Source organism: Mercenaria mercenaria, chromosome 16 (genome assembly GCF_021730395.1).
Source record: "Mercenaria mercenaria strain notata chromosome 16, MADL_Memer_1, whole genome shotgun sequence".
Taxonomy (NCBI): domain Eukaryota; kingdom Metazoa; phylum Mollusca; class Bivalvia; order Venerida; family Veneridae; genus Mercenaria; species Mercenaria mercenaria.
The window spans coordinates 61533828-61605916 of NC_069376.1; the positions used below are offsets into that span (position 1 = coordinate 61533828).

Here is a 72089-nt window from a genome sequence, read left to right on the forward strand (position 1 = left end):
ATATGTTTTGTTTTGTTTTTATTCATTTAGAGATTTTCAAGACCTTTTTAAAAATGTAGCTAATTCACGTCCACACATGAATTAGATATTTCGCCAAAATTGCGTTTGCGCTAAATTTTTGCCGCGCTAATAAATGTACGTCTACAGTAGGTATACATACGTCCTAAAATAGTGAAAAAAGGTATATGCTTTTGAAAACTGTATCAAATAAGATTTCATTGAACGCCTGTCATTACCTGTCTAAGAAAAATCAAAGAAACACAGAAGAAAAACAAGATAAAAAAAACTCTGTGGCAAAACCTCAACTATACAGTTTAAACCAGTTTGTGATACATTCCAAACCTAACTCTTAACTAGCACTATGTTCGAAAGTCACAGGGGTAGTGTCGTAATTTTATCAAAAGCCGAGAAATTGCTCATTTACAATAAATGAAAACAATGTTTTAAGAGATATGTAAACATGTACTTAATGTCTTTGCTGGAGGCAGCATATTGTAAGGGCTCGATGAAACTGATGAGAGGACAACCACCAAAAAACAAATCAAATTACAGAAAACTGCAAATCTAAAAAAACAATAATTGTAAAACTTGTTAGAAATTTTATCAAAACGCGGATGCAATGCAACCTTGTGAAGCACAGTGCATGTTTGTTGATTGAGCCGTCTACAGTTAGTTGCTAAGCTTCCCTATTTTACTGTGCAATAACTACTGAAATGTGCGATATTTTTCTCCTTAATACTGCAAAAACAGACGCAGGTAGTGAATTTTTGTCTCAATTTGCCTGCAATTTGAAAATATTGTAAGTGTGAGGTTGGCATGCCCCAAACGGGTTTCAGCCCTCAGTTTCCTTTACATAGGTTACTGTCTGTTCCAGTGTGGTGCCCCTATTTACAACTCTTTTTCGTTTCAAATTTTATTTATATTTTCTTGTATGTTAGTGGTACTTCTTCCCCCCACCTCCTCCTCTCCCGTTTTTTCCCTCTCCTTTTTTTACCCCACACTAAATTCAAATATATTTCACATAATTGAAATATATTTGTTTGTCGTTATTAGAAGAAACCCACCTATTTTCCCACTAAACGTTCTTTGCTCGTCGTAGCAATCATAAAATGATTTGGACCTGCAGTTTTTAAGCCTTATGTAGTTTTAGAACTTTCTGACCGAACCCCGCCTGACTATTGTTCCGAAAGTATGTCATAATATTTAAGGTCAACTTTTCGCAGGAAATTCAGTTAATGGAAGCGGTCGATCTGCCCACTGCAGAAAAGTTTACATTCTCCTCTTTGTGTCTGTCCTGGTTCGGCACTGGAACATAGGCTAGATGATATTTCTGTAATTTAATTACCAGAAGGATCGTTTTTGTCGCTGAATCTAGACCAAAGTGCATTAGACATATGTGGAACTGCTAAATTAAACAAAAGCTTGGATTGCTACAGTGACATCTAGTTACCAGGAATTTGATCAATTACATGTCTACATTCAGTCTTATGAATATTGCATGTTATACTTTTGATGAACATATATGTTTATATCTTTCCTACGACCAAACATATACTGACCGAGAACCAAAAATTCAGTCTATGCAGACGAAATGTACATTAAAATAATAGTAAATTGAAAACCAGGAGTGGGGTTTCAAATGTAAGAAGTCATTTCAGTACATAAACAATACTACTAAGAATGTTTCAACGGTTACTAACTTTCTGCAATAGTTTTGTAATAGTCAGTCTGTTCGGTCTAGTCTACATCTTTTCATTTCTGAATCTGTTTGTTACGCTTATTCGATCGGGTACAGAAGAAAGACTATCATTTGCTGTAACACAATGGTCAGCTTTGACCTTTGTTAACTTCTTTAATTGCTGATACGCACAGAAATACCCTGAATAACTGCGTGTTGTCCTGACTCCTAATGGCACCAAACATGATGCACACAGACAATATGGAGCATATTTATAGAAATACAGAAAAACGTTTTCCTTCGTTTGTTCAAAAACGAATCGGTAAACTGCCAAAATAGAATAATGGTTAAGATTTTGATGTATCCATTGGGACTCAAAGCGCACGGAAATGCTTTAGATATCGTAAGTCTGCCAGACAATTCTGAGGACATAAAAGGCAACAGCAATACAGAACAATACACACCTAATGACAACATCCATCCATTTCAACAAGGACAAATGTATGATGTTGAATGTTATAACATGTTAAGATGTATTGACAAACTTTATTTCGTTACCTCTCTACGTATTTCAATATTGGCATTTGTTAACATTTATGCAAGATCGGGGAGTGTATTACCGTTTTTTGATTCATAAGTAATACGTTCCAAGGCGGTGCCTCACTGTGTTCATTTATTTGTTCGTGATTTTGCTTTGTATGCGTGTGTGTGTGTGTGTGTGGTAGTATGCACATCTGCGTGCTGTGAGTTTCGTTTTAGGGAGTCTGCGTTTTTAGAACATGGCATTTCCTGTTATATAGGTTTTTTCTTGATACGAACACATTCATTGTTTTCTCTTGGATTGTTTTAACTAAATTCATGCTGCCAAATAAGAATTTAAGTGTATTTTCGATATGAAAATCAAGAGAGGTTTCTCTAAGTCATGGTTTATTGATTCAATTCTGAGAAAATATTTCAATCACATAATCCTGACTTTTGTTCGGACCCGACCAGGTTTTCAAAGGTTTAAGTGAATTTTAAGTAGAACTTGATAAGTCCACCAAAATACTTAATGAGCGGCGTATATTAGATTTTGATATTTATTTTCTTTTTGATAGAGTTGCATGCCCATTCCCATCCCTGCACTTTTGTATTAACTCTATAATAAAAATGAAAGTAGTTTACAGTGATACCGGGTATCTTTACTTTCCCCTCGTGTATGTCTCTTCAGCGTTTGAGAAATACATCGAAAAGGGTGTTTGGCCGTTTTATCCTATTTAAATGGGTATATCTGAAAATTTTAAGGAAATTAAAGAAAACGTTGCAAAGAATAGAACATTCTTTCACTGATTATAGGTGCAGATGGGAATTTCCAGCCTCGAGGGTAACTGTTTAGGCGGTAACGAGGTTCCTACCGAGTTACCACCTAAACAGTTACCCGAGAGCCGGATATTCCCATCTGCACCTATAACCAGTGACAGAATCTTTTTCTTGCATACCGATATCAAGATATAATAATAAAAATAAAATCAATCGAAAGGCTTTCTTTTTAGAACTATTTCTTATAGCAGCGTATTTAAATAAAGCGCGATAAATCAACGTCCGTAAACAGGAAAGACGTCATGACGTTTCAAAGACAAATAACACTGTTTAGTTCCGGTTTTGTTTTATCAGTTCCAGCGTAACGTTATGAATTTTTGATAAATTAAAGTGTTTTGAATCGAGAAATATACTATCAGGAACAAAGAGGAACTGCCAAGGTATTGGATTTTTATTCCGTTTTTCGAAATAAAATATAAATAACTACATTAATCTTCTACATATATGTAGTTCGTAATACGTCATTTAAAGCACGAGAGTCGTAAGATGGATTTTTCCAGCACCGGTAAAAAAACCGGAAATCCCCGTCTGGTATGCAAGAAATGGCATACTTTGACTGGTTGTCTGTTAATGACAGGTAATGTAATAACACTTCTCACGCACACTGGCTTAAGTGGACATCTATTATACAGACATGCATGTTCGGGCTCAATGATCATAAAAAACTATAAAGTATACATACAAAGGGTAGCTTCCTACTAGCGCCACATAACATTTTTAGACTGGTAGTGACAGTAAATAAAACAAAAATGCTATGTTATTGTTCAAAGAAATAATGTCAATATCTTTCAACAGTTATTTTGCTTTAGACAAGGCAAATAAATTAGAAATATTACTTGCTATTGATCTGATAAAATTCAGAAATCAAACACATGAACAGTAGAAAGCTGACATAGGAAAAATAAAAGAAGACTCAGTGTGTTATGTGGAAGCAATCTTTATTCGCAGTGATCTTGATCTTGGCTATTTTTATTTATATATTGTCAGAATCAGTACAATGAAATAAAACGGTTCTTAAAAAAGACATATCAAAGTCAATAACTATATAATTGTCTGCCTAATATATAAATGTGATATCAAATGAAATGTGTTAAGAAATAATAGTTCAAATCCTACACATAAATTTCATAAATTTAAAAGATTTAATTGGAAACAAGTCCAGTGTTCTATTTACACTTATTGTACAATAAGAGTTCAAAAATGGCATTCATATGTTTGTTAAAGTTGAAGTTAATGATAGCTAGTAAGTCTAAAACGCTCTTGTATAATGTGTAGAAATCTGAAACACCCATATCAGAAATTTTGAGATGCTTATTTAACATCTGTATTGACATAACTGTACATGTATAGAAAGGTGTAGAAACTAATTAAGACTAAAGTCTTCATTTTGTACCCTGTTATTCAAAGAAAATATATTTCATTATATATCAAAATTATTTTATCCTTACATATACATGTTATATTGCAGTATATGTTTGTTAATTAGTTATTTAATTAATCGTAAATTACCTACAACGAACTGCCTGTAGGTACAGATTCTGACCATGTCCACTTCTAAGCACACGTAAAAAGATGCTCCAAGTTTTCTTACAAAATAAACACTGGTCAAAAACCAACCAGGTTAAATCACCTTTCGCAAGTGTACAATTTTACAATAAATAAAATCTTAAAAATACACTGAGGGCATAACATTAACCTGGCAACATTTCAACAACCGCGATACAACAGAATATAAATCTGTACCAAGCTTGCATACATGTAGACAAATGTGTTTATGGATTACATGTTACAGATCATGGTTCATGGTAAAGCTTACAATAGCTAGGCAATTTACAATGCGTGCTAACAAATCATAAAGGACGTTCATAACACGAAGGTCATATATTCAAAACTATGCGGAATGAACAAAACGGACTCCTACATTTGACATGGTATGATATTGAAAAATAACTGAAAGGAAAACAATGGAATTCTATTTTGAATATAAGTAAAATTAACATGTAGGTTCATGATTTTATTTAGACCTATTATTTAAAAAGGATTGTTTTGCACATTGTTCATGTTAAGGCCATTCTTTACAAATGCTATGTCAGAAAACTGAGTGGAATTCAATTTACCAAAAATATCACACAAGTCGCTCACAACAACTGTAAGTAACTGTTAACCTGATCAGATAAAATCTCAAAGGTATCATTTCTATCTCTCAGATAACATGTAAGTAACAAATACGAGCGGAATACTAACAAATAAATGCCAGTCAAATAACAACCAGGTTAAATCACCTTTCGCAAGTGTACAATTTTACAATAAATAAAATTTTAAAAATACACTGAGGGCATAACATTAACCTGGCAATAGTTTAACAACAGTAATAAAATACAAGGACAAATGTCCACTAGGATGTGGAACGTTCCAAGAACGTAAAACGTGATTTATAGCAATGGCCTAAAACAAATAATATATAAAATCATGACAATACAAAACATATTATAATGTATATTGATTCAATGTTAACATTTACAAGCTATAATTATTGATATCCGTCGTCAATATATACATTACAAGCAAAATACAAAAAGTCATAATTGAGCCGTGCCATGAGAAAACCAACATAGTGGGTATGCGACTAGCATGGATCCAGACCAGCCTGCGCATCCGCGCAGTCTGGTCAGGATCCATGCTGTTCGCTAATAGTTTCTCCAATTCCAATAGGCTTTAAAAGCGAACAGCATGGAGCCTGACCAGACTGCGCGGATGCGCAGGTTGGTCTGGATCCATGCTGGTCGCATACCCACTATGTTGGTTTTCTCATGGCACGGCTCATATTGATTAAGTAATAATAACGTTAGTTACATGTGTTGAAATAAGACCTATTAGAATGTGTAAGAAGTGTCATGATGTCCTAAATACATACTGTTTTGATTAGAAATGAAAATAGTGGCAGTTAGCAGATAATGTTAATGATTTTAAGGAAGCACATACAACACCCAAGATTTTAATACCACGAGGACTATTTACAAAAGAACACTTTAAGAATTTGTTAAAAAATATAGAACTGATAATTATATGTGATATAAATGAAGTACACTATATATATATACAAAATCGGATCTACCATTTATTACATAGTCAGTAAAACCATTCGTCACGTAAGAATTCTAGCCAAGTAAGAATTTACAAACGGTTGCATTTAAAGCATATATACAAGTTTTATATGTGTTTGTGATACGATGCAGATGAAGAAAGAAAACGATTCGTTAATTCGTCATATTAGATGGGAATTATGTGCATCAAACTCTATATTTCGTCAACATTTCAATCATTTATATATTGCCAGGTCTGTTACGCAAGTATATGTAGAACAAAATACTAATAAAATAAAAGTAGAATTGCACTTTAAGCCTAATTTTATACATGTACAATACATCCCTGTAAACAATTATACATATCTACAACCCAAATAATTTGGATTGATCACCAGTTGTCAAACTGAATTTAGAAAAATCGCCCTAAAAATAAAAATAAGCCGCGCCATGCGAAAACCAACATGGTGGCTTTGCGACCAGCATGGATCCAGACCAGCCTCCGCATCCGCGTAGTCTGGTCAGGATCCATGCTGTTCGCTAACGGTTTCTTTAATTGCAACAGGCTATGAAAGCGAACAGCATGGATCCTGACCAGACTGTGCGGATGCGCAGGCTGGTCTGGATCCATGCTGGTCGCAAAGCCACTATGTTGGCTTTCTCATGGAGCGGCTCAAATTGTATTTATAAATAGAAGACATCTTTGGCAAATACAAAACTCTAAAACTCTCATACCAGTAAAACTTTGAAAGGCCACTTCAAATGCATTTTTTACACTGAAATTTCATCAACATATTATCAATTTACATAACGTTTAATATCATTCAAACACAGTAATGAAAAACAAAATTATGAGGAGAAACTTCACCATGAAATAAAATCAGTATTAAGCAAAAAACTTAAGTTTGCAATATCATGAAAACACAATTTTACGGATTATGTTACAAAAGTCATTAACCTGCTGAGCAAATAAATGCTCTAAAAACAAAATGGACTTCATAAAAATGTCATTTTAAAACTACGAAGACAAACCTGATTTCCTACATTGCATGTGGTTGAAACAAGATACATTATTTTGAAACGTACAATTAATAGTTTATTTAAGACCATCATTTGGTTGTTGCACTTGTTACTTTAGGTTAACCATCTAACAAACATGTCAGAAACTGGTTGGAACAATTACAAATAATCAACACAAGTCGCCAGCAACACTATGTGACTACTTTACTATAGAAAAACCAGGTATCATTGTTATCATGTATAACAGTGTAGAACAAATCGGCATCTAACATAAGGACCTCTGATTACAAGCCATTAAATATAACATGTTTCAATTTTACAAAATAATTTTAATTCATGTTAGCATCTTAACTACAAATAGTTTAACTTATTAATTACCAAGGTAAATTATGATTGAACTTCAGATAGTAACATTTATGCATGGAAAAATAACTATAAATATGCAATAACTAAACGTATATAAGTATATTTTCAATTTAACATTACCAGCATATTTCTGCGACAATATAGACATTTACAAGTAAAATTCAAATTAATGCGTAAAAACCCAAACATAGTGGGTTGCTTGGATTAGACATACAGACCACTGGAAAGCCATCCTTCCATGCTGTTGCTAATAGTTCTCCTCCATATTCCTTCTTTGATAGCGAACAGATTCGTACGGGTATGCACACGTTGGTCTGGACCAGCTGGTGCATCCCTGTAGGTTTTCCCTCATCACGCTCATATGATTAAGAATAAAACTTAGTTTTTGTGTTGAAAAATAAGATATCTAAATTTCAGTATGTGTCATGATTTCAAATATACATACATGTTTATATAGAAATCTGAAAATTGGTTCAATAATGGCAAGTTTGGAACAAAACACAGATTTTCAAACCATCGAAGGCTATTAAAACATCACTTTAAGAATTGTTAAACTATGAACAGATAATTAGAAAAATACACTTTCTATTAAATAAATGGTTACCTTTAAACATAGTACATAAACCATTCTCTCTAAATCTACCAAGAAGGAATTCAAGTCTAATAAAATATATAAGTTTATAAAATGTGTGTATGATGACAGTAAATGCATAACGATTCTTAATTATCAAAAAAAATATTGATAAATTAATTCCGTCAACTTTCCATCATTTATATATGCAGGTCTGTAACCAATTATTAAGAACATCAATAAAATAATAAATTTTCACTTTAAGCCTAAATTAACATGACAATACTACCTGTGACACAATTATACACACAACCCATATTTGATTCACCGTTGCAGACGAATTAAAAAACGCCTTTAAAATATGTCCCTTCAAACAGTCAACATGTACTTCGAAGCAGGGTTCCAACAGCCTCCATTAATTGGTCAACATGCGAGGGACGTGGTTCTAAGAACAGGCATGAAAGGAACAGATGTGAATGACCAATGCGGAAGCGAAGGACGCATGGATTACGATAGGGGTTTGAAAACTAATTAGTTGGACTTTCTATGTAGGGACAAATGTATTATACAATAGAAGACATTTTGGCAAATAAATAAATCTAAACATACTCTCTACGTCTGGAAAGGCCCCCTTCAACTGCTTTATGTCCACTTAGTTTTTTCATGAAAAATTATATAACTTTAATGGTTTACAGTAACGTTTAATAACCCATCAAATTAATGTATAAAACCAAAATGTATTGATGAAAGAAACTTACATGTTATAAACAGTATTTAGAGTTCAACATTGTTTTGTACATTCTTAAACACTGAATTTTACTATCAAAAGCTTAATTGCTAGATAAAGCTAAAAACAAATCGGTATTCTTATTTTAAAAACACACCACTTATAAACGTGTGTGTTGAACAGATACAATTTTCCAGGACATTATATTTCCATAAAAATGTGTTCGGCACTACTTTAGTTAACAACAAACACAAAGGAAAAGTGGGGCGGGTAACTATGTAAGGCATAATAGTAAACTACCAGCTTGACTCATAAATAACAACCCGTATTTTATATCTGGTTATCGTCTAACGCTTCAATTACCTTATTCAGTTACATTAAATTTCATTTGACAACAGCCATTTTATCCTATGTTACATCCTTAATAAATGCCATTAACTATTAGATTGCACAAGGTATAATTTACTAAAACGTCTAGTAAGTAAACTTTTACTGCGAAAACAATGCATAGACGTTAAAAAAGTAATATTTACTAATTTACATTACGACTATTTCGCGACTAAAAAGACCTCAAGGCTTTACACTTTCTATTTAATGAAAATTCACTATAGGACTTTTTGTTTTGACATATCCAAGGGAAAACTTTCATTCATTCTAACAGGTCTCCTACCAAATATTCTTTGTTGGATGTCATTATTCGAGGAAATTTAGAAACGAGACTTATTCCAGGTCTCCCATCCCGCTGAAAATTAAGAAATAATACCCTGTGATGAAAGAATAGATTAATTACTTAATTCGTTTGAAATTTAAATATGAACCAAACATAGTTTAATTAAGTCTTACATTTGTTCATAGCAAACGCTGCAATTCAATATAATTTTAAACTGCGCTCATGCAGCGATACATAAGTAATTTACCATGCTCCTCTTCAAACAAAACCAAATATGTGCACCTTCAAATATGAATCAAACTTCCTAAAAACATCCCAGTAATTAATTTGGTTTTCAATGTCCATCTGTTGTTACCGTTTTTCATTCATAAAAATTCGATTAAATGAATGAACTTCCATTCATTTCAGAGGTTCAGATAAGAACATTATTCCATACAGAACCACCAAATAATATCAGCATTTTATCATCTTCAAAGAAACACCACATCATACTGACGGGTGTTCCATTACCATTTTTTCTAGCAAAAAACAGTCTTTTCAGAGACTTAATCATAAATAAACTAGATCGTTACTACTTTAAAAAACAACACGCGAAAGGGCGTGTTAACTTGCGAATTACAGATGGAAAATACATTGGTAAATAAAACCCAATGTTACTATTTAGTGGTTGGAACTTTGAAATTTTCTTTTAGAGGGACATATAACATACTGACGGCCGCAATTTTATAACTACAGTCCAATCTGGAATGCCGATTTCATTGTGCGGTCAGTACTGTGTCATGACCACTGAAAATTGTATTAAGGTTAAAATAAGCATTTACTCCAGAAATGATATTGTAAAAACCAAAGATTTTAAAAGATACATTTTATAATGTACTTTGACTAACCTTGAGCGAGGATTTCATTCATTTGTACTAATATCAACCTATTAAGTACGAAATAACGAGAGCATTTTCATAACATTTCGTTAACAAATGACATAAATCTAGAGCTGTTCCTCTTTTAACTAAAATTTGGAAAAAAGATAATACACTTACATGGATAGGTTCCACCCCTATTTCGGTACATATAGCAGACGATCAGAGCCACCACGATAAACAGGAGTAATATTCCCAGTATGAGAGCGATAAACCACAGATTTGTCGACGCAGCCTCAACAATGGGAACTGGAACATATTAACAGTTATTATATATCCTATAATCAGTATCTCATTGGCCTAGACCACAATGAAAGAATTAAGCCAAAATAGTTTTTATACAGTCTGAAAATTATGACCTGTAACACATTATAACAATATTCTTATAATATGAAATAAGGCAATGCCTCAATCGGGAATCGTTACAGTTCATTAGCTTGCCCAGAAATGTGCGTTTTATCAATTTAAAGGTAGATTTTGGAATAAAAAACAATACTGCCGATATTTGTACTGTTGTACAAGACGTTGCGGTTCGGACAAATTATGTGGACGCTTATTACACACAAGGAAAAAGCGTATTCTTCCATAAAATCCGAAGTCAGACGCTCTGTGCAAGTGTCAGAAAACCACATTTTTTAATTTGATAGTACATCTCATTCGATATATATCGCATGTTACCGTAGAGGGATCGATCCCGATTTTCTTCGTTTCGCGACGAAAATCTTAGGATCGATTAACTATTATTCTTGCATAAAAACTACTTTTTTCACTGGATCCGCCCATGTATAAACAGGAGAAAAATCGTGTGCAAACAAGGCAATTCACGTGCTGTTAATACATGATTTTTATTTTTGAAATGCTTTGCCAGGGACGTATATATGTATTTTGGCGCATATTGATATTTGGCATCTGCATCTTGTTTCTTCCATAATAACCTCTTCTTGTAGCATTATAGATACAATGTTATCCATAGTATGTTTAGCTGTATCAGTTTCCAACCCCAAACGTACTGCCCCCATCAATGTACGCACTAGCTTCTCTTAGAGTTTACTCCCTTTACCAAGCGTCTGTTCAGTTATTGTAAATAACTGTGAATAAATAAGTACCGCGTGTAACTTGTGCTATTGCCCGTTTTTAGGTATTATATTAATGATTTATGTAAGTATCAGCCGGTTTGTTTTTACATGATTTTTCGCAGAATTCATATAATAAACCTCGAAAGCTAGTCACTAGTTTCGTACTCAAAATAATTCGAATGTAAAATTGTTATTCATAAAATTGTGTTCCTATTTATCAAATTTTTAAGTTATATGCAAAATTATGTGTAATGTAACGTTTGTAATAACTAAAAATAAAAATAAGATGCTCAAAAACCTTCAAATCACGCTTTTAGTAGTGTTGTTGCTATGTGTGCACCGGTTATGGATATTTAAAACATGTTTACCGTTTCCAAGAACAACCGAATGGTAACTAAAAATGTACCGGAATCGTAAAGTCATCACATATGAAAACAATGCATTTAGTCGTCGTGTTATGTTTTTTTTATGCAAGAATAGCGACAATACACGTTTGTTTTGTGTATTAACGTCTGCAGAAGTCCGCGGGATTGTTTGTGACCGAGACCGAAGCCCTTGGGATATGTTTGTGACCTCGACCTTCGGTCTCGGACACAAACAATCCCGCGGGCTTCTGCAGACGTTAATACACAAAAAAAAACGTGTATTATCCCTACAAAATTCCATGAACCTTTCTGTTAAAACACGACGATAGTAACGTCGCCTCGACATTATTTGACGCCATACAGGCACCGAGAAAAAGTGCTTCTATTTTATGAAAAGACATTTCAGAATCAGTGAATTATCGAATATTTGGGGGAAATATGTCTGGCATTTTCACAGTGAAAATATCAGATATATCTTGTACTTGTAATATTTCATCTCGTGTTCTCTCATGAAAGATATTCAATCTTACAAAGAAATAAACAAATATCCCCTTTACAGTTTATTTCTAACGTATGAAAATATTCTTACAGTCTAACGACTGGAGACGTGATGTGTGTGAAACAATTTTGCAGTCATTATAACTGTTCAAACAAATCTACTGAATTGAGACCTATAACTTCCGCTCTTTACTTCCAAATATTTAAAAACTAAAAAGTGAAATTATGAACTGCTATACTCCTACAGAACAATCCTAAGAAACTATTACCTGAAAATGATAAAATATGGTATACCTGGTGGGGGCTCTATTTGTTTACCACTCACTGTAAAGTTGAGCTCGACTTTATCATATTTGTGCTGAATGATTACAGTATAAACTCGGTTTATAAGCGTGTTGTAAATCTCCAGCTCGTTTTCCTCGTCCTCGTCACCTTTCTTCACTTCAGGAAACGTCATCACCATATGCTTGTTGCTTTTGGTTAGAGAGAAGTACCTAGTAAACATCTTTCCTGGTGGGGGCAGCGTTTGGGGTACTGTTACAGAAATTATATATACAATGTACCGTTGATTACCAAAAATAGAAGTATTAAAAGAGAGTCACACTTAAAACTTTCGTCATCTCAGCGCGAAACTATTGATCTGTTTCTAAGATTATCATTATTTTCTTTTGGTGGTGGCTGGGATGGGTTTATATGTCTGCAGAGGGATGGATAGGTAGTAATATGGATTAATGAGCTCGTCTCGCCACCATAACCTTATATTCCAAACTTAATGTCAGTACATTGAACAGTCCTGAAGCTGTGTTCCAGTCACAAATTACAAAGGCAGATTTTACATATGGACTCAATTTGAGACACTGACCTTTGACCTACCGACAGAGTTCATGCTCTTTTTACATCGTCTCTTCGCCGCCTACCTATGTGCCAAGTTTTAAATTCAATAACTTGAGTGGCTATTAAGTTATGCTCTGGACACAAAATATGACGGACATATTTGATCTTGCTGTGGCCTTGACTTTTGATCTACAAACCTGACTCAGGCGCTCTGCATATTATCTCATTGCCATCTACCTACGTTCCAAGTTTAAATTCAATACCTTGGAAAATTATAAAATTATACTCCGGACACGAACTATCACAGACAAAGTTTACATTAAAGCTCCATTTTTGACCTCGACCTTTGACTTACCGACCCAGTTCATTCGCCCTTGTGTTATCGCTACGTACCTATGTGTCAGATAGAAAGTAAATACTTTGAATTGTTATTTAGTTATGCACCGGACACGAAATATGGACAGACGGATAGCTGCCATCACATAATTCTAAAACGGGTGTATAGAAATGATGGATAAACTGTACTTTAGTATCGACACTTTAAGATAGTGTACCCGTAATGAAAACCGGCAAGTAGGATACCTCACGGAAATTAACATGTGAGCCGTGCCATGAGAAAACCAACATAGTGGGTTTGCGACCAGCATGGATCCAGACCAACCTGCGCATCCGCGCAGTCTGGTCAGGCTCCATGCTGTTCGCTAACAGTTTCTCCAATTCCAATAGGCTTTAAAAGCGAACAGCATGGAGCCTGACCAGACTGCGCGGATGCGCAGGCTGGTCTGGATCCATGCTGGTCGCAAACCCACTATGTTGGTTTTCTCATGGCACGGCTCATGTATCAATACGGGCCCACTACCTTACCGTAAATGTATTTGTATCTGTACAATAGAGTTCCGCTAATACAGATGTAAGGACTCATAGAGAGTGATTCACATTTTAGTAACCGCCACCTCACCCCACTCTCCATCCACGAAACTACTCAGTCAAACCAAGTCTACTACCTGTTTGAGTGGTAGCCTTTATACTTCCAAATGATCTTCTTGTATTGCTGACTTACTGAATTCGTTGCTAGTCAGTAGAACAGTCCGAGGTACCGAGGGCTAATAGTTTTGACTGTCGACCAGCAACCCATGTAATACATTTTTCTTTGCATGGCGTCAGAAATTAATATTCATAGTTTAATTTTTAAATTTGTGACGACTTAGCTCATTTAAAATGTGCTGAATATAGACCGGTCATATAGCGCTCACCGCTGGCGATTTATATATGGAATCATATTTACAATATGAAATGTTGTTCGCCATAAATTTATAAATCTTGCTTTCATAATGAAAAACATTGTTGCGAGCTTCTCTTGAACTAATAAAAGTTATTGATAGCCATGGAGAAATCTATATAAAGCTAAAACATCGTCAGTACGTTAAAAATATTTTTCCTGCGTGGGTTGCGCCTATGAGCTCCGTCGGAGCTAACCACTGCTCAACAAATTTTAAAAATGTGAACGACTACAAAGACGACCTATTAAAGTCGAAATAAATAATTTAGAATATTACCAATAGAAATTTCTCCTGTAGTTTCGTCTGTTTTCTCCTGATACCATTGCCAAGTATAATTCATAAATTCCTGATATTCTACGTCTGTCGTGGCCTCCATAATGATTTCGATACGAGATCCTGGTTCCACATCATAGGTACTGTTTGGTCCTCTCAAAACTAATATTTTGTCTACAAATACATAAATATTATGACACCTTCGTTTCAAACTTCCGACCGGTTTGCAGTTAATTTGAATGGCGATTTGCAACATACTAGTACTAAAATATTTTCCGGAAAGCTGTTTTGTATTTATATAGTTTAAAAAGATTTTCTCATTTTTTCTAACTTTTGTGCCAAAATATGTTTTCTTATTTTGCAGTGGATGCAACTTTTAACTTTTAAATAATTCATACCTTGTATGTAATGAACTGATGTTAAAGTTCACGCATAGTTTTAAGCGTGTACTGTAATAAGTTTGCTAATCAAGTTCTCACAGATCTGATGAGAGGGTACATAGCTGTCAAGAGGGTACGTAGCTGTCGTACTATGCGTGTGTATTACCTATGGCCTTTAGACATCCTTCACCTATAGTAGTTCCGTACTCATTTCTTGCAATGCACTGGAAACACATCGTATCGGCATGAGACAAGTTAGGCAAGGTGAGCTGTGATCTTTGCGAGTTGATAATAAATCGGCCAATTGTGGTGTCTGCTCCATCAGCTGAAATTATTGTCAACACATTCATTGCATCAACAAGTTAAAGCATAGCAAAAGTTCCTTCTAGGGCATATCTATATAAATATAAAATGATCATCTTGTAAAATTTTGGTTGCAATGTCTGTTTTATACTGCCAAAAAATTTCAAGTAAGTATTTACGCTAGTTATTTAACATAAATTGTTAAATCCAACAACAAATTAAATCTGTTACCACTTTCAGTAGAGTAAATACGGCAATAAGACATTGACCCGGTTAATCAATTACGATTCGATGCGTGAATTTGTTGCGCATAATTAGAGGGTCGCAATGGGGTTTGTTTTCATATATTAACTATGCATTTCAAGGTAACGATAATATTTAGTTGTTTACATTTAAATTTGCTGATATATGTCTATCTGGTCGACTGAATGTATGTTATGTTCCTCAAGAATGGAGGAAATAACATCCTCGGGTTTAGTAATATGTAATCCACGGAACGCGTTAAGTCAGAGAGTCGCCTCTATTAGGAAAGAATAGCCTAACTCAGAGGTTATTTCTAAGGTCATGGAGTTTTATTGGCCAGCTTGTAATGACAACAGCTTTCGGTATCAGTAGCTCAGTCAAGTATGACTTATTGAACTATAATATTCCTTCTCAAGAGAAGGAATAATAAGACCACATCATTTGTCTATATAGCTAAAACATCGCGATTCGACTATCAAAGCCATGCGGCATTATTAACAATATCATGATATTTCTTCACTCAGTTTTAAGAGACTAAATCATGGGTAGAGTGGGTAGAAACAAGATAAAATGATCATGTATTTACCACATTTGCCCGTGGTCCGAAGAACCGGGAGCCAGTAGTTATAAATATTAAACGGCCATTCAAGAAGTGTGTTGTTACATATCAGAAATTATTAACACAGTTTTGTTACACATTTTTACTTAATAGCCCAGTTAACAGGCGTTAAATGTAAACCTGTCATATAACACAAACTATGGACCGGCGATTTATAAATGAAGTGAAGTACTTGTTATAAAGACAACACCACAATCATGAGGTAAAGAAGACATGAGCCGTGCCATGAGAAAACCAACATAGTGGCTTTGCGACCAGCATGGATCCAGACCAGCCTGCGCATCCGCGCAGTCTGGCCAGGATCCAGGCTGTTCGCTTTCAAAGCCTATTGTAATTAGAGAAACTGTTAGCGAACAGCATGGATCCTGACCAGACTGCGCGGATGCGCAGGCTGGTCTGGATCCATGCTGGTCGCAAAGCCACTATGTTGGTTTTCCCATGGCACGGCTCACATATCGACACCTCAGCATTAGAAAGTCGTAAGTGGAAAATCATAGTTTTCGGCAAAACGAAAAAAAAACTCTATGACAGATATACCCTCCTATTTCTATAGAAATTACAGTAGGGCGTAAGTGGACCCTTCTGGTACAACATTTATATGCAGATACGCCCTTCTATTACTACGATTCCGAAAAACGTTTTACTTCTGCCCTTATATTATTTCTGAATTTGGATTTGGTCAACACAGCAGTTTGTAACAAAAAGAAATAAATAGGATTATGCCCTTTGGTATGTAGTTTCAAACAATGTATAATTCATAGAAGGGCGTAACTAACACTTACGCCCTTCTTATTCTGGGGCGTCGATATACTGTCCATAGCTGACATAGTTTACGCTCAAGAGATGTCATAAGCTGTCAAACAATCAGTTTACTGATGTTACATTAGTTATCCGAAAAGCAAAATATAGCATTTTGTAAAAATTTTAAGGGCCATAACTCTTCAACTAAGCATGGTTCACAAATATTCTCAAAGTCTGGGCAACTTCCCGTCATGGCAAAAACTTTCTTTTAACTATAGGCTACATTTTGTTAAAACTTAAATAACTACCCAATACTCCATTCAGTAGCATTTTACAAATTGTAAAATTTTAAACAGCCATTACTAATAGACAAAGCATAGTACAGGTATGTCCTGGCAGAATGTACAGGTTCTTTACAGTCAGTTTAGGTTTGAAAACCAGAGGGTGAGATATCCGGATCGATATCAATATTGGAAAATTAACAACATTATGTAAAAATTCAAAGAGTCATAATTTCTAAACCATCCAAATTCATTCTCTGTACAAAACAATTTCTGTGCATAATTTAGGTTGTGGCAAAAGTCACTGGTACATTTCATAATGATATATTAATATAAGCTTGGGACAGATTCCCAGATACACTGCGCCACTGTGGAACTTCAACAGCGGCCGTAATGATCTTTCAACGGCTTTTTGTTAAGGTAAATGATAATTCATCATTTGAGCCGTGCCATGAGAAAACCAACATAGTGGGTTTGCGACCAGCATGGATCCAGACCAGCCTGCGCATCCGCGCAGTCTGGTCAGGCTCCATGCTGTTCGCTTTTAAAGCCTATTAGAATTGGAGAAACTGTTAGCGAACAGCATGGATCCTGACCAGACTGCGCGGATGCGCAGGCTGGTCTGGATCCATGCTGGTCGCACACCCACTATGTTGGTTTTCCCATGGCACGGCTCATTTATATGTACGTTTAAGGTTAACATCGAAAATCTGACAGTCACTGCTTAAAAGGTAGGATCTTAGAATTAATCTAGTTTTCATATTTACTATCCACTTTCATAAGTTTTACCTGTTTTTATTCTTAAGAGAGTTCTTGCTGATTGCATATGATTTAAAATATTTTATAAAGCATTCCCGTTCAACAAAAATACAATTAAACCATAAACACGTCTTTCTTAAAACTATTTTCACATTCCTGTATCTTTATTATAGCTTAAACTATTGGACTTTTCCAACAAAATACACAATAGAAGCAGATGTACGTACGGAGGCATGGACAACGGTAAATATTTATTTTTCCAGTTGTGAAATGTTCAAAATTAAATATAAACTACATACGACAAGACCATTCGTCGGATTCATCCGGGCACTCGTCTATCTTATTACAGCGACTGTCGGCGGAAACACACTTCAACTTGTCGTGACACAAGAAGTCTGGGTAATTGCAAATTAATTCATCGCATGAACTTGTCTTTGGTACGCAAGCACCTCTACATACCTTCTGAGACTCCAGACAGGGATCTGAAATGTTTACATATCAGCATTAATGACAATAACAGTTATGGTACAAAGCATTTATCTTAAGTGAAGCAGTTCGTCGGGACTGTCGCATCAAAGTTTCATTGTCAAGAAAAATACCCGCCGTGTACACAGTACGGAAACAAATCTTTAGTTTTCAACGGTATTATTTGGACGAAAACACTTCTGGTCACAGAACGATATTGCACTGTTGTTTTGTTGTGTGTTTTTTTGTTTTTTTTTATCTCAGTATAACGAGCCAGCCTCAACTGGATATCTCAGTTAAACCGTAAATTTTACAGATGAAATTTCATGCGCATTCTCACATATCAGGGCACAAATGCGAAACTTAAATTTCCCAAATTTGTGACAAATTCGTACGACATTTGTGAAATATTCCTGTGTGAAGAATTCTTTTCTGTGAAATTTACGGTTCACGGTTCAACACCAGTACACAGGTGAGATTTTGCACAAAAACTTTGATTTTGCTACATGACCAGTATATGCGAGGTTTAGACAACACCTAAAAATTGTGTTACTCATTTTTTCAACGGACAAGGTGAGATAATTAGTTTGATGGTCAGGTTTTTGATAGGACGAGATGCCATATGTTTTCGCGGCCTTACATAAAATCATATAGTAGCCAACACAGTCGGCTTTAATTCGAAAAAAAAAACTGTTTCATTTTCCTTTAACTGACTGACTGATTAAACTGGAACAAATAAACCACTGCTCTGTTTCTCTAAATACCTTAGTCATCTTACAGACATGATACAGAGGTAGAACAGTGATAAATGGACATCTTGTCACCCCTTTTCCATCTGCATGTTTTCCTCCAGTTTTTCAATTTAGAAATTTGATATCAGTGTAGGGATAACGCATGTTTTTTCGTTTTATAACATCTGCAGAATCCCGAGGGATTGGTTGGTGCCCGAGCCCGTTAGAGTGATTCTGCAGTTGTTTTAACACGAAATAAACATGCGCTAACGCTATTCTAGAATAAAACGCTTAAAACTGATAAATGAATACAATGTCACTCAACGTCATTAAATTTCCACGAAATACGCGGGAATGTCTGAGTTGTTTTTTTACGTTGACGTCATTTCGGTTTGAATTATCCGTTTTGGGGCCGAATGACGTTTACGCTTTGCCACGGAACGCGTATATATAACAAGAGGACCATGATGGTCCTGAATCGCTCACCTATCCCCACATGACCCAGTGTTGAACTGAGTATGACGTCGTTATTTCTATTATTTGACATAGTGACCTAGTTTTTGAGCACATGTGACCTAGATATCATCAAGATAAAAAATTCTGACCAATTTTCATGAAGATCCATTGAAAAATATGGCCTCTAGAGAGGTCACAAGGTTTTTCTATTATTTGACCTAATGACCTAGTTTTTGAAGGTGACCCACTTTTAAACTTGACCTAGATATCATCAAGGTCAACATTCTCACCAATTTTCAAGAAGATTTTGTGAAAAATATGGCCTCTAGAGAGGTCACAAGGTTTTCTATTTTTCGACCTACTGACCTATTTTTTGACCGCACGTGACCCAGTTACGAACCTGACCTAGATATCATCAAGCTGAATATTCTCACCAATTTTCATGAAGGTCCATTGAGAAATATGGCCTCTAGAGAGGTCACAAGGTTTTTCTATTTTTAGACCTACTGACCTAGTTTTTGACCCCACGTGACCCAGTTTCAAACTTGACCTAGATATCATCAAGGTGAACATTCTGACCAATATTCATGAAGATCTCATGAAAAATATGGCCTTTAGAGAGGTCACAAGGTTTTTCTATTTTTAGATCTACTGACCTAGTTTTTAACCCCACGTGATCCAGTTTCAAACTTGACTTAGATATCATCAAGGTAAACATTCTGACTAATTTTCATGAAGATCCATTGAAAAATATGGCCTCTAGAGAGGTCACAACGTTTTTCTATTTTTAGACCTACTGACCTAGTTTTTGACCGCACGTGACCCAGTTTCGAACTTTACCTAGATATCATCAAGGTGAACATTCTGACCAATTTTCATGAAGATCCATTGAGAAATATGGCCTCTAGAGAGGTCACAAGGTTTTTCTATTTTTAGACCTACTGACCTAGTTTTTGACCCCACATGACCCAGTTTCGAACTTGACCTAGATATCATCAAGGTGAACATTCTGACCAATACTCATGAAGATCTCATGAAAAATATGGCCTCTAGAGAGGTCACAAGGTTTTTCTATTTTTAGATCTACTGACCTAGTTTTTAACCCCACGTGACCCAGTTTCGAAATTAACCTAGATATCATCAAGGTGAACATTCTGACCAATTTTCATGAAGATCCATTGAGAAATATGGCCTCTAGAGAGGTCACAAGGTTTTTCTATTTTTAGACCTAATGACCTAGTTTTTGACCCCACGTGACCCAGTTTCGAACTTGACCTAGATATCATCAAGGTGAACATTCTGACCAATATTCATGAAGATCTCATGAAAAATATGGCCTCTAGAGAAGTCACAAGGTTTTTCTATTTTTAGACCTACTGACCTAGTTTTTGACCCCACGTGACCCAGTTTCAAACTTGATTTAGATATCATCAAGGTGAACATTCTGACTAATTTTCATGAAGATCCATTGAAAATTATGGCCTCTAGAGAGGTCACAAGGTTTTTCTATTTTTAGACCTACTGACCTAGTTTTTGATGGCACGTGACCCAGTTTCGAACTTGACCTAGAATTTACCAAGTTGAACATTCTGACCCATTTTCATAAAGATCCCATGAAAAATGTGACCTCTAGAGATGTCACATGGAAAAGTTTACGGACGCACGGACGCACGCACGCACGGACGACGGACGACGGACACCGCGCGATCACAAAAGCTCACCTTGTCACTTTGTGACAGGTGAGCTAAAAAGGTGTTATAACAGCACGCGAGCGCGAGAATCTCTCTGTTAACATACGTTTTCTCTCCTGTTAAAACACCACCGAAAAGTGACAAGAACAGCAGTTTTATGCTAGAATTTATATATAGTACTGCTTATCAAAGGAAGTCATCAGCATGTATAGCAGAATCAGTCATACATGTACTTAGACTGGTAGATTCATTGTCGCACTGTATTACAGAAAAATTGTATTGTAGATATAATTATATGTATTTGCATTTTGATATTTTGATTAAAGTTTTCCCGCCATTTGACGTTACGTTATCAGTTTTATGTCACGTCCGTTGTTTATATGTGTATGTTTATTATCCTGATGAAGGCGTTAGCCGAAACGTTGATGAGATAAAAAAAGACTATAAATAATACGTGTTGTTGTTGAAATACCTATCGCACTGTATTATAGAAGCATACATACTGGGACAGTTTAGCTCATCACTGCCATCTGTGCAATCTGCAACGCCGTCACAGACATTGTTCTCTGGAATGCACTGGGAATATTCAGTGTTTGCCAATGGTTGGTTGCACTCAAACTTACGTTCCGGGCAACCTGAAAAAACAAAACAACATATATAGACTTTAATTCATGAACAAAAAGCAACAAAATGATAAACCCCCTAGATAACCAGTAAACAATGTAGGATGTCTTAAAGGCGTACGCTAGAATTCCCTGTATATGAGATGGGCGAAATTTTTCCCAATAACAGAATGTCTTCAAACTTTGGATATTGAAGGACAATCATCTAAGAAACAAAAATATGCAATAAAAATCATAGGTCACCGGTACTGAAAAAGAGTTATCTGCCCTTGAAAACGCCATGAAGAAGTCACCACAATAATCACATGATACATTCGCAAAAACTATGATTTAGGTAAAATGAAAAACAATATGCAACTATTTGTTTAAAACAGTGAGTTCACACAGTTTAAAATTTGTTCAACAGACAGAGTGAACCCAGGATGTCAAGATCTTTGTATTTTTAAGGAAGGTGGTAGGGGTGTAGCAGATGTCGATAAGCAGCTATACATCGACCGTAGACTCTGAGAATACAGCCTTTTCATTTCTAAATTAATGTTGATGTGGTTGATGTCACAGATAAATGCCAAATGCAGCATATGAAACACAGAAACAAACCATTTGGTGTATCAGTTGTTGTATTTATACGGCAATGTTGTTACCATAGCCACGTGGTGACATTAACAAGGACTACTAAGGAAGGTAATCGTTACGAAACACCGTGCATTTTTTCTGTAAGTGTTCTTTTCTTTCAGATTGGCATACCTGTAAAGTTTACTGTTCGTTTCTACTAACAAACTGCTATGTATAGGACCATTTTAAGCATACTCTTTTTGTGATTTTTTTAACCTCAACTCTTCCAACGTTTTTATCTTTCCCCTAGCACTTTCCTGTTCCATTTTTGCTATGCTTTCAATATTGTGATACAAATATCTTGGTTGGTGGGTGTTCTAAGCCAATCGCTATTTCTTTGCACTACATTGACAGTTCTTGGTACACCGGCTCTGTGGGACCTGGCTTTGTGAGGCTTAGCTTTGCGGGGTCGGGCTCTTTTGGCCTGGATCTGTGGGGCCTGGCTTTTTGGGGGCTTGTTTTGTGGGGTCGGGCTCTGCTTGTATTTGATATGCTCAATGTGTTCCAAGGACTCTACTTCTAAAGTTTCAGTTTACATAAGTAGTGTAATGTATCTGTTCTTAACAGTCCATATTCTTTATCCAGCGTATTAACCTAAATTATATGTGTGTCTTTTAAAAAGCGACACATACACTGATGAGTACGTTAATGCATGACTAAATCTAATTTTAATTGCATGAATGTTATACTTTTATCTTAGTGAAATAAAATGACTGTATGAATAAATGCAATTTTAGATGAATTCAAAATTCATGTAGTATTTAATAGTTATATCATTACTTGTTCGAGTATGCCAAAAGACAAAGCATTGCAAAGTCCTCGTCTGTACATTTGAATGATCCTATGCAGTACTAAATAAAGTTTACATGACATTTCAATTTATTTCAATACTTAATATACATTTTACTGTTCAAGCATATCTCTGACACTAACGTTTCAGAAACTAGCAAGTTCTCTAGATATCTTGTGTGAGAATGCCCACTTGCTAAAACTAGTTACCGCGAACAAGCCAGACCGTTGAGAAGGCACACTTTATATACAAATGTTTTACAGTTACCAAACCAGACCATTGGAGAAGGCCTACTTACCTAGAACTAGTTCATGTTTAACTAGCCATACATTTGGAGAAGGCCCACTTAAAATAGAAATGGTTCACCGTTGTTAACAATACGGACCGTTGGAAAAGGCCCTCTTACCTTGAAATGGTTCACCATTAGCAAGCCAGACTGCTGGAGAAGGCCAGCGTAACATATAAATTTGTTATTGTTAACAAGTGTTAACAAGCCAGACCGTTTGAGAATGCCCTCTTACCTAGATATGGTTTTCCCTTAGCAAGCGAGACCGTGATAGAAGACCCACTTACCTAGAATTGGTTCACCGTTAACAAGCCAGACCGTTGGGTAGCTGTAAGTCTGGTAAGAAGTTGTTCCGCAATGAAATACAGCATCTTTCTCCACTGATACATACTTTGTTTTTAAATCTTGACCCGGTAAGAACGTCGGCGGAGCTTGAAATTATACGAAAGTATGGCAAAATGTAGGTAATGGCTCATTATTGTACACTTTGGTAATAGCTTATAATAGTACAAAGTGTGGTAAAACTTAGGTAATAGCTTACAATATACAAATTGTGGTAAAACTTAGCTAATGCCTTTTAATAGTACAAAATATGGTTAAACTTAAAGGCTTAAGTTAAAATGTATCGGTTCGGCTAAGAACTCAACAATATAAATAATGATACAATGGTAAAAATTATCGTGCAACTGGACGCTACTGATATTAGAAATAAATAAAACAGTTAAACTAAAACTAGTGTCGCGGCGTGGATCATCCTTTCCGGAATGTTTGGATCGCCGTTTCCGGAACAATATTTGTCCTTTGTTTTCCTTTACATATACGTGAATTCCATTCACTTTTTAAATAAATTCTGAAGAATCTGAAAGACGTAATATTCAAACATTCCTGTCAACGATATCACTTTTTGATAGTTTATATATAGAAAACCAAAGATTTAAAACATTTCGCTCTGGCTTTTTTGTTGATTCAATTTTACTTTGGAAATTTGGATCCATGTTCATTAACATAAAAACAGAATGTTTTATTTTGTAAAATTTGAAGTCGATTTTTTTTTTAAATTATAAAAAGAAATTAAATAGGTAAACCTATATATGGAATGATGTAACATTTATAAAACTGTATGTAGATTTTGAAAAAAAAAACACACCAAAATTAACAGAATAGCCAGATAGATTTGCTGGGTCAAAGTTTGCAGAAGATTTTGTCAGATTCTAATTAAAAAAATTAAAGTTATACTTTGCTCAGTTGTCACCAAAATATTTAATGAAAATTAAATGTAATATATCTAAACTTGGTTTAATATAAAAATAGAGCTGCATCCACATGTACAATTATAGTAACAGCTTTTTGTTGAAAACTTGACATCTTTTGAGCGGTAGTAGAAATGCATGTTGTGGCTATTTATATATTTATTGTGTCTTATTTGTAAACTAACACACAACACTGCTTGTCACATGTACACTATATATTATGTAGGAAATATTCATTCGCCAAATATACAATTTGAGTAGTAGATTTTTAATGAACCGACTAAGCAAACAAACAGGATTCAAGTCAAATTGAAAGGTAGGTCAGTAAAAATGTACGAGTTCAACTTCACTTGTTTCAACAGCTGTTTTCTTAAAGTCCAGAATGAAATAAATTGGACTTTAACCTTTAGCCTGCTTGCGGCAAGTGAATTTGCCTTTGTGAACAGTGCAGACTATGAGGATGATCATGGTCTGCACTGTTCGCTACTCGGTCAGTAAATTTTCAGTGAAGACCCCTTTTGATAATAAGTGGTACAGCCTAAATAGAATGATGGTCCAGTCCATTTTAAAAATATAGCATGGTAAATCCTATACACAGGAAGAGAAGACACCCCCCCCCCCCCCCCCCCACCACCAGCTCCTCATCATTCAATTACTGTGGTAATGTTGTCAAAATATCATTTTCCCTTGCCTGTACGGCCCAATTTAAAAAGCTTATGCATATTCATAAATACAAAATTACTTACAAACAATTTTTACATTTATTTCCCCTGAAGCTGTCTCTCCGCCGATAGTGGTTTCACAACGGTATTTTCCTGACATGTCTTGTTTGTCTGTCGGTATCTTCACATCGTGCAAAGTAATGTTTGGACTATTGGCTCCCACTGTATTACCTTTATGTAACCACCGTATCGTCAACTTTTCTCTGTTAAATATATTAATGGTCAGGTTATAGGGACACGCCTCCAGGGCCCAAATTAAGAAACTGACTTTGGAGACCAGTCTCGAAATGCAAGCATCTGATCACACATTGGAAACTGACCAATGGCAATGCTGTATTCTTAGACTTTTTTAAGTTTGTTTTATAATGTTAAAGCCATAGTACTTTACAATAATAAAAAGTTTTAAAATATACATCAATGTGTAAAAAATTATCAAGACAATAATACAAAACATGATAGTTATTATTTTATATATACGTTACCAGAAATTCAGTTATATTCGTCATGTTCTAAAGCAAACTCTATGAATGCTTTGAAAACAAAACATCTTTGTCCCTATACATTTAATCTTATTTTTATAGGAACATGGAAAACTAATTACATTAGAACATACTGAAAATTCTAAATTGAACGGTTATTTAAGAAATGAAATTATTTTTTCGGTATTCATGCGAAATGAACGACAGAATAGGATCGGCAAATCCGTGCGCTAGCGATTCATGTTTAAATTGCCGATTCTATTCTGTCGTTCATTTCGCATGAACACCGAAAATGATAGTTTCATTTCTTATTTACATTATATTTCCTTTCCATTTGTAAACTATATAATATTATGAATTGCATATAATTTGTAGACTTTAAAATTAAAATCAGCTTCCCGGCCATTCTGTTCACTAGACGGAACAACTGCGACGTCATCTAAGGAACGTTCTCCCTGACTATACGCGGACATCGTCAAAACAGCGGTCGGTTATCACTAAGCTGCGATGACGTAACTTTCGCGCCTTTCCTTTTGCTGTTCATACGAAATGAACGTCAAAAGTTTCAATGGAAATGAATAAGGCGAATGTAAATATAAATATATATTTTACATAAAAGAGCCATAACTCATAAATCATGCAGCGGTTAAACATTTACATACACATAACTAGACTGAATACTGATCATTCCTTTAAAGTCGTATTAAAATCCCACCAATAGTATCGGAGATTTAATCCGGACAAATTTTATACTAAAATGATATTTAAAGCGATATAGTTCTACAAAAATAATACCAACGGGAAGCTAAGTTTCACTGAGCTCTGCACAGAAGCGCGGAGAAGCATCTCTCCTCTTTCGTCGAAATAAGTCCATGAGACTTATAGGGCAGACAAGCTAAATGTGGATGTACAGACAGACAGATAGACAGACAGCCAGACAGATGAAGGCGAAAGCAAACAAAATAGTTTCCAATGAACATAATTTGTTGTTTTTTTTTTGGTTTTTTTGGGGGGTTTTTTTTTGTTATTTTATTTTTGCCTGTATCCTCTACGGATTAAACGAATATAATTTGCATTTTCTTTACAATTATAGATATACACAGTCTAAATTGTTTTCATGCAACAAGAAGCATTTATGATCTCATACTTGGTTGAGTAGTAAGAAAAAATACACTGAAGTTCTGCGTCATGTCCGGCATACACCACTACGTCTTTTGAAGAGGATTTTAACTCTGGTCCTCGTTCATAACCAATATCTGAAACAAAATATCAAACATATTTTGCTTTGTTAATTGTTTAACGTTTGATAGAATTCATTTTAGTGCGAAACTGAGCTGTCCAGACACCAAGACGACATCATTTCAGTAGCGGAATGTAATTTACATTTACATAAAGACAATTTTCGTGCTCATGAATTGCAAAATTTAGTTGTGAACTTATAACGAAAGTATATTCATTCTCCAGCCCAATTTTTGCGATAATATCTGTACTAATATATCTAAATTTCATTTGAAATAAAATAATGACTTTAAATGACCTATAATAGAAATATTCATAACTTAATTTTTCTTTAAAAACATACCAACCGTTTAGTGGTAATCGCTGTATTTTTGGTCATATTATGCAGCGTAGACAGGTTGTGTTAATCCAAGTTTACAGGTAAGAGCAACAACTATCTAACTAAAGTACTTGATCTTCTAAACGAAGATCTGAGGATGACCCATTCGCATTCACCTTTCTGTATATTTGGATTTCCGATATTGCTATTTCTGTTTTTGCAAATCTATTTTTATTTGAACAAGTCAGACAACTCGTTTCAACAAGCATTTGGCTGAACCATCAAAATGGCGCGGATGAGGTATTATAGTGATCTGTTTCCTATCTTGTCACTGGGATAGGCACCGTTCAGTAGGTATGGTCAGGGAGACAGGTCTAGCACTTTATCTACACTTCTGTGATATTAATCTATTAATTTCAATTTGATATATACCTAAAAATGGTGATAGACAAAAGAGCTGTAGTGAAGTAAACAGAAAATTGTCACAGCCGTAAAAGCGCTCACGATAGTAGAACCCGCTTGATACTTATAGTAAATATTCCCCACTGCTGATAGTCTTTAGGCATTAGAACCAGTGTGGAAGCAGTAAGAACCCTTATGATCGTCAGGTATTAGAAAACAGGTGATAGCACTAAGAACTCCGGTGATAAGGATAAAGTACCCCGTTGATAGAAGTAAGAACCCCGATGATAGGTTTTAGAATCAACCACGGTGATGGAACCTGGGTGATAGCAGTAAGAACCCTAGTGACAGGCATCAGAAACCCAGTGATAGTAGTAAAACAAAAACCCATGTCATAGGCATTGGAACTCCGGTGAGAGCAGTAAGAATCCCGTTGATAGACATTAGAAGCCCAATGAAAGCAGTAAAACCCCGGTGATAGCAGGAAGAACCACGGTGATAGCAGTAAGAACATCGGTAGTAGGCATTAACAACCTAGTGATATTCATTGGAATCCCGGTGATTGACATTACAACTCCTGTAATAGCAGAAAGAACCCACCTTGATATACATTAGAACCCACCTTGATAGACATTAGAACCCCGCTGATTGTAGTAAGAACCTCGGTGATAGGCATTAGAACTCCGGTGGTAGCAGTATGAACCCATGTGACAGGCATAAGAAATCGGCGAAAGTCATTACACCCCATGATAGATATTAAAACTTATGTAATAGCAGAAAGAATCCCCTTTGATAGATTTTCGAACCATGGTGATAGTAAAAAGAACTTTTGAGAACCCCGATGATAGATATTTCAACCTGGAACAAGCAACATAACCCCCTACGATAGCAGTAAGAACCACGGTAATAGGCATTAGAACCCCGGTGAAAGCAAAAAGGACCACGGGGATAGGCATCAGAACCATGGGGACAGACATTAGTTCCCTGGCGATAGACATTAGAACCCCGGTGATAGATATTAAAGCCCTAGTGATAGGCATTACAACCCCGATGATAGCAGTAAGAATCGAAGTGATATGCAGTAAGAATCGAAGTGATATGCTTACAACCCCGCTGATAGACAAAACAACACTGGTGATACACTACTTAAGTTGACATTTGGACGTTAATTTTCTTAAGAAAAGTAAAAACGTAAGCAAATAAACGTACTTAAGTCAATTCAACAAACAAGTATTTTCATGAAATTTGCGCCCAGTGATAGTAGTAAGAAACCCTGGTGATAGGCATTACAACCTCAGTGATAGTTAAAGGAACCCTGGCGATAGACATTAGATAGACCATGCATGGTTTTCTAAAATATCACTAGGGTTGTTAACGAAGTTCTAATGTCAGTAATAACCGGTGTTCTTACTGCTATCACCGGGGTTATTACTATTATCACCGGGATTCTTACTCTTATTTCGAATTTAGAGGTTTTACAGTCTAGAGATTTTTTCAACTACCATCGAGGTTCTAACGACTATCAACAGGGTTCTCATGTTGATTACCGGGGTTCTCACTACCATTAAAGGGGTTCTAAAATGACTATCACATGGGTCCTTACTACTTTCAACAGGGTTCTAATGCCTATCTCCGGGATTCTAATATCTACCACCGTGGTTCTTATGCTTTTCAGCGAAGTTATAATGCCTATCAACGGGGTTCTAATATCAATCCTCTGGGATCTAATTCCTAACATCTGGGGTCTTATTACTATCATCGGGGTGCTTATTACTATCACCGGGGTTCTTATTACCATATGCCTTTCACCGGGTCTTTTATGTATCACGGTTTTAATAGTTATTAATATTAAAGAAATGTAGATAAAACGCTAGAAAAGTCTCCCCGCGCATACGAATTGAACGGTAACTAGAAACAGAAATTCAATAATATGATAACTCTCAAAACACGAGGGCGCAGTCATTATGTGGTCATCATAATAATTATAAACATAACTTCTACTTTCGCTTTCAAAATGTTGAAAGCAAGGCTCTGATTTTCTAGCGGAAAGGTCGTCAGAACGAGTCTATCAAAAGCACGTGTTCAGATCCAAAGCGTTAAGTGGAGATGTACTTAGTCATACTGAGACCAACAAATAATTTCAATTTTTAACAACCGTAGTAATACGCACCATTGTTTACTATAAGCTCGACTACCTTCTTACTACCGTATGACACAATATAGACTACATTTGTTATCTCACAGCCGTAATAATAGGAGTCGGATGTCTTTGTCCAAAGGAAATGAAGGCTGCCTGAAAATGAATGGATAGATTGTTGTCGCACTTATTTTTTTAACAGAACATACCTTTATTAACTCGAAACTTGTACATAACAGTTATTTGAGTATACAAAGCAAGAGATGCATTCAATTCAACATGACATGGTGATATAAGCATGTACGAAGTCTAATAACATGTTTAATATTATCATGGTTGTTGTTTTGTATATCATTCAAAAACATGATCATATTATACAGTTAAGGTGGTGAATTAGACTTGTCATTTGAATAATCAAAAGATTATTTTTCCAAATTTCATCATTTACATTTGAAAATTTATACTATTCCATGAAAGCTTTCAAAATATGCCAACTGAATTATAAATATTTTTACCTCATGGCACAATGTTTGTTACTTTTCTTAAAAAAAAAACGATATGTATCGGGAATCATGTCACAATTTTATATTCGGTCACAAACAATCCCGCGGGTTTCTGCAGACGTTAATACTCAAAAAAGGTGTATTATCCCTACACTCAAGTACAACAGTACACCTGTCAAATATGTCTGTCAACATTATATCCTAATCAAGTACAAAAACACATCTACCGATTTTGTCTACTATCATTCTATCCTACTCAAGTGCAACAATACACCTGCCAATGTAGGGATAATACACGTTTTTTTGTGTATAAACGTCTGCAGATGCCCGCGGGATTGTTTGTGACCGAGACCGAAGGTCGAGGTCACAAACATATCCCAAGGGCTTCTGCAGACGTTAATACACAAAACAAACGTGTATTGTCGCTATTCTTGCATAAAAAATATTTTACGACGATTTATGTATTGTTTTCATATGTGATGACTTGACGATTCCGGTACATTTTTTTATTTACCATTCCTGTTGTTCTTGGAAACGGTAAACATGTTTTAAATATCCGTATCCAGGGCCCGGAAATAAACAACACTATCAAAAGCACATCCTGAAGGTTTTTAAGTGATTTTTTTATCTCTCATTATTACAAACATAAAATTACCAATAATTGTTCATATCATTTCACAGTTTGATGGACTCGATCACAATTTCAAGAATAATAACTTTGCATTCGAGTTATATTGAGTACGGACACGCAGTTGGAGTACGGATAAGTACGAACGTAGTGTCAAGTTTCCGAGCTGTTTATATAAATTCTTCGAGAAATTAGATAAAAACATACCGACTGATACTTACCAAAATCATAAATATAATACCTAAAAACGAACAATAGCACAAGTTACACGCGATACTTATTTATTCACAGTTATTTACAATAACTGAACAGACGCTTTGTAAAGGGAGTGAACTCTAAGAGAAGCTAGTGCGTACACTGATGGGGGCAGTACGTTTGGGGTTGGAAACAGATACAGCTAAACATACTATGTATTACATTGTATCTATAATGCTACAAGATGAGGTTGTTAAGGAAGAAACAAGACGCAGATGCCAAATATCAGTGTGCGTAAAAATACATACATATATCCCTGGCAAAGCATTTCAAAAATAAAAATCATGTATTAACAGCACGTGAATTGCCTTGTTTGCACACGATTTTCCTCCCGTTAATACATGGGCGGATCCAGTGAAAAAAGTAGTTTTTATGCAAGAATTATGTCTAATACCATTATATCTAACTCAAGTACAAAAGTACAGCTGTCGATTCTTTTCTGTAACCAATCTATCCTTCTCAAGCATTACAGTAAACTTGTCGATTCTGTCTGTTACCATGTTATGTTACTCAAGTACAAAAGTACAACTGCCGATTTTGTCTATTACCGTTATATCCTACTCAAATACAGCAGTACACCTGCGTTCGTTCTCTTTTACCATTCTCACGGGGGAGGAACTGTTACACGAGACTCGGTTGTGGAGGATATCGTGTTACAGATTTAGGATGCTACTGTTACAGTATTCCCGGATAACGTTACAGCATTCGCAGGATAATAATCACTGTCAGGTTTTTTTGACAAAGAAATGGTAAAGATTTATCTCTTTTTTGCAAAAATAAAAATTGTTTTTCTAAGTCAAAGGTATGTACGTCTGTTGAGACATGTTTTAACCTACGAAACACAGTATATTGATGTCTATTAAGCGTATAATGACAAAATTCGAAACTTTGATAGAAAATTATCTAAAAGAAGTTAATTAAAATATATTTCAACCATATTTTATGCTCATTTGCATCCACAAGAACCCTCCTTTAGGCATGCACTTATAATACGAGGTAGAAAAATCATTGTGGGTGTATTTTTTCGTGTTTTTTGTTTTAAATGTTACAGTTCAGCTGGAACTGTTACAGTTGTGGGATGCTACTGCTGGATGTGTTACAGATTTAGGATGATACTTTTTGGAATACATTTTGACAATATACAATATCAGAATAGTAAATAAAATTTAAAAATCATGAATTATGTGGGAATTTTTGTAAGATGTAACAAATATATTATACCAAGTGCATTTTTGTTCTAACTTCGAATTTCTAAATCAACATCTATAAATAATTAAATGATATAAACATTTTCAATGGGAAGCTATTGTTCGATATCCTATGTATATAATACCTTAATCACCAATTCGCATTGAATCGTCGTTTGCACTTTAATAGGCTGATCTTTTATAAATGGTACCTGTTTGTGCTACATGTACTGTGCTAGCAAACGATGTGTCCTAGCTTCTGAAGAGCTTGGCAATGCGTGTCATTAACAACGATTTCAGTTACTAATATGCTTAAAAAAAAGATCTTCTCAGAATTGGTAATGGAGAACTTAGGAAATTAATTGGCTTTTCTAACGACAACTCGCACATGTGCAATAAAACTTTATTTCAAATAACAAAAGATTTTTTTTTGTTAAACATGTATAGGTTTTTACTGTTGGAACAACCATCGAATTATAGTCTGTTTGCAGGCGCGTAGCTGCCTACAAGCAGATATGCATCTGCGCAGTGAAGATCTGGCAAGCATGCACAATTAAATTGACTAATCTGAAGCATTGAATCTGTTTGGTCACAGTTAGGAGCCTATATCATTTAACAGAGGATTTTATACGCAACTCATAGTTAAAATGTATGTTTCAGGATTTTCATCTAAAAATATATGCGTCTTTGTCTTTGTATATATACCGGTGTCAAAAGCTTTTCAGGACTGTGTGCCATTCGAAGGCATGTCTCAGGTCTGCAATGCCCACCATCTAGTATTGTGTAAACGCGAGTACGAGCATATTGGATTCGGGCTGCTCAAAAGTAGTACAATGTAGTTACCTTATAACCATAGTAACTCGCTGTCTTCTTATATTTGAACGAAAGGCATCTGTGTGAATATAAATAAAGAAACAGAACATTTTTGATAATGCTCTGCGATATCTCTGGTGATTTATTTTGAGGTTGTGAAAAAAATTTAACAACCGATGTGATCGGTCAATTTGCATGGAAAAGGGAAAGGAAATTTGCTGTGTATAACTTGTATCATCAACTGTTCATCAAATGTGATTCTTGACATATCACAACCGACATCTTCCCCCGTTAGGTGGAATGTTCTAGCTTTTTCTTTCCCGTGTTTTAAACGCCGTAGTGCATGTCTGACTGCCTCAAATGACAAAATAAACGTTGTTTAGCAGTATTTACATCTAACAACAGAATCCTGAAGAAGGAAGAAAGTATCATCCTAAATCTGTAACACAATCAGAAGCAGCACCCCACAACTGTAACATATCCTACTAAACTGCAACATTCTATAAAACCACAAAAATTAAATCAACAGTTATTTTGCTACCTCGTATTATAGGTCCATGCCTGAAGAGGGTTTAAATCAATGCAAATGAGCAAGAAATACGGTTGGAATATCTTTTAATCAATTTCTTTTAGATAATTTTCTATCAAAATTTCGAATTTTGTCATTAAACGCTCGACTGACATCAATATACTGTGTTTCGCAAGTTAAGCCATGTCTCAACAGACGTGCATATCATTGATCTAGAAATACAATTTTTATTTTTGCAAAATAGAGATCAAACTTTACCATTTCTTTGGCAAACAAAACACCGACAGCTACTATTATCCTGCGAATGCTGTAACGTTATCCAGGAATACTGTAACAGTAGCATCCTAAATCTGTAACATGATATCCTCCACAACCGAGTCTCGTGTAACAGTTCCTCCCCCGTGATTCTATCCTACTCAAGTACAACAGTACACCAATCATTTTTCTCCATTAACGTTCTATCCTACCTAAGTCCATCTTTATCTATTTAATCATTATATTCTCCTCAAGTATAACAGACAAACCCAAGGTCGTTCTCTTAAATTATATTTCCTTTCTCATGTACAATTTTCAGTCTACCTCTACAAGTATAACAAATATACCTATCATCTTTCTCTATTACCTTTATGCTATTCACAAGTACAACTTATACACCTATCACCTTTCGCTATTATCTGTATGCCCTCCGCAAGTACAGCAATCACACCTATCATCATCTTTATCTATTATCATTCTGCCATCCACAATTACAACAAACACACCTATCATCTTTCTCTATTATAATATTTTGCCCTCCGCAAGTACAACATATACGCCTATCATCTCTCTGTTTTATCAATATATCCTCTACAATTACAACAGATACACCTATCATCTTATTCTATTATAATTCTGCCATCAGCAAGTTAAAACGAACACATCTATTATCTTTCTCTGTTATCATTCTGCTCTCCACAATTACAACAGATACCACTATCATCTCTCTGTATTACCTTCCGAAAGTACAGCAGACACACCTATCATCTTTATTTTAAATCTACCCTTTACAAGTACAAGAGATACACCTATCATTTTCTCTTATTTTCATTCTTATCTTCTCAAGTACAAAAGATGCACCTACCGTCTTCATCAATCATCATTCTATCCGCCTCAAGTTCAACAGGTACAAACTTGTTAGGGTCTCTTTCAGTTCTCTGTAAAAAGTAAACTAAACTATTTTTATACGATTACAAACAAAATTAAAATGAGTCATAGTTTTGTGGCAAATGGTTTAATCTTGTAACTGGTAAGGAAGTGTTTTCATGTTTATTATTAATAATAATCATTAAATTCCGTTTCCGGTGCATTCCTACTTGTTGTGCATATATATAGATCGTGCTGTATGTAATGTAAATAAAATCGATACAAATACACATACAGCAATTTTCATCAAGCTTGCATTGTTTTCATATTATTTCCCTTTTATATATGTCCCCCTTCGAAGAAGAAGGGGTATATTGTTTTGCAGATGTCGGTCGGTCGGTCGGAATGTAGACCAATCCGTTTCCGGATGATACCTCAAGAACGCTTGGGCCTAGGATCATGAAAGTTGATAGGGAGGTTGGTCATGACCAGCAGATGACCCCTATTGATTTTGAGGTCTGTATGTCAAAGGTCAAGGTCACAGTGACCCTGAATAATAAAACGCTTTCCGGATGATAACTCAAGAACGCTTAGGCTTAGGATCATGAAAGTTGATAGGAAGGCTGGTCATGACCAGCAGATGACCCCTACTGATTTTGAGGTCAATATGTTAAGGTCAAGGTCACAGTGACCCTGAATAGTAAAACGGTTTCCGGATGATAACTCAAGAAAGCTTAGGCACAGGATCATGAAAGTTGATAGGGAGGTTAGTCATGACCACAGGCCCCATCTAACGCATCCTTATGGTATAGCATTTATATAGTAAGAAAAAAGAAAAGGTAGGACACTTCCGAATACCCATATTCTCTTGTTCATTAATATATGATCGATTTCAATAGAATAAAATTTAAACGTTAGTTGGAAATATTAATTTTAACAAATTTACCACAAAAAATATTCAAATAAGTCCTATTATAGCTATAAAATCGATGTTTTACATTTTGAATCGAGTCCAACATTTGCTTTGCTCCGCTGTTTCCGGATCTACGGTGCGAATATCCTCTGCGATTGCATTGGTTAATAGGTATAGTTTGACAGATACCGGGAAAATCGATATACCTCGGCTATATACCTTCATCATCATTACTTCAATAGAACTGAATGAAAAAATAGCGACAAACAATAATAAACAAAAATGTCAATTCAGTTAGAACAACTAAGGAGCGCTGCTAAGCGTGACCACAACATTATTACATCGGGCCAAGCCGGTACAGAATATAAATTTTTCGATTTATTTTCACGAAATTTTATACCTTCGTTACCGAAGGTTTATTTTTGACCACCGCAATAGGGACCACAAATTCACTCCGTTGCAAACCGGATGTATACAAGCAGGGAAGATGTAGAAATCTGAAGTTCGTGGAAAATCGCTTATTTCTTTAAAAATACTGTAGTGATAAAGGTTAAACTTATGCCGTAGGTTTATTACAATAATATCAATTAATTAAGTGTATCGTTTGAACCGTACGTTCTATATTAGCTTCAAATCAGATTTGATGTTTCGGAAGTGTCCTACCTTTTCTTTTCTTACTATATAATGCTATACCATAAGGATACCGTTAGATGGGGCCTATGGTCATGACCAGCAGATGACCCCCATCAAGTTTGAGGTCAATATGTTAAAGGTCAAGGTCACAGTGACCCTGAACAGTTAAACGGTTTCCGGATGATAACTCAAGAATGCATAGGCCTATGGTCACAAAAGTTAATAGGGAGGTTGGTCTTGACCAGCTGATGACCCCTATTGATTTTGAGGTCAGTATGTCAAAAGGTCAAGGTCACGTTGACCAGGAACAGTAAAATGGTTTCCGGGCAGTAACTCAAGAACGCCTGGGCCTAGTGTCAGGAAAACTGACAGTTAAGTTGATCATGATCAGCAGATAACCCCTATTGATTTTGAGGTCATTATGTCAAAGGTCAAGGTCACATTGGCCAGGAACATTTAAAGCAGTTTCTGATTTTCTTGTTTAAAACCACAGAGCCTAGGGCTTTGAAATTTAGTATGAATTATCATCTAGTGGTCCTCTATCAAGATGATTCAAATCATTGCCCTGGGATCTAATATGGCCCCGCCCCGGGGGTTACATGGTTTATATAGACTTATATAGGGAAAACCTTTGACAAACCTCCTGTCCAAAACCACAGGGCCTAGGGCTTTGATATTTTGTATGTGACATCATCTAGTGGGCTTCTACTAAGAGCGTTCAAATTATTCCTCCAGGGTAAAATATGGCCCCGCCCCGGGGGTCACATGGTTTACATAGACTTATATAGGGAAAAACTTTGAAAATCTTCTTCTTCAAACCACAATGACTAGGGCTTTGACATTTGTAATGTAGCATCATCTAGTAATTCTCTACAAAGTTTGTTCAAATTATCCCCCTAGGGTCAAATATGGCCCCGCCCTGGGGGGTCACATGGTTCATATAGAATAGGGAAAAGCTTTTAAAATCTTCTTGTCAATAACCTACAACATTTAAATTTTGACCACATGTATGGTTTTGAGTGGCAAGATGGATCTTGACATGAGTTGACCTTGACCTTGACCTAGTGACCTACTTTCACATTTCTGTAGCTACAGCCTTCAAATTTGGACCACATGCATAGTTTTGTGCACCGAAAAATATTTTGACCTTGACATTGACCTAGTGACCTACTTTCACATTTCTGTAGCTACAGCCTTCAAATTTGAACCACATGCATAGTTTTGTGTTCCGAAATGAAATCTGACCTTGATTTTAACCTAGTGACCTACTTTCACATTTTTCAAGCTACAGCCTTCAAAGTTGGACCACATGCGTAGTTTTGTGTACCAAAAAAAAGGTTTTACCTTGAAATTGACCTAGTGACCTACTTTCACATTTTTGAAGGTACAGGCTTCAAATTTTGACCACATGCGTAGTTTTGTGTACCGAAATGAACTTTGATCTTGAGATTGACCTAGTGACCTACTTTCACATTCCTAATTGTACAGATTTCAGATTTGGACCGCATGCATATTTTTGTGTTCTGAATTTTGAAGCACTTGCATATTTCTGTCTACCGAAATGAACTTTGACTTTGATATTGATCTAGTGACCTACTTTAACATTTCTCAAGCCACAGCTTTCAAATTTGGACCTTATACTCATTATATTGTACCGAAATGAAATTTGACCTTGATTTTGACCTTGAGCTAGTCTTGAAATTTGGAACATTCAAAAATGGCTCAGTGGATGGCACCAAGATCACTTTGTAATCTCTTGTTAGGTTAAAGGTCAAAGTCAGATTGGTAGAACTTTTGCTTACAGTGAGCATATAATTTCAGTTCCCTGTGCAATTACTAAATGCATCAAGGGGGGCATTTCGTGTTCGACGAGCTCTTGTTAAAAATTAGTTATAAACTTCGAAGGAGTAGTTTAAAACGAGTAAAGGCCAAATACCATCCAGTTATTTAGTGTAATAACCATCAAAGTTATACCGGACAGGCTAAGACCAATGGCTTTCCCTAATGACAATCTGACATAACAGAAAATATTTTTTCCAAACAACAGGAGGAGGATGAAATCGCATGTATGTGGAGATTAAGAGATCGAACAGAAAATGTTGGTTCACAATGCCTACTTGTTACAGTAAAAATTGTCTTCCCCTTTTGCTCCTACATGTAAAACAAGGTTTCAGACGTTTTCAAAGTTGATGAAGTTGCGAAATACAAAAGAAATTGTAATACCACTTATAATTGCATATAGACACTTCAGTCGTTTTCTAAAAGTCATTTTTATGCCCCCGAAGGGAGGCATATTAGTTTTCAACTGTCCGTCCGTTCGTTAGTTCGTTCGTCACAATGTTAACTTTTTGCATGAAGGCACTTTACTCGCGAACCACTGCACCCAGGACCTTCAAACGTCTCATGCTGATAGTACTTAATAAGTATACGACCCCTACTGACTTTGGGGGCCACCAGGTCAAAGGTCAAGGTCACCAGGTCAACGGTCAAGGCGCTGCGGGGGCATTTGTCACCATTAGTGACAGCTCTTGTTTTTTCAAAAAAATATCTACCAACAGGATATACCTACAAATGACTGTTTTACCACGAGACATTGACCAGCAGAATCTACACCTAACTAGTCCACAGTTTAATATAAACCAACAAGACCTTACCTAAATCTGACTGCTTCACAGCAAAGTATCAAACAAAAGGATCTACACCTACTTGTTTTACAGCGAAACATCTATCAAAAGGATCAAAATCTGACTGCTTTATAAAGAAACACTAACCAACAGGATCTACATTCGACTGCTTTATAATGAAACATGACCTGTATCGTATTGTTTACAGTGAAACATCAAACAACAGGATCAACACCTGTCTGTTTTACAGTGAAACGTCGAACAATAGGATCTATCTACACCTGATTGCAATATAGAGGAAAAACTCCTGACTGTTTTGAAGTAAACATCAATCATCAGGTTCTACCTGCACTCGCCTGCTTTACAGTGAATCATCTACCGACAGGATCCTAACCTTGCATTCTTACAGTGAAACATCGACTAACAGGATCAACACAGGACTTTTTAACAGTGAAAATTCCACCAACGGGAACTGCCTAAAACTGAATATTTTACAGTGAAACGTCGATAATTATGATCTAAACATGACCGTTTAACAGTAAAACAACGACCAACAGCATCTGCATTTGACTATTTTACAGTTAAACATCAACCATCTGGACCTACCTAATACTGACTATTCACAGTGAAACCTAGGCCAACGGGACTTACCTATATTTGATTTGAGAAACAGATCCTGCACCTGACTGTTTTACCGCGAAGCCATCAGTATCTACATACATTTGACTTTTTTTTAAAGTGAATCATCAGCTTACATAATTTACATACACCTAAAAGCTTTACAGTAACAAAACACACAAATGGATATACACCTGACCGCTTTACAGTGATCAACCAACAGGATTTACACCTTACTGTGACGTAACGACCAACAAGATTTACATTCACCTGACTGCTTTACAGTGAAACATTAACCAACAGGGTGTACCTATACCTGACTGCTTTATAGTGAAAAATGAAAATTACGCCCTACATATGACTGTTTCACAAACAGGTTCTGCATCTGATAGTTTTCGAAATAAAACATCAACATGCAGGATCTACACCTGACTAGTTTACAGCTAAACATCAACCACCAGGACGTACCTACACCTGACTGCTTTACACTGAAATATCAAACAATAGCATTTACACATGACAGTTTCACAGTGAAACATCAACTAACAGGATCTACATACAAATGATTGTGTTAAAGTTAAACCTCAACTAACAGGACCTACATACACCTTACTTTGTTACAGTGAAACATCAATCATCAGGACCTACCTACACATGACTGTTAACAGTGAAACATTGACCAACAGGATCTACACCTGTCTGGTGATCAGTGAAATATCAACAAACAAGATCTATACCCGAACCCGACTGCCTTTCAGAGAAATACCAACCAACAGGATCTGCAATTGACTGTTTTAACGTGAAAATTAAACTTTCATTTTCTACTTACACTTGACTGTTTTAAAGGGATTCATCAATTAACAGGAATTACATACACCTGAAAGCTTCAAAGTAAAACATCACCCCAAACGATCTAAACTTGGCTGCTTTACAGTGAAACATCAATTATCAGTTCTGCATACACTCGCCTGCTTTAATGTGAATTATCAACCAGCAAACTCTACACCTCACTATTTTACAGTGACGTATCGACCAACAGGATCTACCCACTCCTGACCACTTTACAGTAGAACATATACCAACAGGTTGTACCTACACCTGACTGCTTCATAGAGACAAATCAATAGACAGGACCTACATCTGATCGTTTTACAGAGAAACATCAACAAAAAAGAAGCAACATTTTAGTGTGTTACATTGAAACATAAAGAAACTGGATCTGCATCTTATAGTTTTACAGTGAAATATAAGCCAACAGGATCTACCTACACTTTACTGCTTTGCAGTGAAACATCAACCAACAAGATCTACTCCAAACTGTTTTACAGTACAACATCAACCAACAAGATCTACCGACAACTGACTGTTTTGCAGCGAACCATCGACCAAACGGATAAACAAACATCTGACTGCTTTACAGTGAAATATCAACCAGACGTCTCTACATACACATGACTGTTTTAAATTTAATAATAATTAACATGACTTACTTTCACCGCCTGAAAGCTTAAGAGAGAAACATCAACCAAAAGGTGATACTACACCTGAAAGCTTTATTATAGTAAAACATCAATTATGCTATATCTGACTGTTTTACAGTGAAAATTCACCCAACAGCTTTTATTTTACAGATAAACATCAACCAATAGGAAATCCACCTGACTGTTTAACCGTGAAACAGTAACCAATAGGATCTACTTACACCTTACTGTTAAAGAATGAAACATCAATCAACAGGAGGATTTTCACCTGACTCCTCTACAGTTAAACATCGACCAAAAATTTCTAAACCTGACAGTTTTACAATTAAACATCAACAAAGAGAATCTACACCTGACTACTTAACAGTGAAAAAACAACCAACAGGGTCTGAATTTGAGTGGTTATCAGTTAAACATGAACCATCAGGATCTAACTACACCTGGCAGTTTTAAAGTGAAAGATCAACCAGAAGGACCCACGCCTAACTGGTTTACAGCTAAATATTAACTACCAGGACGAACCAACTCCTGACTGATTTACAGAAAAATATCAAACAAAAGGACCTACCTACAACTAACTCTCACCGTAAAATCTCAACCACCAACAGGATCTACCTACACGTGACTGTTTTACACTCAAACATCAACAAGTAAGGTCTACAACAGACCTGTAAACAGTTTAACATAAAAAGCCCCGACCTACCTACACCAGACTGCTTTACAGTGAAATAGTAAAGCATCAGTCATTCTTAACCAGACTGTTTTACAGTGAACATTCAAGAAATAAATATATTTTCTACAGTGAAACATCAACCAACAGGATCTATACCTGTCAATTTTTACAGTGAAACGTCGACTACAGTATCTACATATACCTGATTGAATCAAACATGAAATATTCCTGACTGTTTTACAGTAAAACATTTATATTCAGGATCTACCTGCAGTCGCACTCTTTAAAGTGAATCAGCAACCGACAGGACCTTCAGTGACACATCGACCAACAAGATCTACACCTGACAGCAATAAATATGGCTCTTGGCTGTTTTACAGTAACACATCAATTATCAAGATCTACTTGACTTTACAGTGACTTTACAGCCTGCTTTACAGTGAATAATCTACCAACAGGATCCTCACCTGACAGTTATACAGTGAAAGATCGGCCAATAGGATCTACACCTAACAGTTATACAGTCAAACATCAACCAACAGGATCTGTGTTTAAATAATTTACAGTAAAACATCAGCCATCAGGACCTTCCTACACATGACTGCTTTATAGTGAAAACTAAACCAACAGGACCTAATAAGACCTGATTATGTTTTAGTGAAACATTGATCAACAGGATCTACACCTGACTGTCTAACAATAAACTTCAACCGTAGGTTTTAAAGTCAAATACCAACTAACAGGATTATCTTCATAGAGAAACATCAACCAAAGGAATGTGCTCCTGACTACTTTACCGTGAAACATCAATAATCAAGATCTACCTACACCCTCCTGTTTTTCAGTGAATTATCATCCAAAAATGTTCAACACCTGACTGTTTTACAGTAAAAAAAATCGAGGAACAGGATCTAAATACACCCGCTTACTGAACAGTGACTTATCAACCAGCAGGATCTACTGTTTTAAGATGACGTTTCGACCAACAGGCTCAACCTACACCTGACTGCTTTAGAGTGAAACATCAGTTAACAGAAATAACCAAATCCTGGCTGTTTTAAAGTGAAACCTAAACTAACAGGATTGCTCTATAACATTTAAAATCCCCAAAAAACAGGACCTATCTATCTATCTATCTATGTTTACTGCCCCACGCCTCTTGCGAGTATTATGGGCAGGGTGCACGGCGGGTGTTAGTGAAAATAAAAGTAAAACTGGAAGAAGACTTCCAGGCATAGTAAGACTATAAGACATAGAATGGAATGGTTGTTAAAATGTTAAAAACAGTAGTAGAATAAAAGAAGGTTAAAAATTTAAAAATATATACCTATACCTGACTGCATAATAGTAAACCATCAACCAACAATATCTGTTTAAACCTTACTGCTTTAAAGTAAAAAATCAACTAACATGGTTTAGACCTGACAGTTTTTTTTGGCAAAACATCAACAAAAAGGATCTACACCTGACTGTTATATGGTGAAATATCAACAAACAGGATCTGCGTATGACTTTTTACAGTGAAACACCAACTAACAGGAACTACTGCACCTGACTGTTTTACATTTTAAACATCAGCCAGCTGGATCTACATTTGACTGGTGTATAATTTAGTAACACCACAGGACTTCCCAACATCTGACTACTTTACAGTGAAATATCAAACAACAGAATTGACACCTGACAGCTTTACAGTAAAACATCCACCAACAGGATTTTATTACATCTAGCTGTTTTACAGTGAAATTTCAGTCATTAAAATCTACAAGCACATGACTGGTTTACATTGAAAATTGATTAACAGGATCTAAACCAGACAGTCTTACAGTTAAACATATCAAACTTGATATATGCCCGACTGCTTTTCAGCGAAAAATAAACCAACAGGATTTGCACCCGACTATTTTAGCGTGGAACATCAACAGACAGGATTATCCAACACCTGCCTGCTTTCCAGTGAAACATCAACCATCAGTATCTACCAACACATGACTATACAAAACGTAATCATAGATAAATTGGATAAACCTACACCTGAAGGCTTTTCGTTCAGAGGAACATCAACCAAAAGGATCTACAACTGACTGCTTCAAAGTGAAAAATCGACCAATATGGCGTAAACCTGTCTTTTTTTACGCGGAAACCTCAACAGATAGAATCTTTATCTGGCGGCGTTACAATGAAATATTAACAAACAAGAATTGCATCATCTGATTGTTTAACAGTGAAACATCAAACAACAGGATCTACCTACACCTGACTGTTATTCACTGAAACATCAACAAGGAAGATCTACACCTGACCTGTGTACACTTTAACATCAACCACCAGAACCTACCTACACCTAACTGCTGTACAGTGAAATAGGAAACGACAGGATCTGAACCTGACTGATTTACACTGAAACATCAACCAACAGCATCTACCTACACCCGACTGTTCGACTTCAAAATCTTAAACAGGATGTACACCTTACTGTTCTACAGTGAAATATCAACAAACAGGACCTATACCCGACTGCTTTACAATGATATATATCAACCAACAGGATCTGAACCTGACTGTTTGCCATGGACATCAACCAGCTGTATCTCCATTCACCTGACTGCTTTACAGTGAAATATCAACCAACAGTATCTATCTCCACCTGATTGTTTTAAAGCGAAACATCAACTAACTGAATTTATCTACACATGAAAGCTTTACAACGAAACATCAACAAAGAGGATCTACATCTGACTGCTTTACAGTGATATATTAATCATCAGGATCTACCTACACCCGCCTGTTTTACAGTAAATCATCAACCACAAGGATTTACACCTGACTGTTCCACAATAAAACAATCGACCAACATGAGTTCCCTATATCCGCCTGTTTTACCTTACTGTTTTACAGTGAAGTACCGAAAGTATCGGCCAACAGGACCTGTGAAACATCAACTAACAGGATGTTCCTACATCTGGCTGCTTTATACAGAGATATCAATAAACAGGACTTACACCTGACTTTTCGTTAACCAACAGGATTAAACCACCTACCGTAATTCCACGTTTCCAGCCAACCAGCCCACGCGGAACACTTTCAGGCATGTCTTTACACTCAAGTTTAACGTACTGAGACGCGGTTACAATTTTAGCAGGTTCCGGTGCACTGCTGCCGGCGAAGGGACCAGCTTCTGCAACAAGAATTAAAAAAAAATGTTAGATATTTTTAAACATTATAAAATGGATATTTTACGGAACTGATTTTAATTAGTTATTTTTGCCCGACTTCTTAAAAGTGAAATGCTAACCCCTTCAAAGCTGGTAAGTCATTTTTTGTGCTAGATATATGGTTGGCTTTTAATGTACCAGTGATCTGATGCGCTAACAGGTTACGACCTCGTACACAACATACTTAGTGATCATTGATCACGTAATTCATGACTGTAATTTATTAATATCTGAATATAACTTTTAGAAAACTGACACCTTAAGATTTGCATTTCTGAGATACGAGTGAGTGAGTTGGGTTTTACGGCGAATCGACACAAAATGGTCATATATCGCCGAGTTCTGAGATACGATTCCTACAATGTTTTCAAGTAATAGATTATGTTTAAGAATCATATTACGTTACATTATGAAATGAATTGTTTCTGTAACATCTGCTGCTGAAAATATTTTCAAAACCTGACCCGAAACGGGCACCTTTGTACTATAACCGCACGATGCGGTTGCTTGTTACACACACTGGATGAAACTTGTCGAAATCCTGGGAAATGCTTCCGCCTTATTTCTTAGACACTGAAATGGGTACACCGTTTAAGGTCACTTCGACTTGCTATCACTGTAGGCTGAATGTCCTTTCATAAACTGTGGAGCTACTGATTCATTTATAGTATTATATATCTAAATTTCCTCTGCCAACCTTACCTTAATGATTAGTGTACCAAAGATTTACTAATGAGTTAGATTCTGTGCGCAATAACTTAGGGGACCTGACAAATCATTTAATGTTTTAAGCTAATAACATACAACTAATGATGTTCAGCTTAACCACCTATTTGCTGGAACTGCTATTCTTGACAGTTCTTTTCACTGAAGTTCCGGCAAGATGATGTCTGTGAATCAATAATATACGAGCCCTGTCGTATGTATGTTTAGCCTATGTCATATTAATCTAATCTGTAGGTTATACTCTCATTGAATGGCTTCCCGGCATATAGTCAAAATTAGTGCCTATAAACCATTGACTAGTGAATGTCGCGTAATAAACCTCTTGTCTATCTGTAACCTTGAACTCTTCTCCTGGTTGAATAGGTGTCTTCCCGATTCTAAGCTTATATATGCAATCGTCTATAGCATTCCGCTAACTTAAATGTATTTTATGCGCTTTTATGAATATATTATACACAGCTCTTCTTCCATTTCTGATGCCTAAACGTCTTCTATAAAGTGTCTTGCCTGACAGTAACTGCAATAACTTCTTGTCAGGGTACTACGCCTTCTCGATGTATCTACTTGTGTTTATGTACCGGTATTTCTTTGTTTGACTCTTTGTAAAAGCTTATTTGTACCAATACAGGCGACTCCTCCAGAAGATTGACATGACTGGTAGTTATGTTATTGGAAGGACATTTCAAGAGTTAGAAGACTTATGGGTTTTTTGCGTAGTGTAAAGCTCCAATACACGGTTCTCTTATCCGAATGTTGGTTATTTCGTGTGGAAGAGCGGGAAATCGAATTAACGACATGATCAAATTCCTTGTTTAGTATTCAGACAGTTTTACTGCTTGACCACAGCGCCCGATCTCCATGAACTATACTATTTTTGGAGCAGTGGGGCTTCTTAAAGGTAACCCCAACGACATTTATTTGCTTCGACCAATGACTACTGAGATTCGAGGCACATACCCTTAAAGTCTTACAAATGTTTTATAATTGTTAAATTTTAGCTTGAAAAAAAAAACAGCAATAAACCCCAAGTTACATTTTTCTAATAGAATGATGGGAAAAAACATTTCGACAAAAAAAGCACTTTCAGACATCCAAACGAACTAAGATAATTAGTAGTTCCAACGTCATTGTAAGCGAAGATAATACGTTCAGACTGGCGCTCATACCTGTTCTAGCAGCCACCTGGTTCCCTCGAAACATTGTTTAGGGTATATTGCATTATACCTGGATCCAGCTATGGTGATGGTGTTATTAACCAAAACCATCAATGAAATACAAAATCATATTTACAGTGATTCAACGATATCTGCAACAAGGCAGTCAAGAACTATCAGTGTTTATATATCATCCAACTAATAGAGCCTACATTGAAGATAAGAATTAAGCTTATAAGATCTTGTACTTACTTGCTGTAACCAGTTTCAGGATTGGTGTCATAGTTGTACCAACGTCATTGTAAGCGAAGCACTGATAATCGCCTGAATTTGATTCACTAAAACTACTTCCGGTTGTTAGCAATCCTGTAGTCTCATCAACAGCTACCGTGGATTCATCCGATGAAATACGTTCACCATTGAATGTCCAGTAATATCTAGGTGCAAAGCAAGAAAGAATCTTTATATCACTGTGGAATTATAATTTTATCAAAATGGATTCGGTGCATCTTAGGTTAAAGCCCAAAATAACGACATTGTTCTGGTTTCGGTTCCGGTTTCGATTCCGGTTCGGTTAGTATGAGAAATGGCTTAAATAATAATGAATAGTACATATTTCTATCCTGCCAAATACAGGCTGGATTAGGAACATTAGAACAGTATGCAATCCTTAAAAGTGTTAGCAATTAATATAGACATGTGATTTGGATACTGAAAATGTGACTTTCTCTCCGATTTTCAAAATCTAGTGTCTGAAACAGTTTAAAATTCTGACGTGACCTTGATGATTGCTCCTTTTGGATGGATTTTCTTTTTCTGATACAAAAAAAAAATGAACATCATCAGTCTTATTAGTTTCCGAGATGCCCTATATGACTTGAGAATTTTGCCATGATCAAGTGCAGATCAGCACCAGTTCAATTACCTTTGGTGACATCGTAATGGATTTCAATGAAACATAAAAAAGACAAGAAACAAAATATTAAGATTTAAGCCAACTATTTCAGCATTAAACAGATATAAGCCGCGCCACGAGAAAACCAACATAGTGGCTTTGTGACCAGCATGGATCCAGACAAGCCTACGCATACGCGCAGGCTGGTCAGGATCCATGCTGTTCGCTTTCAAAGCCTCTTACAATTAGAGAAACCATTAGCGAACAGCATGGATCCTGACCAGACTGCGCGGATGCGCAGGCTGGTCTGGATCCATGCTGGTCGCAAAGCCACTATGTTGGTTTTTCTCATGGCGCGGCTCATATAAATATTTCTCACTTTGCCTTTGGATTAGCTGTTGCATTGCATTTCTTAGATTTCGAATCTGGAATTCTGATATATTCAACGTCTGGATTCCACTTGTTGCCCTGCGGTTCTGAAATGCTTGGTGGGGACATCCCTGTGAACAACAAAAAGAAATGGATACAAAACATGTCATTCTCTAGAAATTAAGCTAAAACACCCGACCTTGTTTGTTGATATGGAAATGTCCATTTTCTAAAAACAAAAATGATCGCCAAGAAAACATCTTCATTTAAAGAAGAACAACAGCACAGCTAACATATACACATTGGAACAGTATCGGCAAACATGTAAAACAAGAAGTATCTTTAAAAAAAGATACACGGCCGCATTAGTCAACGCACACTTGAAGTAACGAAAAGTGTACACTTTTACATACCATCGGGTATTTATAAAGCAAAACAAAATGTCGTTCTGATAATAAAACTTTCATGTGTTTTTTGTAGAACATATCTGACAGAAAACATATCTTTCAATCATAAATATATTAATCATAGTCTTTTTTTTTCTTGGGGGGGGGGGAGGGGGCGGGGGGGGTTTAGGGGGGGCGGGGGAGGCTAAACAGGACAGCCAAAAAGCGTGACAGGGGTGGGGGTGGTAGCGGGGGCCGAAAATAAATAACCATTTTTGAAATCGTCAAAGCATATAAAATGATCAAAATCGGGACGAGTTGACTGGGGTACGAGTTCACTAGGGGACGAGTAAACTGAAATCGTTTACGGGAGATCACAAATTACCAGTGTGGCAGAGTCGAACTCTGCCGCAGGGTATTCAGTTTTAAGACGTTTTACAAGCTATTTCCACAGATACCTTGCAACGGATTAAAAGGTCTTACAACACAGGTCAGAGCACCTGCACATCCCTTAAGAGAAAGTATTATCTATTCCATTCGGAAACATGTGGAATTTTTCAGCAACCAATTAAAATGTACAGTTCTGATCAGCTGTTAAACGACCTGGATATAAACAGGAAGTAAAGATGAAAGCAATATGGGGCCACGGCCGGATAAAACAACGGTCAAGAAACAATATTGCACCGATAAAACGCCAACTTGGTTTTGTTGTTGGACCGATATTAAAGACCATATTTGTGTGATATCTTTTTCATAGAAATGTAAATACGATGCTGAGTTACACTAATACGAATACTGGACTTCCTTTATTGCACAGAAGAGAGTTCTTTTAATTCGGAACTGACTTAACACAAGAGGCACTAACTTTTCCAAAGTACTGTGAGGTTATACGCGGCATTTGTCTTTTCAAAAAGGCAAACGTGTGGGTGGTCAATTTCAAATGGATAATACAATGGAAAAAGAAAATGAAATTCTACAGAACTTTCTTTTCTTCAGATATACAGTAATAAAATCCTGTTTACTCAATTATATACCGAAAAACGTGGACCTGATTTCTATTCTTAATAAATGTAAGAATCTCCAGAGACGGTAATCATCAATTTTCCTCGTCCAAAATTTAGAAATGATATGATAAAATATCCCTAAACTTTCTTACTAACGTTTCCCTATAACTACCATCAGCTTCGAAACAAATTCAGTTTTATTTTTCATACTTCACTTACATATAAAAGTCTTAACTGTATAAAGCAACAGACTTTTCAGCCACAGACAGTTCAGCGAATTTTCAGAGGTATGAATTTGTAACAAACAAAGCTATGTAACATTGAATACTGGGTTTTCTTAGGCCGAAATTTTAATTTCAGACTTAAATACAAGAGTACGAACACAGGAAGTAGATACTTATGTAGCATATAAGTCACATTTCTTCTTGTAAATAAAAAATATCTTGTGCCTTCTGTATACGCTTTATTTGCAGGTATTCGTTATATACAGGTCACCATATGCATTAAATACTTATACCTTAAACTGAAGTGGTCTTGAGAGATAAGTGATCTATATTCAGAGGTTATTTAATACAGGTTAGACTGTATATTTAACACCTTCATGCACCGTCAAATTTATTTTGTTGAAACTGTTGAATTATGTCAGAGTCAAAACATGTTAGAAGATGTTTATCATATAACTCCACTTCAAACCATCATTAAAATTTATGAAGTGTATAAAATACCTGTCGCATCTGCAATGAGACCAAATAAGGTTGTCTATTTTCAAATAAAATCTTCTCAGCATATCAGTGACTTTAAATAGTGTATTAAATAAATGAACCATATTTGCTTCACATATGTAATGTTCAGTTTCTTTATAAAATACCTCCATTGTTTAATAAACGCATTTAATACATAATTAATTAAATATACGTTAGTGCGTGCATGTGCGTGTGCATGAACGTGTAAACAATTTTAATACGTTAAAGCAGATCAGATGTAATCGATGCTGTTAAACATCTTATTTATATTCTAGTAACTATTGTTGCATAATGGTATGGCCTTATTCATTATTATGACATTGGCTGTTATTGATTGTTTATGGAACCAAATTATCAGGATTAAACGTGTGGAATCGAAGATGAAATACAAATGTCACATTTCAAGGGAGACGAACTTACAAAAGTTTTGTTTAATGCAAGTCATTACTGTTATGATACACGCAATAATGAATGGTAAATAAGGTACTGATACGGTCTAAATATATATCAACATTGTCATGCATAGAGAAATAGAATTCACAATAGTGACAATACTGAGTGAAAAGGCATAACTATATATCACATGTCCATTTATTTTTCTATTACATCATATATCTTAACGATTTTCTGAACGAACAACGTTTGATGCTGATGTATGATCGTATGTGTTTGCTTGTATATCTGTACACGAATAATGAAACTAAATCTGTTTAAACCAAGTATCACATCTCCGACTATTGTGTCCCTTTTGACTGGGACGATTCCCACACAAAGGGCACATGTAAAGTTTGTGCAAAATTCATCACATTTTTATGAAAAGTCAACAATATTGTATAATAATGTGCAATGTTGAAAATACTTACTTGCGTAAATCCCTGTTATACACACTAAACATGTAGCAATAAATAACCTATTCATCGTCTGCTTGCAAAGTGTCACTTCTGAAAAATAAAAGATACCAATATTGTCAAATGATGCTTGGTAAATTTATGCATGCTTTACGCTTACCCATTCAAACTTGAGTTCAGTTTCCAAAACTGGTCCCAAATTCATTGCTTGACTCCTATAGACTAAGTAGTCTATGTCCATTTTTTGTACATTTTTTAATTTTCACAGCACTGCATTTGTTTGGAAGACAGCCATATGAGGGGACGTACGCTGTTCAAATGTTAAAGAGTTTTCGACTGGTAAGTCTGTTTTTGATTTTACTTTTCACAAAATAATTGTGCCAGTGCTGTGGTTCAAAAAGTATCCTTTAAAAAACTTGTATTTATAGTCGAATAACTGCACATACTAGTATACCATGCTTAGGTTGACTATGAACATATGTATTTCAAAGTGGTTTAAGATACGGACATGCTTGTTACTGCCCTTTAGGGTAATATGCTTTCTTTACTCTTTTACTGCATGTTCTATGTCCCTATATTTGGAATATGACACAAATAAATGACGCTTATGTAACGAAGCATTGTTTGTTTATTGCGTTCTTTTGTTTTATTTTTTGTTGTTGTTGTTGTGGGTTTTTTTGTTTTGTTTTGTTTGTCGTTGTTTTGTTGTTGTGTTTTTATTCTTTTTTTTTTTAAATCGAAAAATCGAAATAAGGACATAAAAATTATAGTATTCCGCTAAAACAACGATTTAAACATAAACGTTTTGACAGCTTTACAGTCAGTATCGAGTTACATTTTGCCCTCGGGAAAAGCAGCGATGTGATCTTATAAAGTGAGTGACTGACACAATAAAAATGTTCACAGCGTCCGTTATGGGAATCCAGTCGGTGTTCACCTTTCAAGACCACTTCTGTACTTTTGCAGCATCCCTAGAGACGGCCACATGGTATAACGTAGGACCATAAAGAATGAGTTATTACCAAGCATGTGTGTTTCGAAATGAAATCAAGACAGCTTTGTTTGCAGAGATGTTCCACAGAAATAAATCGTTCCTTTCGGGTTTTTTTTTTTTTTTTTTTTTTTTGAAAAAAAAATGAGCTTAAAATACAACACAACTTTGTGAAATAGTTCTGAAAGAATATTATACGGACTACGTCGTCCGGGGTATACCTCAAAGACTGAATTTGATAACATGTCAACCATACACTACATAGCGATAAATCATTAAATGTTAATTATGAAATAGCTTTGGTAAAATGATAGGCTGTACGCTATTCCACATGCAACATGGGGACCTTTACAGAAAATATCCGTGATAGCTGTTGATGAATAATTGATTGAAGATGGCAAACATTCTTATACGTGTATGGAAAACATACATGGAAGAGGTCCTTTAAAATAATTGCATGAAAATTAATAGGAAAAATAGGCCTCCAACGCGCGATATGGGTTTTCAAGGTATTTCATACATAAAGAGGTACAGCCCGAGAAATGTAATTATTTACAATTACTTGATTTATAAAAGAAATGACTCTAAAATTACATAAAAGAGGAATTCTTAAATTTCACAACGATTTAACAGAGTTTCTTTTATAGTTTGCGTGAAGGCCAATTAAAGTCAATGAAACAACTAGTTCTAAAGAGTTACATACCGTTACATGCAACCTGTATTTTTATGTATTTTTTGACAAATCCACTTCTGTCATATTGATCCATTATTTATTGCATGTTTAACGGAATTTCACAATTTTGCTTTTCAAGTAAGATAAGTCTGTAATAGTAGAAACGGCATTTCAATTTTTTAGCTTGAAAAGGCCACCATACAATCGAAAGAAAATGACATATCTGGCTTTTCAAATTAAACTGAATAAACTCATTGAATAAAAAAATAGTCTAGCAATTTATTGTTTTATTCAACTTGTTTAATAAAACGCTCATGTAATGTCCTCCATTTATCTGTGCATGTCATAATCACATTCTAATATATAAGTTGTTTCCAAATTTATCAAAAAAAAAAAACACAAAAAAAAAAACAACAACAACAAATACATGTCTGATATTTCCTGAAACAAAACCTGGAATCATTTTGAAAGTGTTCGGTTTCCTTGTTTTACACTAGCAACGACTAATAAAGTAATAATGTATTAAGGTTCGAAAACAACAATAAATCTTCATTATGCTGTAATTGTTTATATAATTGAGCCGCGCCATGAGAAAACCAACATAGTGCGTTTGCGACTAGCATGGATCCAGACCAGCCTGAGCATCTGCGCAGTCTGGTCAGGATCCATGTTGTTCGCTTTCAAAGCCAATGCAATTAGAGAAACCGTTCGCGAGCAGCATGGATCCTGACCAGACTGCGAGTATGCACAGGCTGGTCTGGATCCATGCTGGTCGCAAACGCACTATGTTGGTTTTCTCATGGCGCGGCTATTATATTTATATACATATATAGAATATATATGTTCAAAAGAGACGAATATGTGATCAGATCTTCTAATCGTTAAATACGCATTAACTATACAGAGGTGTTTAAATGAAAAACATCGGTGACTTTCCTTTTGAAAATACTTTACTAATGACTCCTACACACGCTTATTTATCAATAAATGAACAATAAGACACATTTGTCATAAACACACATTTGACAGACTAAAGTAATACATAATAAAAACATTTTACGCTTTTACATTAATATAGTGTATTGCCAACCTGAACAAACTGTAGCATGTAAATATTTAATATCTTTAAATAGGAAATAAACATTTCTTCGTTAAGAAGTAGGGAGCATTAAACCAATATTTTTACAAACATAGTGGTCGGAGCGGAAACGTTTTCTTTAATCCCTATCCCAGACAGAGGCGTTTGAAGCTGATTAACATTAAAGCGAGTCGTTCAACAGTTTGTGTGAAATTCAATCACCGTTCGCATGCGTAAAATTTGCTGTGTTCTCGATCAACCCCCGCGCAAAAACAATTTTTTCGTCCGCAAAATCTGCGCTGGATTTACTTTTTGAGCCAAATAGGACCAGGTACTAATTACATTTGCGCATACTCAAATTTTGCGCGGACTGTATTTTTCATTTTGTGTGTTTTGAAATTTCTTTTTTGGATTGTTTGATACATTAGATAAGAATAAAGCTTCACAAAGGAAACAGTGATAGGTCTACATCCAAACAGTGATAGGTCTACATCCAAAGATATTATCATAATATCAAATTCTTTTACTGAAAAAAAGTTATGACAATTATGTTGGAGTCTAGTTTCCAATGTAAAAATAACTATGCTGACAAATCTATTAACAATATTGAAAATATTCGCCGGTTTACATGTACCACTTACAAATCTCTGTCAAATGGTTTAAGAGAAATTATTTGCACCCGAAACATATTAGCCATGTTGTGTGGCTGTGGCTACGCTAATATTGTAAATAATTCATCAAGTGAACAGGACAGTCGACTGTCAGATAAAATATGTGTACCTGGAATAAGAAAATGTAAACCTTGTACTTAATCTTTTCAAAATATCCCATGCAGAATGTTGTATCAAACCTGTCTAAGACTGAATACATACTCAATAAAATGAATCAACAGCTGTGTGACCTAAGTGCTAAGTGTGATCTCCGTGAGATGTAACATAACAGATAAACTAACGAAAATCAAAGAAACAAAAGTAACATAGAGGGATATCACCCGACAAAAGTTTCAACCGGTAATAGTGCGCAAACCTCTTAATCCATACCGTGTTCCAAAACTAAACTCAACGACTCATGGCACGTTGACGATCCCCTTTAAATCTAGACCTGCAACCTGTGTCAATTAAATACCTTAAAAGTTAGAGACGCTACACTTTAATGTCAAAAAAAAAAATCAGAAACAACTTAAAGCACAACCACGTCTTTATCAGTCCCATTTATCGCTAGCTTGTTAAAGTAGTTTGCGATGCATTCAACTGAATGACTGTTTAGCCCAGGTTACTATTTTTCCAGCGGTGCGTTGCATTTTAAATATCCCACCAAAATATTACCTGCGGCAGTTCGTTACGGATAGTTATTGGATGTTAATGCTATATTACATTCATGTAAACAGTTTCATCATTAATATCTAATTGTATTTTACACATGTACATTTTCAATTTTCCTTGCTAAGATATGATTGCATGCTATATAGTACCTTGATTGCAATTAAGAGTACATTTTGTAAATTACGATGTACTGTAAAATTGACAAGGAACAAAACTTGTTTGTATCAATTTATTTTTATATACATGTATTTAACTGGAAATTATTGCAAATCCTGGTACCATGTTTACAGACTTTAAGACAGATTTACGTTTCTTCCCGACGAAAATTTGCACGCAGCTGTGACCATAGAATGAGATGTGTAATGAGTTTGTGAATGTGGTTTTATTGTTGATGTAAGTATTCAAACCATAATGATTTATAACTAATATGATAAACATCTTTGATACACTTGAAACTACAAATTAATGTGTGATATAAGATTTTGTGTATAGTGTCTGTCTAAAGCAGGTGTTTGTACTTTAAAATCGTGTGTGTCGTTGGTTATATCATTTGCCTTTTTAGATGTCTTCCTCATAAAAAAACTGAAGAAATTGTAGTTCCTAATGCTAATGCAATGCCATTATTTGTGCCCAAACCTATGCCTTTTAAAGACGATATTCATGATCTGTTTAGAACATTATTTGTTTCATATGTTTTAGAAATATTTAATCTAAAATTGTTAAACATGTGGGCTATAGATCACGTTGAGAGGAAGAAATACTAGCTGTTATAAGTTTGTGAATGTTCGAATTTGAATAACTAATGTATTCAAGCATATAATATTATTGATACATTTTGAGTTTCACGTCGTCGGCTTTTTATCATGGTTGCGCTTTAGCGCTCACTAAATTATTCATGAATGCACGTGATACATGCCGGATATAACCCATCAAATATTCAAAACTTATCAAGAAAGCAAGGCTGGCATTTGTCACCTAAATCTAAATCTAGGACCCCATTAGAATTAAGTGATTGGTTCATCCCAGGCGTTAAGATCATCACCATGTTTCTTATGACTTCCATAAACTATAATGTATTATATTTTACTTTTTGTATTATAACACATTTAATTGACTTTATAGTTGTTACTTTGTTTTGAATGTTTTGTGAATGTGTTTCCATGTTGATGACCTTGATTTAATATGAACATGTTGTAGGGATGAGGAGCTCATTGCTGAAATCTGAATAAAGCTTTCTGTACTATAAAATATACTTGACTAAATCTTTTATGCATTGATCAGCATATCTATACTAAGATTTTTATAAAATTTTAATCAAAGTATTTTAAATCTATTGATTATTGTATACATCTATTTTTACTGTATAAGTTATATATGTTTTATGATCTGATGCTTGAATATATTTTAATTGAATTGAATTCGTTATTGATACTTTTGAAGAGTAATAATTAACCTCCCTTCGTAGACATATATATTCTGTCCATGTAGACAAGGCTCCGGGGTTTTAATAATGAATTGAAATTCAGGCTTTTCCTTCAATATTACCATTGGTCAGTTTTGGGACTGAGCTATAATTCAACCAAGCAAATACCGGAATTTTGAGACTGTTTTCAAAGCTAGGTGTTTCAACTTTGGGCTGAATTTCTAAGTAAAAATTATTACTGTTCAACATACGAACATCAATTTCCGTGGAGTATCTCTATAAACGTCAATCTCTGTGGAACATCTTTACGAACATTACACTTTAGTACACATTAAATTCAGTCAGCTAGAATATACAATAATACATACGTTAATTATTTACAATTATTTACGTGACTAATTTCCGTCTGAGATACCGGACATGCTCGGCTGCTTTAAGCGATACAGGTGAGTACATTCAGACTGAATGTTATCATTGATTGCAATCAGCAAAGCTTTTATACATACTTCTAATGTGTTGATTTTATGTCGACATGTTGCTCATAATATGTTTCATTAAGCATCTGGACGTGTGTATATCATATAATTTAAGGCTAATACTGATGACTCCAAATATAGACAAGCACTCATGAGTTTAGTCATTTTATGTACCCAGAAACAGCAGTTGTGTATATTACATGTATGCCGACAGACACAAATGATACTAAGCACATGAACATGTGTATGCTATGATATATTTTTTACTGACAATGTTTGCTTAATTAAACACAATTAAAGAACATCTTATTTTTTCATCAATTGTCCACTCAGAAAAGCAATTACACATTTATCATTATATATTATGTTGTTAATAGCGTGATGTTCGTATGTAAATAAGGAAGATTTATAAAAAAAAAAGTAACCATTAAACATTTCTCTTAAAAATGTAATTAACTGGTCTATTGGCTTTTATTGTGAAACATTCAATCAATTGTGTTAACTTGTGTTGTTATGGAATGTGAGTTTATTGATATATATTCTCACACACGTATGTATGAGGGACATTCTGACTTTAAGGAAGAGAAATGTAAGATTTAGCATTGACAAAATTTAATGAAATTAAAGGCACTCTCAATATTATTTTGACATTTACAATAGTTTGTTGAACTCCCGATTCGTATACATATGTTGAATATTTGATACAGATATTACTTTTATGATATACTATTTCCAATTGAATTGAATTTAAAACAGAGATTGGTTTTGTTATGTTTTAGTTTGTTTATACTTAAATGCGAAACAAACCTACATGCTACTAACTACCTACAACTTTAAAATAGCAAATTTACCTTCAGATCAATTTTGCTTAGCGCCTTTATCTTTCATGCATTGAATATATAAGTCAGTTGAAAAGATCTATTAGATATGATTATGTCATTGTAGACCATTGGACTTAAACACCGTATGAAAATATGCGCTTAAGCCATTTACCTATAAACCGCGAAAACCTATTGCAACCTCTGGTCTGGTTTTAAAAAAGGAAATTATAATTCAAATATCAATAAATTAGTATATATTTCACTTACCTAATAAACACAAGTAATTCTCGTTTTTCCTGTAGTTCGCGGGAAGTGAAAACAATATCCGGGAGCAGATACAAAATACAAATTTATTTACAGTTCGTTGAATACCACAGTAAACATACTTTCGCTATGAATATTATATTGATCCGCCTTCCGTTGTAACAAATCTAGTGTAACGGCTATTTTAGTATTTATTTTCTAAACTGTGATTATATAAAATGTACAACACTGAACAACCCCTAGGGCCTCGCGTTCATTGACCTAATGAACGAAAAATATAAAGAGATTTCAATTTCAGAAATATTCATTAAATTATAGATCTATAATATTATGTATTTTATACAATATTAACGGTATAAATATCCAAGTTGAAGGTATATACTCTAGTTATTATACTAACTAAATATACACTGTACAATATTTTAATACAACTAAATTACTGTTCTACAGAGGTATTCATTAAGACGAATTGATAACATCTAACATGATGAGTTCATTTTTCTGACTCCAAGTTTGTAAATTATAATTTCGAAACTGTCAGCTGATAACTTGAAAAAAATTTTTTTTTCGTGCCAAATCATTTCCTGCATGATACTTGTGAGTAAGTGTGTCATGCAACAGTCATATTTCAAACAAGTTGACAGAATTACAGATTGTCAATCCCTTATGCATTATAAATAAACACAAATACAAACGTAAAAGATCCAGACACGAGCAATAATGTATACTTACTTAATGACTTTCTGGTCAGTATTGAAAAATATTAAATGATTCCTTATATAAATTGCCGGTCCATAATTTTGCTATACGACCGGTCTATATTCACATGTTAACTGAGCTAGTAAATAAAAGATTTAAATATAAACTGTAAAAATTAATTTTTGATGTCGTGCTATAAAACACTTATTAAATGACTTGTCGGACAATAGTAAAAATATAAGTCCCTATGTGGTCGTTTGGACCTGGAACAGTTACAGTAGTACAACACTTATTCTTTACAGTTTTAAAAGGGAGAAGACATATTATGTGTTATGAGAGTGTCAATACCATGGGGTTGTAATGGTTCACAGTTTAAAAACGAAACCATGCTGGTTAAACGCACGAACGTGTCAATCTCTTCAAAGTTATGGTACTTAAAGGAAAAAAGGTGCGCGCAGAAATCAATAATTGATATCTTATCAGGCACAGCACGTTCAAACGGAAAGGAAGTGAATACATGACACATTATCTTTTTTGCGCGGCTTTTATCAGTAGACTGGAGTCTCCATGGCCAATGATCACAGAGCACTTGCCCCTTAACGAAGTGGGTTCAACGAAGCAGGTTACAAACGTTTGTTGTATAGAATTCTTCATGTGAGGAAACCAGTGCTCGTCCTTGATGAAACAATGCCACTACCTGCATGGTGTCACTGTCACATAAACCCAAGAAAGCACACAAGTCTTTCAGCAAACAATAAATAGGCTCAAAAGTAACATTATCCATGGTACCAGTGATTTTTGTTTTAAGAACAATACTTTCATGTATTGTTATTTCTACCCTTGTCAACTGCGTAAATTTGTTAGCAGTACCTGAATTCCTTTTCCTAAATCACCTGTAGAACGAGTCACAACCTGAACTGAATGATGTAAAATGGAGTAACTTAGTAAATAAGACAATGTGTACTATTTTTCTGGAAAATTAAAAGTCTATCAAGCTGACAAAACAGTTGCATTACTTTTATTTTAACCATAGGGAAATGTATAACTCAGTAAAAAACTCTAAAGCACTTACCACTTATTTAAAACATATTATTTTATCCGATCACACACCGAAATAAGAACGATCATGAGAAAACTATTAGGATACAACCGCCCTAATCCCATACGGACGTCCTATGGTGATGACTAAATACGAGATAACCGACGTAAAATCGGTTTAAGCTATTCTTTATGTTGCAATAATAGCAATGTCATAACCCGTATTTAAAGTCTTTAGTCACACTGACCGGGTGCTCTCTCTACTAATGTTTCATGCATTCATGCGATTTCTGGCGAGCATAATGATGGTAGTTTTTGAAGTGCAAACCGATGGTTCCCGTGTCAATCGTGTTCGGGGCTTGTTTGTAAGATATTCGCGGTGAAAAGTAGATACTTGAATAAGTTTTCCCCTTGTTTATTGGAACTGAACAGAACAGAACAGAAATTTTATTTCACATATTAGGAATTGAACTGTTACAGTTCCTCTTCCAGACATTACATACAATGTAAAAAGGTCAAATATGTACAATAGTATATAATATAACGTACTACTTTTGTCATAACAAATCCGTTAAATGAGGATGAGATATTTATAAAAGAATCAGCTATAATATCGCATTATTAATGGTACTATTTCTTAGTTTAAAAGCCTCAATCAAGTAATCAGTTAGATTAACCAATGTCTTCTTCTTAGACGAGTTTAACAGTTCTACTAATTTCATAACACTAGGTCTATGCCAGTAGTATTTTGGTATAAGTCTTCTCCGCAGATCACTGTACTTTTGACAAATAATCATAAAATGATATTCATCTTCAATTTCACCTGATCTACAAATTTCACACAGTCTTTCGTTTCTTTGTACTCTATTTCTACTATAACGACCTGTTTCAATTCTGAGACAATGCGCTGATATTCGCAATCTGGTCAATGCATGTCGCTTACTCTTTGGTATTATGTCCATATACTCTTCATAACCAAAGTCTGTTTTTATAAACTTGTACAGTGTGGACAAAACTTTATTATTACTAAGGCTTCCAAGCCATTCTTGGAGAAAATTATCAATAAGTCTTTGTTTGAAAGTTACAACAAATTGTTTTTCATTGACACTATATGGATTTTCCCACACATAACTAAAACAATTATTACACAATAATCTCTTCACATGACTACACCAGTTATTCTTGTTTAAAACGTTACAATCATTTAATGATGCAGAATATAAAGTATTTAGGACACAGTTATCAGTATTAATAAGTTTGAGCCAATACTTAATGACACGCACAAAGCGATTAATGTACAAAGGGTACCTCCCTAACTCTCCATAAATACTTGATTCAAGACCCTTTTGCAGAACTTCATGTGAATCCGTTCTATTTCTTTAGATTTTACCATGCACCATATCTCACACCCGTAACATAAGGTAGAGGATACGAATGCATCAAAAAGTTGGCAATACACTTTAGGTTTTAAATCAAACTGCTTAATGTTATTAAGGAGAAAGTTCATTGCTTTCAGCCCTTTAGATGATAACACATTCTGATTAATATTAAATGTTCCAGATGAGCTGAACACCACTCCTAGATAATTAAAATTGGTTACGTTTTCTAAGTCAACTCCATTATACACCCAGTGTTCATTCATACGTGAGCGACCACCCGTTTTAAAAACAATTATTTTAGTTTTATCGGTATTCACTTCAATGCCCCAGTTACAACAGTATTCATACAATAGGTCCAAGTTTTTCTGTAAGTCTTCAGGGCTTTCTTCAACTATAGCCATGTCATCAGCGTACATTAGTAGTATTAAAGTGATTTCATTAAGAGTAATGTTATTCAAATTCCCTTGTAAAAACAGTTCAATATCCTCAATAAATAAAGCATACAGCAACGGCGAAGACACGTCCCCTTGTTTTAGACCAATTGCAATATTCAGAAAGTCTGAATACGTGTTACAATGTTTTATCTTGCTTCTCACATTTGCGTACATGGCTCTTAGCATTCTTAACATTTTCCCAGAAACTCTCTTCTTGTATAGTTTAAACCACAGGGCATTCCTGTTAATAGAATCAAATATTTTCTTCATGTCCACCATCGCAACATACAGCCTTTTTCCGTGATTTAAAAAATGTTCAACTAGACTGTGTAAGCTGAATATAGCATCAACAGTTGATAGACCCGCTCGAAAACCAAACTGAGCGTCAGTATTCACGCAATATCTTTCTGACCAGTCATTTAAGCGTTTATTTATAATCGATGTGAACAATTTCGCTAAACAGCTTATTAGCGTTATACCCCTATAGTTGTTGGCTTGACTTTCATTTCCTTTCTTGTAGATGGGAACAATAAGTCCCTCCATCCATTGCTCAGGAAAAACTCCACTACTGAAAATCATGTTAAATAAATCTACTAAATGACCTAATAAGATATCACCAGCTTCTATAAAATACTCGTTCATGATATTATCCAACGAGACTGCTTTGCCTCGTTTTAAACCCCATATTGCTTTCCTTACTTCCTCTGCACATATAGGAGAATCCAACTCATCGTAAACAACTTCATCTGCATCTAATTCCTGACGGCAAAACTCTTCTGCATCATCGTTACTTGTGCCGCTTATATCCTCTAAGAGGTCTTTAAAGTGTTTGTAAAACTCACCAATGTCTATCTGTTCTCCTTTTAACTGCTTTTTCTTAGAAAAATACTTCCAAAATTCCTTTGGACGAGCTTTCTTAAGATTTTCTATTTCGGTCATTCTTAGTTTCGAGAATTCGTTTTTCTTCTTCTTTATTAAAGACTTGTATTCCCTTTTCTTAATAGCGAGAACTTCTCTATTGTTCGCACATTTTCTGTCATTGAAATTTCGTAAAGCCTCTTTATAGTCTACCTTTTAATATAACAGTCATTATCAAACCATTCCGATCTATTTATAGGTTTTAAGGTCTGTTTGAAACCAATCCTTTCTGTACTTGATACTTTCGTAAAAAGTGGCAAAGCAGTATCATTTATTAGTTTCACAAAACTAGTTACACAATTATTCACTTCACAGTTTTCATTAACATTAGCTGTCGATATAATAGTGTTGAATTCCGGTAGTCTAGCAATTAAAGCACTTCTAAAAATGTCGCGCTTTTGGTCATCCCAGCGAATGTATGATTTCTCGGATTCTGACATTGGAATAGTCTTTTCTGCTAATCTTTCTGAGAAGATTGTAAAAAATAATGGTGCATGGTCAGAAAACTCATTAAATTCCAAGATTTCAAATATTTTAATTATATTGAAATCTTCTTGCCTACATAGTAGATAGTCAATTAAACTACAACCTTGATCACTGTTAAATGTGTAATCACCTTTAGATTCCAACCTTCCGTTACATATCCTAATACTTGTACTTTTACACAGATCAATCAGATGAGACCCATGTGTGTTGCTTACTGAATCTACAGAATTTCTCACTAGAGGAATATCCAGGGCATAGTTATCTTCATCAATAGATGAAATATTAACATCGAATTCAATATAGTCATGCTTTTGGCCAACTCGCGCATTAAAGTCTCCAGCAATCACAACGTTACCTAGCTTTTGAAAATCAAAAATATCTTTTTCCAAAATTTCAAAAAGATTGCAATTAACACAGTTGTACGCAGGTGAATTTTCACCCCAAATATAAGAACCACATAGATAAATATCATCTGGTAAAGAGAAAAACGTCTTATCTAACTTTATCCATAGTAAGGTGTCATAGTGATTTTTAACAATCGATATGCCATTTTTTAAATATTCTTTATAATACAAGACAATACCACCTGAGTTTCGTTTAGCTCTCTTATTTTGGAATTTTCTATAACAATTATGACTTATAAACCCATTTAACTCAATTTCACTTTTTTCAGCTGTCCATGATTCTAACAAAAAAATTATGTCAAATTTCACAATCAAAGATTCAAATTCTTCGTTTTGGATTTTGTCACCTGTCAACCCATGACAATTCCAAACACACACCTTTAACTCATCCTCAAGAACTCCCTATTCAACCGTTCCGTATTTGCCATTAGTGTACACTCTGTTGTTAACTATGAGCTTATTGTACTTCAAATAAGCATCTTGCTTATCTTTTCGCGCTTTCAACATAATGGGTACCAGCTTCCGCCTCTGTGCAGCTACCTCCGCAGGATACTGGTCATGCATGTAATAACCTGAATCCAGCGCAATATTATCACGGTACGATTTTACGAGCGTTTTCTGTTCGTATTCCTTAAACACTACAAGGACGTTTCGTTGTTTCCTCTCCGTTTTTCCATTATATCTCCTGTCAGGTTTACGCCCCAACCTCTGCACACGCTGAATAGCTGAACAGGTTCTTTCTGTCTCCTCCATTTTTAGAATATCTTTGAAAAACGTATTTACCTTTGTCATAATCCTTTCGTGTGTTTCTTCGTCTTCTTCTTCGATGCCGCCAATGATAAGATTATTCATCATTGACTTAGACTCTAAACTAGAAACTGTTTCGCGCAGCCTATCACTTTCTTCCTTTAATACCCGAACGTCTTCTCTTGCACTCTCAACGCCAATATCGCTCGACTGGACCATGTTTTCAACGACATCTATTCTTTCTTTGTTCCGAGTTACCCTTTCATCTACATCGTTCCAGAGCTTGTTTAATTTAGAATCGACTTGGTTCACTTTTTCTTCTAAACCTTCTAATTTGTCCAGTCTTTTCGTGATTTCCGAAAACTTGGTAGCAAGAAAGTTCATAATGTCTGCATTTGAAACGTTACTCTGCACATTTTGTGTGTTTGACATATTCTGCATTTGCCCTGGTGATTTCATATTAGAAATATTTGCAGAAACAACAGGTGATGCATTTAGGTTCATATTCGGCACTGTTTGTGTATTTGGTATAAAGCCATACATTTGGCTCATTGGCGTAGACGTTAATCCATGATTTTGTCCGTTAAAGTTAATTATCTGACCGTTAGAGTTCATCATTGCCGGCGGTTCTAAATTGTTCACCAAAGGATTATTAGCTTGATCTATGATCACACTGCTTTCACAATCCCCTCCGGTCAGTAACTGCACAAATGAACCGTTATGTTGGGTGTTTATAAAACTAGGACTACCTGAGATTTTTTGGCCCTTATTTCCTTTGTCCGATTTTGACTCACTGCTTGTACTGCTGTTTTTACGCTTTTTCTGTTTATTTTTTCCCATAATAAACATGCATCCATCAAGTCACGTATAATCCATGTAAACTATGCAAACATTCCAGCAGTTTATATCCAAGAAACATATAAAATCCACTAAAATCGTCCTGACCAAAAAAGTACGTGTTTACTATATTTACTTGACCTTGACCTTATGTGACTTATGAGAGGAAACGTATTTGTATACATTTTGCGACAATAGGAAATTTATTTTAATCTCATTTGAAATTAGTGTGCATATGAATTTCTCAAAATCATTGAAGCATGTGCAATGAAATCTGTTATTGTACGCGATAACTTTAAATTTGATTTTTATATAGATATGATAATTTATTAAATTCTCTCTTTTTTATTATACCTAGATCTAATACCTAGATCTATACAATCATTAAGGAAGCCTTTCTTATGATAGATTTACATTCTTACCTTTTGATAGTAGAAGTACGACAGACTGTTTAATATTTATATTAAAATTTCTCTATGTTTAAAACTTTTTAAAGCACACGTTTTGCATATCAAAATTATAGTGAAATATATTACATAATTAGATATTCAATGTTAACCTGTTTTTTTTTTATATAATGCAAATAGTTCATTGTATTGAAGAATATGTAGGAACATTTCATATTAAAATAGCTATAATTCTGACGTGAAATAAAACATGTTTCTCATTTTTTCAATAGACTCTAGAAGAATGTTCTCAAATCTACCGGTTTGAGACGTATATAGGCTACACCGCCTCTAAATTTTGCCAGTGCACACATAAACGTCTGTGTCATAACTTTGCTTAAACGTTATGTATGTCCATAAATGTTTACCATGCAGTATGAGCGTTCAGCTCTTAACCCTATATCATATTAAATTCAAATCAATTTATCCAGGTTCTTGCTTTTAACTAAGTTTTTATCCAAACGTTCCTCACTTGTATTTTTGAACAGCTGTTTGATTTCAACTTCTGTGAATAGTTTTTCCGCATATTGGTTCTTTGTAGATCAGTGAAGTAGTTTGATTTTGTTTCCATCATCTAGCATTGCTCAAAGCCTATATCAAAAGTTCACGACTGTTATGCATCTATGGCAATCCGACATATCCAATCACTTAGTACACCGACCAACTCCTTAAAAAAATCTTGCCACTCTAGTATTGATGTTATACTTGAAGAAAAATAACAGTCACCCTTACAGCTGGTAGTGCTCCAAACGATAGAGTCGTACAGTTTTGAGAAAGTATTGAATACTAGACCAACAAAGGGATTAAAAGTCCGAGTGCACGGCTGAACATAGACGGTCTTGCAGCATTTTAGTAATTATCGTATAATCTAAATGTTACCTAAGCAGTAGACCTTAATATACGTATTGGTTTGCTGTTTCAACAGTGTAGGATCTGACTGAATTTTGATTTAGAACATGTCGCTGAAAGGTACAACTAGATTTCTTTTATGTTTATGTCATAACATTCTGATCAAACAATCTTTTGAGAAGATCTATCGTTATCTGAAGATCACCCTCATTCTTCCTAAGCAAAGCAAAATCGTCAGCTTAAAGCAAAATGACAACTTTCTTGCCCATCAACGTTTATACCAAGATTGCCGTGCTTTCACATTCTCATCCATCAGATGTTCGTCAAAATCCCGAGACGAACGGGAACCACGGTAGACCTCTGGTATGCGCGAATGTGCTTTCATTGAAGGCAGAAATTTTTTTAATTATACCAATATATTTAAGTTTCATAGAAAAATTTTCTCCGTCAATGGTATCAGAAGCTTTTCTTGTGCAAAGTTTAACGTTTATGTTCGAGAACATGTATGATCAGTCGTGCTACGGCCCCAATGGAAACTGTTTTGTTTCACAAATCACAAATAATGCTATGTTGTGTTTCCATAAAGACACATACTTATTCAGAATGTAACTACTTATATTTACCACTGAAATTAATGTTTTACCCCTATTACTCAATGGGTCTCTAGGATCCAATGTTGGCAATTTAGGGATGTGATATATATTGCCACGGGACAACATTTCTAGTTAAAGCACCGTAGTGAAAAACTCAAAAAGCAAAACTTTAAGCACGTTGGATGTTCGAGAACTCCAGCCATTAAATTACCTTGTCAAAACCAACAACTTTATCGTTTTTCATAGCTTTAGTCTTCTTTATTAATTTCAAACGGTATAATGTCATTTTTTTTCACATCTGATCTACACCAACTTTAACGATTCGTTTCTCCGTCAATGGTATCAGAAGCTTTTCTTGTGCAAAGTTTAACGTTTATGTTCGAGAACATGTATGATCAGTCGTGCTACGGCCCCAACGGAAACTGTTTTGTTCATCACAAATAATGCTAGGTTGTGTTTCCATAAAGACACATACTTATTCAGAATGTAACTACTTATATTTACCACTGAAATTAATGTTTTACCCCTATTACTCAATGGGTCTCTAGGATCCAATGTTGGCAATTTAGGGATGTGATATATATTGCCACGGGACAACATTTCTAGTTAAAGCACCGTAGTGAAAAACTCAAAAAGCAAAACTTTAAGCACGTTGGATGTTCGAGAACTCCAGCCATTAAATTACCTTGTCAAAACCAACAACTTTATCGTTTTTCGTAGCTTTAGTCTTCTTTATTAATTTCAAACGGTATAATGTCATTTTTTTTCACATCTGATCTACACCAACTTTAACGATTTGTTTCCAGAATACAGGTTGATAAATATGTATCAGTAACCGTTTCTCTTTCGTTTCGATTTTCCATCTAAAACTTCCTCTTACATGTCAGTACGTTTTATCAAAAGATGTTTCTTTAGATCAAAACATTTCCTTACACTGACGACAGGTTTGTTTGATTTTCAGCTAAACATACTTCATTTCACACAGTTGGTTGTCATTCCACAAATGTTTCTTAACGCTTAGCCTTACATTTTGAGACAACGTTAAATCATAGGAAGAAAATGGTTGTTTCACATGAAAATTGAACTGCATATGCATATAAAACGTGTATACTACTCTACAATACAACTGTCAGTAGATTCTATATTGATATATACATTGAATTCCGGAAAAGGATAGCATAAAAGAGTCACACTTCCGGACGGTTAGCCTTTAAAAGCTCACCATTTTCAAAGACCTGTTGCATATCTTCGTTTTGATATATTTTCAATAGTGTTCCAGTGTTGAAATTTGACATAACTAGGTGGAAAGTTTTCAGCAATTGTTGATGTTTATTTCTTTACAAATGATGCTCGTTTTTTAAAAGGGGACTTTTTCACAATATTTTAAGTGTCCATCGTATGGGACAGTATGGCAGAGCATGTAATTGTCAGGTAGATTGTTGGTAAAGATGTTGTTCTTTTATCAAATATTTCTGTGTTTTGATGATACACTCCTAAACCTTAAGTCTAGGCTTTTTTTCTTTGAGGAAATTGCAATATTTTCTCTCATTTTTGGGATCTCAGCTGGTGCAGAATAATTAAAATCAACGTATAGACAATCAAGTTAGCTTTGATGACATGCCTCTTGATAAACACATTTTCATTTTCACGCATAAAATTTGTAGGTACCTTAAAATCATATATTGTTCGAGTGATATTTTGAATACCATCAATTTAATACTTTTACTTGAACATTCAATGAGAGTAAAGAACCCCGATATCATTGACCATTCAAGTTTAAATGTCTTTAATATCATTTGCTTTATTCAGCATATCCGAAATAAATATGTATCATTCGAAACTATAAAGCAAATCTTTATGTTCATATTGTATAAAAACTACATATAGTTATCTAAGGATGAGCCCTGTGGTCCAACAAATGTAAAATTGTTACTTCTATAACTGTATAACTAGACCATTCAAATACAGTGTTCGTTTATAAATATGGACACTTTCACAGTCTGTATGCCACCCTTTAACCTTTCAGAATCTGCAGTCGTCTGCCATTATTTTGTTGTCTGGATTGCTGCTCCTATCTACCATGATGTCCTTCATTCATACCAGCACATGAGGGCTGGCTCATAAAAGAGTATGTATATCGCTATTGTTTGACTTTCCATGTGAAAGCTAATTATCATGGCGGTCATTTTCCCACAGATGTTGCCTCTTTTTATAGCAAGAATTATATCCGCCCCCTTTGCTCAGATCTACGTATCGCGGGGTCGTGAGTTCTATCCCCGAGCAAGGCGTATGTTCTCCATGACGATTTGATAATAGGCCTTGTGTCAGGATTCATTTCGTCCTCCATCTTTGAAACATATGCAAACTTTGTCGGAGAACAGCTAGTACTGGTACAGAATCCAGAAACGCTTGTTAGGTTAACTTTTCCGCCGTAACATGACAGAAAACCTGTTGAAAAATAGCAAGAATCGCTGTTATTGTCCGGAAGTACTGACCTGGCACTCATGAATCTTTTTCAATATTTTCGGGTGTTTTCGTTACTTTACGCAATATATGTACCTTAAAAATAAGCATGTTACTACAATAATCTGTATGATGACATGTTGGTGTAGTGGTAAGATGTCTGACTTCCACGAATGTTACCACGGTTCAACATGACCGCAGACATTTTTTTTAATTCAACGCAATATAATGTTATCAATATTGCTTTTTACTATTATATTATTTTATGTAACATATTTCACGAATTTTAATTGTTTTCTCTTTAGGTATTTATTTTCAGGAAACGCTGATGACCAGTTATCAGTCTTTTTTATCTAAGATACATTTAAAGAAGTTTATTCGACATTTTCTACTACAGTTAACTTGAATATAAGTGCATTTCTTTCAGTAAATGAACCATAAGAACCAGAATAAGTTTGACCAGGTAAGTGTGGCAATTGGCTTACAAATGAGAAAACAAGAATATGGTAAAACGTAGGATTCGAACCCACAACTATAGATTAGAGGCTGAATGTTTTTCCGCTCAGCAACCGGCACATGCGACATTATGTCAATGATTTGTTTTGTTTTTGTTGGGTTTAACGTCACACCGACACAATTATAGGCCATATGGCGACTTTCCAGCTTTGATGGTGGCGGAAGACCCCAGGTCCCTCCGTGCATTATTTCATCACGGGTGGTCCCTTGGGTAGAATCACTGACATTCCTTAAGCCAGCTGGGTGGCTTTCTCACATGAAGAATTCAACGCCCGAAGTGAGGCTCGAACCCAGCTGAGGAGCATGTGTTTTAAAGTCGATTTTAACCACTCGGCCATGGAGACCCCTTATGTCAATTAAGAAATATATATACAACACCGTTATTTAGGTTTGGACAACGAAAACTAATTTACGGAAATATACGGAATACTGATGAGTGCCAGGCGGTATTATGTTGCTCACCATTTCAGAACTGACCTTTTTGCCCGGCAGAACACCTTTTGAGCTGTCATCTTTTATTGTGTTCCTGTCCGCATGTTTCACCTCAACATCTTTCAGTCGAAGTCAGTCTTTAATGAGGCCATTCACTTCACAATATTTAGTTCCTTATTAAAATTACATAACACAGCCGCTAGGGATGTCTCTTCCAGGGCCCTCCGTGCCCGAGTGATTAATGTCGCTGACTTCAAATTACTTGCAAAAAACATCTGTTACAAACAGTTTTGTACATTTCCTGTATGCTTAATGTTTTAAACTTGTTTTCTATATGTTTTATATCAAATGACTTAAAAAGAGAAAATGGTAAATTGATTGGTAAAACTCCAATTCATCTGGACGTCGTTATGAATTTTTTTTTAACGACATTAAGAAGTATGGGCTGGTGCACTTTGCATTACCGCTCGTGATCAGATCCGCTGACACTAGGTCTGCTGTAATGAAACATGGTTACGTTTTATGTTTCATTTAGTTTCGTAAGACGAACTAAAACTCTACTTCTTTATGATCATTGAGTCTTAAAATGTTGATAGAGTTCAGCCTGAACTAGAGGCCATGAAGGTGTTGCACAATATGATATCTCCAATTAACAGACGTAGTCCAACCGGTTGCTATTCTTGTTACAGATCTGAAAACAAAAAGAAGAAAACAAAACAAAACCAAAACGAAACAAAACGTGTCCGCGAACACACATATTGAAATGAATATATAAGTATATTACTATTTCGCCCTAATACATATACTTGTAATAGATATGTCTCCTACCTACGACCTACTTAGTAAAACGAAGGACTTGATAACTCCTGCGTAGGACTTGATAACTCCTGCGTAGTTGATAACTCCTGTGTAGGACTTGATAACTCCTGCGTAGGACTTGATAACTCCTGCGTACCTACTAAGTCCTACATAGGAGTTATGTAAGTCCCAGGCAGAAGTCAGGTATATGTAGCAGAAATCAAATCCTACCTGGGAATAAGTAAGTCGTACACTGCAGTTAGTCGTGTGTATGAGTGCAGGAGTATGTTATGTGTAGAAGTAACTATGTCGTACGTATGAGTTAGTAAGTCGTACTAAGGACCTACTACAAATTATTTTGCTGGAATCATCTCGCTTCATAGATATGTGCAAAGATTATTTATTATGTTAGTGGATTAATTTGCCCTTTTAGTCAGT

The 72089-nt window shown here is 35.3% G+C and overlaps 1 protein-coding gene across 1 annotated transcript; it reads right to left on the reverse strand.

Moving 5' to 3' along the window:
- Positions 1 to 9511: 9511 nt before the first annotated feature.
- LOC123539656 (contactin rig-6-like) lies at positions 9512 to 60444 on the reverse strand. The gene is made up of 17 exons (XM_053525982.1): positions 60384 to 60444; positions 51580 to 51657; positions 48594 to 48714; positions 47572 to 47756; positions 45266 to 45402; positions 35281 to 35353; positions 30279 to 30401; positions 27296 to 27404; positions 25694 to 25872; positions 23985 to 24128; positions 21890 to 22021; positions 18343 to 18525; positions 15264 to 15422; positions 14721 to 14891; positions 12625 to 12864; positions 10512 to 10640; positions 9512 to 9546 (listed from the first exon to the last, which is right to left on the reverse strand). Exons 2-17 carry the CDS (start codon positions 51632 to 51634, stop codon positions 9512 to 9514), a joined length of 2175 nt encoding a protein of 724 aa, XP_053381957.1. The 5' UTR covers positions 51635 to 51657; positions 60384 to 60444.
- Positions 60445 to 72089: the final 11645 nt, after the last annotated feature.

Excerpts from the sequence above, each read along its gene's own strand:
- LOC123539656 (XM_053525982.1), bottom strand. The coding sequence starts at position 51,634 with ATGAATAGGTTATTTATTGCTACATGTTTAGTGTGTATAACAGGGATT. Across the intron at positions 25,873-27,295 it reads TTTTCTTACTACTCAACCAA|AGAAAAGTTGACGATACGGT; the intron begins GTATGAGATCAT and ends TATATTTAACAG. Across the intron at positions 18,526-21,889 it reads TGATGAGCTAAACTGTCCCA|ATCCCTGTCTGGAGTCTCAG; the intron begins GTATGTATGCTT and ends TAAACATTTCAG.